General features: G+C 42.0%; 1 protein-coding gene, 1 non-coding gene and 1 pseudogene across 2 annotated transcripts; 1 reads left to right on the plus strand and 2 right to left on the minus strand.

Annotated features, from left to right (window-relative positions):
- Positions 1-784: 784 nt before the first annotated feature.
- Positions 785-6033, minus strand: LOC115168673 (RNA-binding protein 15 pseudogene; annotated as a pseudogene).
- A 9810-nt stretch (positions 6034-15843) lies between these two features.
- Positions 15844-30701, minus strand: alx3 (ALX homeobox 3). The gene is made up of 4 exons (XM_029724153.1): positions 30110-30701; positions 17495-17772; positions 16829-16936; positions 15844-16622 (listed from the first exon to the last, which is right to left on the minus strand). The coding sequence occupies exons 1-4, from the start codon at positions 30471-30473 to the stop codon at positions 16260-16262; spliced, it is 1113 nt and encodes a 370-aa protein (XP_029580013.1). The 5' UTR covers positions 30474-30701; the 3' UTR covers positions 15844-16259.
- Positions 30702-53044: 22343 nt separating this feature from the next.
- trnah-gug (transfer RNA histidin (anticodon GUG)) lies at positions 53045-53116 on the plus strand. Its single transcript has one exon. It is a non-coding gene; the product is annotated as a tRNA-His (tRNA).
- The last annotated feature ends 18973 nt before the right edge of the window (positions 53117-72089 follow it).

The following is a 72089-nucleotide window of genomic DNA, read 5'->3' on the forward strand; positions in this document are numbered from 1 at the left end:
CTCCCTCAGCAGTGCAACAGCTTGCAGTGGTACTGTAGAGCTGCTATGTGAGTTAAGAAACGGCACCCAAAGAGATGCATCATGCGTGGCAGCCGGTGACAGGACCTCTGCTTGTGTAGGGAACCGTGGACAAGGCACAGCCACAGACACACCCCAGGCTGTGGTCAACTCAAACAGACCAGCAATTGTAGAGGACAACAGTGAAAGAGATGGAGGCATTGCTGCAAATCCAGCCTGTGAAGACTCAAACTTTGTAGAGGAAAATGAAATGAAAGGGGCTGCTACTGTATTCCAGCTCCATTTTCCCACATACTGCACTAGCGTGTCAGCCTGCCACTGTTCCACACAGCTGAGCAGCAGGACACGGACACAGTGGGCACAGTGGCAGGCTCCTCCATGGATCCTGTGATTCCTGCCCCACTGTGTACTGGGTTCACCTGCTAGGGCAGTAGGACTAACACGCGGAGCCCGGCCCTGGAGGGGTAAAAAGGTACTGGGGTCAAAAGGTATGCTATTAAATAGCAACAACTTCTGAACAGCTCCTGTTAGCTAAACAGATTACCAACAGCTCCTGAAAGGTGTGTATAAGAGAACACACACAGGCGATCATCAGCGAACAAACACAGAGGTCTCTCCTAGTCTCTAACAATCAGCAAAGAGGTGTTTGGTTCCCTTCTCTTGTGCAATAATTCAAAGTGATAAACAATTCCTGTTTGGAAACACAACAGACGGGGGTAGTCAGAGCAGTTCCCTCTGTTCAATTCATTTCCAGGGCAGAAACAGGTTTCCCTCAAATGAAACAATTTATTGATATTTTGGAGGACAAATAAGTGCGTAAATGCACTTTCTCTCTGAGTGTTAAACAACTTGGCAGTAAGACGAGTGTGGGAAGAGGATTTTCCATTTCTTGTCTTCCCAATGAAATCAGGTACACAAGCACAAAGCGAGAGGGTCCTATTACTGCACTTAAAACAGAACACAAAATGACACACAACTTAAAAGCTGCCTTCTCAGTGAAAACGTGACAAATACTAAGTAGTTTCCTTCTCTTGAAACTCTTCAGAGTTTCCTGTAAAGGTTTTAAGCCATAAAAAGTCCACATTTGAGGCAGTGAACTTGGGAGACAAAACAGTTTTTTCCCCCAGACAATTTCGTCAACAGATAAAACTAAACCAACCTCATCTTAAAACTACAACTCAGTTACGTTTTTTTTTTTTAAGAGACAGTCATATAATGGTACCAAAAGTAGGCTATAAATATAGGTCTTAAAAATCTAACTGTTGGCTGACAGAGGGAAAACTGTGGTTAAAAAAAATATACTACAAAATAATAGCACTACAACTTATAAAACTTACAATCCCCCCCCAAAAACTAAATGATCAGTTTATATATTGAATACCTTTTTACTTTTTGATTATTAGGATTACTGTATATCAATTGTTAGCAATTACCATTAAAATATTGTCATATTCAGACAAACTTGGCGACAAACATTGGCATATTGATTGAATGAAACCGGACCAACAAATAAAAGTCTGTTTTTATCTCTAGTGTAATCTTATCACACATTATAGGTCAAAGGTTATAGGTCACAACGTACTACCAAGGGTCAAGTGGTGCTAAAGACAATGTACACAATAAAATCTACCCTTAGCATCTCTCTTAGTAGGCTATTTGTTTGTCGCGTCATTGCATTGATGGACCCATCTATATTAGCTGGGCAAAAATCACTTCTAAATTCCTCATTCAGCCTCTCAATATGCCCAAATATTACTGGAGAGTCGCTTAAACATTAAAACACATTTGAAAACCGATTGAACACACTGTATTTAAGCTACACCACAACCAAGTTAGGAATTTACACTCAGCAACTAAAAGCCATGTATAGCTGTTTAAACCTCCTTTACACATTTTGTCACAACCCACTTTGTAGTGTTCCATTAACCATTTCTTGAACACACAGGATTTTCAGGTGTAACGGAACCAATTACACAGAGTAAAACACCAGGTGTAACGGAACCAATTACACAGAGTAAAACACCAGGTGTAACGGAACCAATTACACAGAGTAAAACACCAGGTGTAACGGAACCAATTACACAGAGTAAAACACCAGGTGTAACGGAGCCAATTACACAGAGTAAAACACCAGGTGTAACGGAGCCAATTACACAGAGTAAAACACCAGGTGTAACGGAACCAATTACACATGGTAAAACACCAGGTGTAACGAAACCAATTACACAGAGTAAAACACCAGGTGTAACGGAGCCAATTACACAGAGTAAAACACCAGGTGTAACGGAGCCAATTACACAGAGTAAAACACCAGGTGTAACGGAACCAATTACACAGAGTAAAACACCAGGTGTAACGGAGCCAATTACACAGAGTAAAACACCAGGTGTAACGGAGCCAATTACACAGAGTAAAACACCAGATGTAACGGAGCCAATTACACATGGTAAAACACCAGGTGTAACCAAACACCAGATAGCCTACCGTGCATAGGTACATTCAGATTTCTAGGTTTAGAACGTGTTCATGTATTAGAGAAAGACAGTAAGTCCATTTGATCAATATGGAAGACAGTAAAGACATATCCCAACAATGTCCCCAATCATTTTTTTTATGAGAAACACAAACGGAATGATTTCTACCCTCACCATACCAGTCAAAACAGGGCCTGATGGTATCTTCCTCAAAATGTGACATTTAGAATAAAGAAATGGTTAGTTAACAAAGGGTTTTGAGGTGAATATTTTGCTAAAAATATATAATTAACTTTAAATGACACCAACTGATTGTAATAAGCATTAAGTAGTATAACGTATACATAATACAACCGAACACTAACAGCAGAGAAAATCTTAAGAGAGAAGTTTCAACTTTTACAAAACAGCGGTCGGTTCAAGTTTTCCTAAATGAAAACGAAAAAGGGGCCATTATACCTAATTTTAAATTACAGTAGATTTTTCATTTTATTCATAGAATGTCCCCCTTTTATAATACTCCAGCTGAATTGTTTCTGCATATGTTGGCTAGAAATGATCACACCCTTTATAAAACAGGGTTCCAAAATTTACACATTTGTTGACTTTCAGGGGGACATTTTATACTTATTTTGGTGGGAAAAATAGTGACATAGCCTATCCCCCCCCATAACCCCCCATAACCCTACTCTCTAGTAGCACCCCATGAGGCAGAACTCAACACACAGCATGCAATAGTAGTTTTTTTACAATATCATTGATGTTTTGCTTCCTCTATCTGATTGTAGTTATGATGGACCTCGCACCACGACCATCACCAGATAGTCCTCGTCGGTTTTGGCCAGAGCTTTAGCCGAGGCATCAATGAACTGCTGTGAGAACTCACAGGGAGGGAACGCGTGGAGAACACCCTGGTGGTCTTTATCCCGGCTACCTCCAACCGGCAAGCTGATGACTCCAGCTGCCTGCTTCTGTTTCAGGTAGGAAACCAGATTTCGGAGAGGACGCTGTGTTGAAGCCGCCGGGTCCGTTGACGACACCTCCTCACCGCCAGAACCGGGAACCGCCAGGAGGACGGCATAGCCGCTGGGGCCGGCCGCTTTGATGCGTCTGGAGACCTCGTCCAGCTTGGGCTGGTCGAGGCGGAGACGCTGAGTGATCTTGAGCTCCCCCACCTGTCTCCCTGTGGGGCCGTCGACAAGGAGTTCCTTGGCCACGCCCTGGTGACCCTCCAGGAGGTGCATGTTGGCGGGGAAGTTGCTGTTCTTCAGGAGGAGCATGCCGTGCCAGGCCAGGCTCAGCTTGGATGACTGACTACCTTTAGAGCCGCCCTGGTCTGAGGAGCGATCCCTCTTAGCTCCAGGTCCTTTGCTGCTGCTGTCGCCGGCTTTACGTTTCCGCTCCCCTGCTGAGGATGAGAGGCCACTGCTGGAGGCCCCTCTTTCGGCAAGACTCCCCTGGCTCTTTAGTCTCCTGTCCCCTCCACCAGGATGCTCCAGACTGAGGCGACGGTCTCGTCCAGGGGAGGGTCTGTCGTCGCCACGAGGGGTACGCTCTGAGTCACTGAAGCGGCCCCCGTTGGGGCTACCATCTGGGGATGGGCCCCCTCGGTGTCGGCGTGCCGTGCGGTCAGTGCTGTCAGGAGAGACGTCAAGATGGCGACCGTCATCCATAAGGTGTCGTTTCCGTCTTGGGTCGCAGCCGCGCCCCACCAGCTCTCGCTCCAGAGACCAGGGCTCCCTCCCTCCCGGCCGCCGGTCCCGCTCCAGCGGCTCAAAGGTCCCGGGACGTACCCGCTCACGCATAGCCGGGATGGGGGGCCACTCGGCCCCGGGGAAGCCCATCTCTCTCTCTCTGAAGTGGAGCAGCGGTGGAGTCCTTTCCCTGTCCCTCAGGGGCTCAGCTATGGCGCGGTGGATGAAAGCCTCTGCCACCATGTCGAAGGGGGGTAGAGGAAGAGGCTGAAGGAACTGCTGCTGGTAGTGGTGCTCTGTGTCTGCAAAGTCCACCCTGAGTCTCCTCTCGGGCCCACCCAGAGGGAAGCCACGCATGTGCGTGCACGCAGCCTGAGCAGCGTCAAGACTCTCGTACTGTATATAAGCCCAGGTGTCCCCCTTTCTGTAGTCAATGGTCCTTATTGTACCAAAGCGGTCAAACTCTCTGGCCAATGCTGCTAGGGGGACCCAGGGTCCGAGCCCACCCACCCATAGGCGTGTGGTGGGGGTGGCCTTACCATAGCCAATCTTTATGGGGTTACGGCCCACTATCTTCCCAGACATGGTGAGTTTGGCGCGGTGGGCCATGTCGAGATTCTCAAACTTGAGGAACCCGTATGTGCTGGTCTGTCCCCGTGTGGGCTTTATATCCACCTCTGTTATCAACCCAAACCTGTCGAAGGCCCGCCTCAGGTCTGTCTCTGTGACAGTGATGTCCAAGTTGCCCAGAAACAACGTCCTGTTTGCTCTTTGATCATCCTCTGGGGAGATAAAATCCTCCTCGCGGAAAGCAGAAGCTCTCTCTGCAATGAAAGCTGGACCTGGGCGCACCCTGGCTTCAAACAGGGCAAACTCCCTCTCCCGCTCTAGGTCTCTGGGCAAAGGAGGAGGTGGGGGAGGAGGGAGGCGCCCAAGGGCCAGCTGCTGTAGTCTGTAGTCTCTGTATCCAAGCACAGATGGGGAGAGGGGTCTCTGGGTGTGCAAGTGTCTGTGGCCTGGGGCTCCAACATATGGGTCTCTGTCAACTCGCTCAACTGGAGAACGGCTTCTCCTCCTGTTAATGTGCACTGCATCGATTTTCAGAGGTCGGTCATAAAGTACTAACCTGCCCCGTGCGTGTTTAGCTGCTCTGGCATCCTCGGGCTTTCTGAAGTTGACAAACGCAATTCTCTCGTCGTTGCTGCGGCTTATTTTGACACTCACGTCCCCGAATTTTTTGAATTCGTGGAAAAGTCCGTCTTCTATGTCTTCATCGCTCAACTGTGTGCCCAGTTCACTGATTTTGAGAGTTTTGTACTCACTCTCGTTGTTGTTAGGTGGAGGCGGAACACGCTCGCCGCGAGCATTAGTCCTTGCCGCGGCTAAATCGAGTGTCAAACCCAGGTTGTGATTCTTACCGATAGAGGTAGCAGCAGCAGCAACGGGATAGCTATGGTTACTCCCGCCGGTTCGACTCGATACATGTCCATCAAAATCCCGGCCTCTCTTGTCACCCAACAAACTCCTTCTCGTAGATCCACCGTCACTTTTAGTCGAGCTATTTCCATTATTACTCCCACTGGAAACCGAGATAGCCCTCATTTTCTTGCTGGGCGGGTGGCCTCCTCCCCTGTCTCGGATATCATCCAAAGCCCGAGAACGCTTTTTAATCGGTGATCTTTCTTTGCCTTTCATTGTAGCTCACCATACAACGATTATGGCTTTTCTTGTGTTATTTCTGTAATGTCTTGCAGTAAATCAGTGAAAAGGCGAACTCCGATTATCACTGACCCTGCCGCAAATCAACAACATCCGCCATTTTGTCTAGAGTTGTGTCAGAGCCCGCCCCTTCGAGCTGATTGGACTGAAAACGGTGTGGAGAACAACCACCATGTTTACAGTGGATGTCAGTCAAATCAGAAATAACAGAAACTCGGACAATATTTGTTTTGGTTAAAAGTTGTTTAGCATACAGCCATGGGTTTTATATTTAGTTATCTATGTTTTTAAATAACTAGTATTATTGACCATAATAAAGTGTACTACACATTATTTGTAAAACACTGAGCAAAGTAAGAATTCAACACCATTCTATTTTGCGCTAGGTTTTTAAAAGGCATGCATTGTGAGAGTTTTTTTTAATGAATTGTATAAAACTATTTCAGTGGGTTTAGAAAATTGACAATTTTTTTTAAATTGCCAATTTTCTCTGTCTAAAGCTGTACTTTTGCAATCTCTCCACATGATGGTGCCATCTGAGTAGCATACTAAAACTTACTTGTCACCATGCAGTAGTGTCTTGTAACCATGCAGTAGCGGCTTGATAAGCAAATACATTAACTACTGTATGTGTTATGTTTTTCAGAATATACTTAAAGTGCTTTTGGTCAAAATGTTTATAAGACAGCCAATATGAGTCTCAGTAGGCCTATATCAGCCTGTATGTGACAGGGTAGGAACCTTAGTTTTGGTCAGTGTTTCCCCTTGGGATGGGGTCGATTGTACTAAGTCGGCAGGCCTATGTGTTAACTGGTTATCAATGTTTGTTTTTTCAAGATTGACATACACTACAGGACCAAAATTATGTGGACACCCCTTCAAATTAGTGGATTCAGCTATTTCAGCAACACCCGTTGCTGACAGGTGTATAAAATCGAGCGGACAGCCATGCAATCTCCATAGACAAATATTGGCAGTAGAATTGCCCGTATTTTGCTCCCGAGTGGCGCAGTGGTCTAATGCACTGCATCTCAGTGCTAGAAGTGTCACTACAGAAACTGGTTCGAACCCGGGCTGTATCACAACCGGCCGTGATCAGGAGTCCCATAGGGCGGTACACAATTGGCCCAGCGTTGCCTGGGTTAGGGGAGGGTTTGGCCAGGGTAGGTCGTCATTGTAAATAATAATTTGTTCTTAACTGACGTGCCTAGTTAAATAAAGGTTAACTAAAAATAAGAGCTCAGTGACTTTCATCATAGGATGCCACCTTTCCAACGAGTCAGTTCGTCAAATTCCTGCCCTGCTAGAGCGGCCCCAGTCAACTGTAAGTGCTGTTATTGTGAAGTGGAAACGTCTAGGAGTAACAATGGCTCAGTGGTAGGCCACACAAGCTCACAGAACGGGGCCACTGAGTGCTGAAGCTCATAGCGCATAAAAATCGTCTTTCCTCGGGTGCAACATTCACTACCGAGTTCCAAACGGCCTCTTGAAGCAATGTCAGCACAATAATTGTTCATTGGGAGCTGCAGGAAATGGGTTTCCATGGCCGAGCAGCCACACACAAGCCTAAGATCACCATGTGCAATGCCAAGCGTCGGCTGGAGTGGTGTAAAGCTCGCAGCCATTGGACTCATATTCTCTGGAGTGATGAATCACGCATGACCATCTGGCAGTTCAATGGACGGATCTGGGTTTAGCGGATGGCAGGAGAACATTACCTGCCTGAATGCATTGTGCCAACTGTAAAGTTCGGTGGAGGAGGAATAATGGTCTAGAGCTGTTTTTAATGGTTTGAACTAGGCGCCTTAGTTCCAGTGAAGGGAAATCTTAACGCTACATCATACAATGACATTCTAGATGATTCTGTGCTTCCAACTTTGTGGCAACAGTTTGGGGAAAGCCCTTTCCTGTTTATGCATGACAATGCCCCCGTGCACAGAAATGGTTTGTTGAGATCGGTGTGGAAGAACTTGACTGGCCTGCACAGAACCCTGACCTCAACCCCATCACACACCTTTGGGATGAATTGGAAAGCCGACTGCGAGCCAGGCCCAATCGCCTTACTACATTAGTGCCCGACCTCACTAATGCTCTTGTGGCTGAATAGAAGCAAGTCCACACAGCAATGTTCCAACTTCTAGTGGAAAGCCTACCCAGAAGAGTGGAGGCTGTTAAAGCAGCGAAGGGGGGGGAACCAATGCCATATTAATGCCAATGATTTTGTAATGAGATGTTCGATGTTTTGATAGCAGTGTTTTTTGATACCTAGTAAGTCTTAACTAGGTATTAACTTCACCCCCCTCCCTTCAGATCAGCTGCTAAATCTGTTCTACAGTTTCTTCTCTCTCCTTTGAAATAAAACCCAAAGCAACCTGACACTTATAGCTGAGCTCTCTCTCACCTTAATTCTATTACCTCTCATGTTGACAGTTACAGTAGGGCCCTTTAGGCCTACACCACATGCTGCCAATTATGAGCTTATAGGTACAAAACTGTTAATGCCGATTAATCACATCAAGCGTCTCAGAGTAGGAGTGTTGATATAGGATCAGTTCCCCCTGCCCTTATATTTTATAATTGTATAAAAAAAATGTCTCAAATGATAATAATGCTAAACTGATCCTAGATCTGCACTCCTAATCTGACATGCTTAATGATTACTGGCCTAGATCACAGCAGTTAATTGGGGGAGGACGGGCTTGAATGGAATGGCTGGAACAGTATTGAATGGAATGGTATTGAACACATTAAACACATGGTTTCTGTATGTTTGATGCCATTCCATTCACTCCATTCCAGCCATTACTATGAGCTTTCCTACCCTCAGCAGCCTCCTGTGGCTTAGATGTCTGATCATGAGCCTGATGTGAGAGTTCAGAATAGCAGCACAGACACGGCATCACTAGTTTATGATTCAGGGCAGTCAAGGTACATCTGTGGCATAGATCAAAAGCTTGGTGTACTTCTTGAAACTACGGTCGGACGACAGCTTTGCAGATTTAATGACACGTTCAGAGGTATTTCTTTGGATAATGAGGTTAATATATGTATGTACAGGCGCCAGTGACAACCCTCACCCAATGACCCCGAATAAAGAGCCTGTGTGTGTGTGTGTGTGTGTGTGTGTGTGTGTGTGTGTGTGTGTGTGTGTGTGTGTGTGTGTGTGCATGCGTGCGTGTGTGTGTCGGACATGGATGAGGAACGTTTGTCGCACACCTAGGACCTAAGCCATTTTCCGCTCCGTGGTGTTTTTGATGGATGACTCTGTTGCACTAATGATAAACAGCAACGCAGAGTTGGGCCTTCATATTTTAGCCTGGTTTACTGAGTTAAGAGACACTAGCTCCTGTACTCCTGAGCTTACTTGGAATGTAACTTAAGTAGCTAATTCAATGAGCTCTACACACTATTTTCAGGTTAAAATAGTTCATTTACACTCTGACTGACCAGGCTTTAGAGAAATGTTGAGTCATCTTGCCTCCAGAATATTTTGCAATGAATAGGGACAGTTGATGAATTACTGTCATTTTAATACAAAACATTTATAGTACTCACTATATGACTGGTGTTTTTACAATCGCCTGAAGTAAAGCAATGTAATGACACATTTTACATGTCAATTTCACTGCATCACCCTATGTAATGTTAAGTCTGTCTGTTTTACAGTTTAACACCTCTATTTTGAGAGTCTGATACCTCACCTTTAAACATTACAGTAAAGGTTACTTTGAGAGACCACATGACTCATTCATTGTGAGTCAGAGGCCTATAAGCCGTTACACAATTTCGTCTGCTTGTTTTCTACAGGCCATTCATCTGTCTCCTTAGTTTCTGCTCTGTTCTGAAGGCTCCTCTTATCTCTTCCACTTAATCTGAGGTTTAATCAGTGCTGGGCTGTGCAGCTGGAGAGTGAGTGCCGGGGTGTATTCATTGGGACGCACAAGGGAAAACGTTTTAAAACAGTCTGAAACAGAAAATGAAAATGTGCATTTCTTATTGCACAAGTCCAGGTAGTTGTCCCTCCCTGTTTCCGTCTGCTTTTCTTCCGTTTGGTGCCTAATGAATATGGCCCTAACTGTCTCCTAGGGTCTGGCTGGAATTTGAAGGCTGTATGTGGGTGTGGAAAGTGTCTCTGATGGGTTTGCTTTTCACTCCCTCTACTCTGCTCAGCTCCTCTATTGAAACCACATGTCGGCTTACACAAAACAAGGCACTGATCAGAGGAGGCCGGGAGGGGATTGGCTGGCATCTAATCTGTTCCAGCATTGCTGTCATAGTACTGAAGTAACGAGAGGGAAGGGAGGATGGGAGGAAGAGAGAGAGCACAAAATATTTGCCCATAGCAATCTAACCTAAAGTAGCTTTGAAGGATCTGTCTTTCACTGTAAATCATTTTCTTTTCAACCCAGAGAAGATGCATTACCAAAGAAATCATCCGGTATGGCTAGCTGACACATAGTGGGCATCTTGTCATGTTCATCATCCTGTCATGTTTACCATCTTGTCATGTTTACCAGATGGGGTGGTGCCACGCAACTCTACATTTCAGAGCAGCACCAGCCAATGACGAGAAGACATTAGACAGAGAAAGAGCATGTAGTTATTTTCATCTTCCTCCAATCAATAGTAGCCAGCAGCCACACCATCCTGCTGCATCCTACTGCTGGCTTGTTTGCCTCTGAAGCTAAACTGCCCTGCAGGGTTGGGCATGGTCGATCCTTGGATGGGAGACCAGATGCTGCTGGACGTGTTTTTGGAGGGCCAGTAGGGGGCACTCTTCCCTCTGGTCTAAGGAGACCCCAATAACGGTGGTGTATAAAAAGGACAAGGCCATGCATTTACCACCAATCCCTTCTTATACATTGCTCTACTTTTTTTTTTGTATGGACATTATCATAGTATACATGACCCCAATATTAGCTCCAAGACACCGCTAATTAAAAAATATATATAAAATGGATTGTGAGGATTTATTGGTGCATTGAACCATGCCATAGTTTAAAAACTATTTGGATATGTTTAAAACAATGACGTCATATCTGAATTCCAACATCTTTGTGCACGTTCGGCCATTGTCTCCATGAGTTACAATAACTCATGAAGGCTTTCCCTGGGTCATTGAAACCCATGTGTAATGTGGAAAATCATGCCACACCACCACTGTGTCAAGGAAAGGACCTATCAGTATACAGTAATTAATCAACTCTCCATAAAATACTCCTTGTGATAAAAAAATTAAGAACGACCAGGGAATTATAACCCCAATTTCTTCAGTGAGACATAGCTCATCATTCATTTCAGTTTGGAGTTTACCCTCTCTGTTGCCAGATGTGAACTAGGTAGACCCTGCATTCTCAATACAGATCGGGGACTTTGGAGGGATGCCTGATAGCTGCCCTACACTTCATCATCAATGGCATAGTGCAGTCGCTCAGTTAGTTCTTCATTAATAGGCCTACCACTTTAAACTGATGCATGGGGTGCCATCCGAAGGCCTCTTGATGTGAGGCCAGCATTACTGCTACACACACACACACACACACACACAACACACACACACACACACACACACACACACACACACACACACACACACACACACACACACACACAGAGCCCCTCCCTCAACGGACAGACCGCTCTTATAGTCCTGGATGTTGTGTAGGAATATTTTTTATTCTGTACAGGCTTCCTTCTTTTCACTCTGTCAATTAGGTTAATATTGTGGAGTAACTACAATGTTGTTGATTCATCTTCAGTTTTCTCCTATTACAGCCATTAAACTCTGTAACTGTTTTAAAGTCACCATTGGCCTCATAGTGAAATCCCTGAGCGGTTTCCTTCCTCTCCGGCAACTGAGTTAGGAAAGACGCCTATATCTTTCTAGTGACTGGCTTGGTGTATTGGTACACCATCCAAAGTGTAATTAACAACTTCACCATGCTCAAAGGGATATTCAATGTCTGCTTTTTTTTATTTTGACCCATCTACAATAGGTGACCTTCCTTGCGAGGCAATGGAAAACCTCCCTGGTCTTTGTGGTTGAATCTGTGTTTGAAGTTCACTGCTCGACTGAGGGACCTTACAGATATTTGTATGTGTGGGGTACAGGGATGAGGTAGTCATTAAAAAAAACATGTTAAATTATTGCATACAGAGTAAACTTATTATGTGACTTGTTAACCAAATATTTTCCCCTGAACTTATTCCGGCTTGCCATAAAAAAAAGTGTTGAATACTTATTTATCCAAGACATTTCAGCTTTTCATTTTTTATAAATTTGTTAAATTTTCTACAAACATACCGTACATGACCAAAAGTACAGTACTGCAGATGTTTTGGTACCCTTCCACAGATCAGTGCCTCGACACAATCCTTTCTTTGAGCTCTACGGACAATTCCTTTTCGATTTAAAAAACCCCACATTTATTTAGAAATATCACATTTAGACCATTTACGCAGTACTACTTACTCAGTACTTTGTTGAAGCAACTTTGGCAGTAATTTACAGCTTTGAGTCTTCTTGGGCATGACACTACAAGCTTGGCACACCTGTATTTGGGGAATTTCTCCCATTCTTTTCTGCAGATCCTCTCAAGCTCTGTCAGGTTGGACGGGGAGTGTTGCTGCACAGCTATTTTCAGGTCCCTCCAGAGACGTTTGATTGGGTTCAAGTCCGGGCTCTGGCTGGGCCACTCAAGGACATTCAGAGACTTGTCCCGAAACCACTCCTAATTTGTCTTGGCTGTGTGCTTAGGGTCATTGTCCTGTTGGAAGGTGAACCTTTGCCCCAGTCTGAGGTCCTGAGCGCTCTGAAGCAGATTTTCATCAAGGATTTCTCTACTTTCCTCTGTTCATCGTTCCCTCGATCCTTACTAGTCTCCCAGTCCCTGCCTCTGAAAAACATTCCCACAGCATGATGATGCCAACACCATGCTTCACTGCAGGGAAGGTCCCAGGTTTCCTCCAGACCTGAGGCTTGGCATTCAGGCCAAAGAGCAAGAGGACAAGTACATTAGCGTGTCTAGTTTGAGAAACAGATGCCTCACAAGTCCTCAACTGGCATCTTCATTAAATAGTACCCGCAAAACACCAGTCTTAACATCAACAGCGAAGAGGCGACTCTGGGATGCTGGCCTTCTAGGCAGAGTTGCAAAGAAAAAAACATATCTGACTGGCCAATAAAAATAAAAGATTAAGATGGGCAAAAGAACACAGACACTGGGACAGAGGAACTCTGCCTAGAAGTAATCTCTTCACTGTTGACATTGAGACTGGGGTTTTGCGGGTACTATTTAATGAAGCTGCCAGTTAAAGACTTGTGAGGCGTCTGTTTCTCAAACTAGACACTCTAATGTAATTGTCCTCTTGCTCAGTTGTGCACCGGGGCCTCCCACTCCTCTTTCTATTCTGGTTAGAGCCAGTTTGTGCTGTTCTGTGAAGGGAGTGTTACACAGCATTGTACGAGATCTTCAGTTTCTTGACAACTTATCTTATGGAAAAGCCTTAATTTCTCAAAACAAGAATAGACTGACGAGTTTCAGAAGGAAGTTCTTTGTTTCTGGTAATTTTGAGCCTGTAATCGAACCCACAATGCTGATGCTCTAGATACTCAACTAGTCTAAAGAAGGCCAGTTGTATTGCTTCTTTAATCAGAACAATAGTTTTCAGCTGTGCTAACATAATTGCAAAAGGGTTTTGCAATGATCAATTGGCCTTTTAAAACGATAAACTTGGATTAGCTAACACAACGTGTCATTGGAATGCAGGAGTAATGGTTGCTGATAATGGGCCTCTGTACACCTATGTACTGTAGATATTGCATAAAAAAATCAGCCGTTTCCAGCTACAATAGTCATTTACAACATTAACAATGTCTACACTGTATTTCTGATCAATTTGATGTTATTTTAATGGACAAAAACGTGCTTTTCTTTCAAAAACAAGGACATTTGTTTATTTTGTGGAGTCTGACATTGCTCGTTCGGATATTTCTTCATTTTTATTTTTGGAATTTGTGTGTATTGTTTGTATTGTTAGGCATTACTGCACCTGCAATAACATGTGTAAATGACCAAAACTATTTTATTTAACAGTACAGTAGATTTCACTACAGTAAAGTAGAGTTTAATTCAGTACAATGTCTTTACTGTACTGTATTGTACAGTATTGTGCTCCACTCACTGTACTGCATTGTACTCCACTGTACTCCACTGTACGTTAACATCAAGGCCATGGTGGACTGACCAAATTTCAACTACCTTTCAACGTCGATGGACGTCCGGTGTTGGTCGGTGCTCAGTGGATTAGAGTGCTTGTTACAGTAAATGGACAGAGAGGGTGCTCATGGGTAGGTGTCAGTAAGAGGTGGGAGAAGTGACATTAACTGGAGAGTGAGAGTGAGAGACAGAGAGAGGGAGAGACAGAGAGAGAGAGAGGGAAAGGGAGTGGGAGAGAAAGAGAGAGAGAGAGCAAGAGAGAGAAAGCGAGAGAGAGAGAGAGAGAGGGGGGGGGTTGTCCAGATAGACTGTTTTAACACTCTTGCTTTGACCACCAGATAACAGAAAGAAAAAGAAAACAGTTATGATCTGAACATAACAGTATGCCAGTGGAAGGGAGGACAGTAGCAGGAGACACTATGAGCTGAACATAACAGTATGTCAGTGGAAAGGAGGACAGTAGCAGGAGACACTATGAGCTGAACATAACAGTATGTCAGTGGAAGGGAGGACAGTAGCAGGAGACCCTATGATCTGAACATAACAGTATGCCAGTAGAAGGGAGGACAGTATCAAGAGACACTATGAGCTGAACATAACAGTATGTCAGTGGAAGAGAGGACAGTATCAGGAGACACTATGAGCTGAACATAACAGTATGTCAGTGGAAGGGAGGACAGTATCAGGAGACACTATGATCTGAACATAACAGTATGCCAGTAGAAGGGAGGACAGTATCAAGAGACACTATGAGCTGAACATAACAGTATGTCAGTGGAAGAGAGGACAGTAACAGGAGACCCTATGAGCTGAACATAACAGTATGCCAGTAGAAGGGAGGACAGTAGCAGGAGACCCTATGAGCTGAACATAACAGTATGTCAGTGGAAGGGAAGACAGTAGCAGGAGACCCTATGAGCTGAACATAACAGTATGTCAGTGGAAGGGAGGACAGTAGCAGGAGACCCTATGAGCTGAACATAACAGTATGTCAGTGGAAGGGAGGACAGTAGCAGGAGACACTATGAGCTGAACATAACAGTATGTCAGTGGAAGGGAAGACAGTAGCAGGAGACACTATGAGCTGAACATAACAGTATGTCAGTGGAAGGGAGGACAGTAGCAGGAGACACTATGAGCTGAACATAACAGTATGTCAGTGGAAGGGAGGACAGTAGCAGGAGACCCTATGAGCTGAACATAACAGTATGTCAGTAGAAGGGAGGACAGTAGCAGGAGACCCTATGAGCTGAACATAACAGTATGTCAGTAGAAGGGAGGACAGTAGCAGGAGACCCTATGAGCTGAACATTACAGTATGTCAGTGGAAGGGAGGACAGTAACAGGTGATCCAACTGTGGTTTGTGACTACTACAATTTCCTATCGTAGCCAAATCAGTTGCAGTCATTACATTGCAGATTGTTTTGTATTTCAAATTACGAGTTTTAATCACTTACGTCAAAAACTAAATTTGATATCAGTAAAATCAATATAACTAATTGGTAGGTCTCATGAAGGAGATATGTGGGTGTAAGTGTAAGTGTTTAACCTAAGTGTAAGTGTTGATATGAGTTGGCAGGGGTCTTGTCATCAACATTATTGTGTTTTGATGTATTTCTGATACCTTTTAATACTTTTACTGGTAGATGTTTTCTAAGACCCCCTTCTGTTTATCCAGAAATCAAAGCCTTTGCTTATGACAAATATTCAAGATGGAAAATGGTTGAAAAATGGTATATAGGCATTCATTTCCACAAAATATTCAATCTTGGTTTTCATTTGACACCCAATTTTACCTGTTCGTATTAATTTCATATGTTGGTCCTTTTACATGGAAATGCCCAGGCACAAAATACCTAACAAACTCAAAGGTTGATCATGTCATGTTTTGAAATCTGTGGGTTTACGTTATTGGGAGAAGAATCGCAGTGTGTGTGTGAGTGTGTGTGTGTGCATATTGTAGTGAACCACAGGAGAGAGTTTTGACTTCTGCTGTTATCAACATGCAGCAACACAAACACATGTGGCCATAACTATCCATGGGGTAGCTAGTATACAAGATTGAGTTTGAATGTGTGTGTGTACATTGGCTCAGTCAGTACATAGTAGGGATCTGACCCAGACACTGTAGTGATCATGTAGGCCAGGATAGAAGACTCCCAGGGTCCTTAGCCTTCATCCGCAGGGCCAACAGGCTGGATGGCTTATACTCTGTCTCGGGCCCCGGCTCAAAGGAGTGGCCCCCGAGGGCCCCAGGGAAGCTGTGGAGGGAGTAGAGGCTATTGATGCCAGGGTGGTGTGGGGGGTGATGGTGAGGGTGGTGGGGGTGGCTGGAGGATGGGGGCATGCCCATGAAGCCCATGGAGGAGAGGTTGCTGTGGGGATGTGGGTAGGGGCTCATACAGGAGGAAGACATGTTGTCAGGACTCAAGACACAGCCCCCGCCGGACCCCCCACCCCCTCCTGCACCAGCTCCTGGCCACAGGTTGCTCTGCATCTAGAGAGGAAGAGAGTACGTCAGATTAGATTGAGGGGTGAGCGTGCGTAGGAGTGACGCCACATGTCGGAGGACAGTACCTGGTAGGTGGAGATATCATATGTAGTAGCAAAGTGAACTATGTGTGTCGATGTGTCGGTGTGTGTCGGTGTGTGTCGGTGTGTGTCAGTGCGTGTCGGTGCGTGTCAGTGCGTGTCAGTGTGTACCTGGTAGGTGGAGATATTGTATGTAGCAGCAAAGTGGTTTCGCACCTCCTGGATCTTCCCGTAGCGTTCCCTCTTCCTCCACTTGGCCCGCCGGTTCTGGAACCACACCTGAATGGAGAGAGAGAAAGGGATCAGAGGACATCTGCCACTTACCATAATTTACTTTCAAATGCCAAAGTTTGTTGTAAGGCAACAAGCAAAAATCTTAATTTAAAGGACTGAGCAGCAGTTCTACTTAGCATTTCTGCACATAAATATCTTAGCCTATAATCTGGATGTATTAAATGTTTGCAGGATGGTACTGCAAACTATTACAGTTGCAAACTGAGATAGTTACTTTAGCCAGGATAGGGGACTGAGATAGTTACTGTAGAAGCCAGGATAGGGGACTGAGATAGTTACTGTAGCAGCCAGGATAGTGGACTGAGATAGTTACTGTAGAAGCCAGGATAGGGGACTGAGATAGTTACTGTCGCAGCCAGGATAGGGGACTGAGATAGTTACTGTCGCAGCCAGGATAGGGGACTGAGATAGTTACTGTAGCAGCCAGGATAGGGGACTGAGATAGTTACTGTCGCAGCCAGGATAGGGGACTGAGATAGTTACTGTAGCGGCCAGGATATGGGGACTGTAGGATGTGTAAAATGTGATGAAGAGGGGCATTACCTGTACACGGGCCTCTGTCAGTTCGGTCCTAAGGGCCAGCTGTTCCCGGGCGTAAACGTCAGGGTAGTGAGTCTTCTGAAACACTTTCTCCAGCTCCTCCAACTGGAAGGTACTGAACGTGGTGCGGTTACGACGCTTCTTGTTCTTGCCTGATAGGTCGATGGAGTCTGCGATTGAGTCCCCTGTTTGGAGATCATTGGTTGGCTCCTTCAGCTTGATGCAGCAGTCTGAGTCAATCACTGGGTAGCCCATGGGCTTGGGACCCACCTTCTCTCTGGCTGAGGGAGGGTACAGAGAGAGAAAGGAGGAAGCTAGGGCTTACTATGAGATATATATTATCTTCATTTCGGCTGTAGAGTGTGTGTGTGTGTGTGTGTGTGTGTGTGTGTGTGTGTGTGTGTGTGTGTGTGTGTGTGTGTGTGTGTGTGTGTGTGTGTGCATGTGTGTGTGCGTGAAAAAAGTAAATTGCTGTGTTTAAGCGAGGCTCTGATGTCTACCAGTGGTAACATTGTCACATAGAGATATTCAGATTAAACAGCCAACCTAACATTAATGTCCACTGAGGCAGCAATGTAATATTCTCCATAATAATAAACAGGATTCATTAACATCCACTGTAAGAGGCATCAATGTAATATTCTCCATTAATAATAAACAGGATTCATTAACGTCCACTATAAGAGGCATCAATGTAATATTCTCCATTAATAATAAACAGGATTCATTAACGTCCACTGTAAGAGGCATCAATGTAATATTCTCCATTAATAATAAACAGGATTCATTAACGTCCACTGTAAGAGACATCAATGTAATATTCTCCATTAATAATAAACAGGATTAATTAACGTCCACTGTAAGAGGCATCAATGTAATATTCTCCATTAATAATAAACAGGATTCATTAACGTCCACTGTAAGAGGCATCAATGTAATATTCTCCATGAATAATAAACAGGATTCATTAACGTCCACTGTAAGAGGCATCAATGTAATATTCTCCATTAATAATAAACAGGATTCATTAACGTCCACTGTAAGAGGCATCAATGTAATATTCTCCATTAATAATAAACAGGATTCATTAACGTCCACTGTAAGAGGCATCAATGTAATATTCTCCATTAATAATAAACAGGATTCATTAACGTCCACTGTAAGAGGCATCAATGTAATATTCTCCATTAATAATAAACAGGATTCATTAACGTCCACTGTAAGAGGCATCAATGTAATATTCTCCATGAATAATAAACAGGATTCATTAACGTCCACTGTAAGAGGCATCAATGTAATATTCTCCATTAATAATAAACAGGATTCATTAACGTCCACTGTAAGAGGCATCAATGTAATATTCACCATGAATAATAAACAGGATTCATTAACGTCCACTGTAAGAGGCATCAATGTAATATTCTCCATTAATAATAAACAGGATTCATTAACGTCCACTGTAAGAGACATCAATGTAATATTCTCCATTAATAATAAACAGGATTAATTAACGTCCACTGTAAGAGGCATCAATGTAATATTCTCCATTAATAATAAACAGGATTCATTAACGTCCACTGTAAGAGGCATCAATGTAATATTCTCCATTAATAATAAACAGGATTCATTAACGTCCACTGTAAGAGGCATCAATGTAATATTCTCCATTAATAATAAACAGGATTCATTACCGTCCACTGTAAGAGGCATCAATGTAATATTCTCCATTAATAATAAACAGGATTCATTAACGTCCACTGTAAGAGGCATCAATGTAATATTCTCCATTAATAATAAACAGGATTCATTAACGTCCACTGTAAGAGGCATCAATGTAATATTCTCCATTAATAATAAACAGGATTCATTACCGTCCACTGTAAGAGGCATCAATGTAATATTCTCCATGAATAATAAACAGGATTCATTACCGTCCACTGTAAGAGGCATCAATGTAATATTCTCCATTAATAATAAACAGGATTAATTAACGTCCACTGTAAGAGGCATCAATGTAATATTCTCCATTAATAATAAACAGGATTCATTAACGTCCACTGTAAGAGGCATCAATGTAATATTCTCCATTAATAATAAACAGGATTCATTAACGTCCACTGTAAGAGGCATCAATGTAATATTCTCCATTAATAATAAACAGGATTCATTAACGTCCACTGTAAGAGGCATCAATGTAATATTCTCCATTAATAATAAACAGGATTCATTACCATCCACTGTAAGAGGCATCAATGTAATATTCTCCATTAATAATAAACAGGATTCATTAACGTCCACTGTAAGAGGCATCAATGTAATATTCTCCATGAATAATAAACAGGATTCATTAACGTCCACTGTAAGAGGCATCAATGTAATATTCTCCATTAATAATAAACAGGATTCATTAACGTCCACTGTAAGAGACATCAATGTAATATTCTCCATTAATAATAAACAGGATTAATTAACGTCCACTGTAAGAGGCATCAATGTAATATTCTCCATTAATAATAAACAGGATTCATTAACGTCCACTGTAAGAGGCATCAATGTAATATTCTCCATTAATAATAAACAGGATTCATTAACGTCCACTGTAAGAGGCATCAATGTAATATTCTCCATTAATAATAAACAGGATTCATTACCGTCCACTGTAAGAGGCATCAATGTAATATTCTCCATTAATAATAAACAGGATTCATTAACGTCCACTGTAAGAGGCATCAATGTAATATTCTCCATTAATAATAAACAGGATTCATTACCGTCCACTGTAAGAGGCATCAATGTAATATTCTCCATGAATAATAAACAGGATTCATTACCGTCCACTGTAAGAGGCATCAATGTAATATTCTCCATGAATAATAAACAGGATTCATTAACGTCCACTGTAAGAGGCATCAATGTAATATTCTCCATTAATAATAAACAGGATTCATTAACGTCCACTGTAAGAGGCATCAATGTAATATTCTCCATGAATAATAAACAGGATTCATTAACGTCCACTGTAAGAGGCATCAATGTAATATTCTCCATTAATAATAAACAGGATTCATTAACGTCCACTGTAAGAGGCATCAATGTAATATTCTCCATGAATAATAAACAGGATTCAGCCACGCAGACTTGTCTTTTCTCAGGAGATATGACTAAGATCTGAAGGAGGACGTTGGTTTGGAAAGGAGTGAACGTTCCTGTGTTGTCTCAGGGGTCCCACTGCTCTCTTACAGACCCCCTGATACGAGGTGAGAAAAACAGGCCAGATGAGCCACGACGACAAGACAAGCAAGTACATGACAAGCAAGTGAGCTGCTGACGGAATTCTTTTACTGTTATGCACAAATTTGTACGAGATAGAGTTGGAAATAAACATGGTTGCTTTTATAAAACTCTTGCTTTTTTCCCTCTTAATTTAGTATTTTAGCTTGAAGTCTCCTTATTATGTTTTAATCAGATCTGACTAGACACAACATTCCAGACCACTGTTTGTTTTGACCCGCATTAAATGAAGGTCAAGCCCCCTGAGCAGAACTCAAACTGATGTGTTGTGGGTTTGAGGAGGTTTCACACGGACCTAGTGTTTGGGATCATATTATGGACAGAATATATTACAGATTCTTCCAACTAATTTAACAAGTTCAAAGTTTCTTTTTGAAGACTGAAAATCTCGTTATGTGATAACTCTTATTGTAAGAACACATTTTTGACAATGTGAGTCCCAAATCATTTGAGTTTTTAATTCAATTTAGAAAGTTAGACATTTGACCAAATTTGATACAAAGTATCATTGTGTGTATAAAATAACAAGGCATGGTCAAATATATGCATTTCATGACTATGATAGATATGACACACAGACCATCTATTCATTTATGTGATACAAGTCACTTCCAAGTAACTGTACTGGACAGTACCATTATGGACTGGGTGTGTTTGGATCACTTGACAGTACCATTATGGACTTTGTGTGCGTTTGGATGACTGGACAGTACCATTATGGACTCTGTGAGTGTTTGGATGAATGGACAGTACCGTTATGGACTCTGTGAGTGTTTGATGAATGGACAGTACCGTTATGGACTCTGTGAGTGTTTGGATGACTGGACAGTACCGTTATGGACCCTGTGTGTGATTGAATGACAGTACCATTATGGATGTCATAATGTCATAACATGTTCTTCATGTTAATGATGGGGTCCCAGAAGATAATTATTCTCTCTGTCCCCTTTGTCCTATCTAGACTTTTTTCCCATGTCCTATCAGCAGGCTCACTCTGAGGACAGTTGAGAGCAGTCATTCAGCATAGTCCTATTTAACTTCCTGTCCCAAACAGAGAAGTATTTTCTTTTACCACAACGCTACATTCCCCCCTATTCCCAACATAGTGCACTACTTTTGACGAGGGCCTATAGGTCTCTGCTCAAAAGTAGTGCACTATTTATGGAATAAGGGGTCATTTTGGGACACACCCCTGATGTTGGTTTAGAATAGATCCAAACCCACACCATAGTTCATCTGTGGCATTGTGTGACAAAACTGCACATTTTGAAAATGGCCTTTTATTGTCCCCAGCACAAGGTGCACCTGTGTAATGATCATGTGGTTTAATCAGCTTGTTGATATGCCACACCTGTCAGGTGGATGGATTCTCTTGGCAAAGGAGAAATGCTCACTAACAGAGCTATAAACAAATTTGTGCATACAATTTTTAGAGAAATAAGCTTTTGCTGCATTATCAGATGTCAGACATATTTTTGGTAAAATGTCAAATTTCAGGAACATTGAATTGGGTTTAACAGTTTCTTAAATTTAAAATATATATTTTATTTTTATTTTGTATTGTTCATTTTTGGACTGTGTAGTTCAAGAAATGTCAACATGGATGAGATCTGGGGTTAGGAATACCTGGTCAATTCAGCATCCCTCTAACTCACTATACTGAGATCTGGGGTTAGGAATACCTGGTCAATTCAGCATCCCTCTAACTCACTATACTGAGATCTGGGGTTAGGAATATCTAGTCAATTCATCACCCCTCTAACTCACTATACTGAGATCTGGGATTAGGAATACCTATTCAATTCATCATCCATCTAACTCACTATACTTAAATACTTATTTATATAAAAGTTTTAGGCAATGTGCTATACCATCCCCCCTGCTTTACAATCCCTAAACCCTAACCCTCTTCCCTTCCAAGCACCAATAGACAAAACAGGAAGACTAGTCTTCCTTTGAAGGTGTGTGAGTCTGACTGTGTCCCAGAATGTTGGACAGCAATCAAGTGTCATGTGAAAACAACATATCTCTACTCAAATCTGACCCAGAAAACCAACACTCAGGTTAAATTCACAGACAGACTGACGCCAAACGGATAATCTTGTCCAAAAAAAGTATTCTAATCATACCAATATTTGGGGCTTTCTGTATCTCATTCTTATATGGTCCACAACCCATATTTCCAAAAAGTTGAATGAAAACGCTTTCATTAAGGGTTTTCATAAAAGGGCAATTCCATTGTAACAGAATTGCGATTTGACACAGATTTTTCACTTTAAAATGTATGCCATACAAAAAACATTGATTTTAAAGTTTAACAAACTGTGCACTATGCACAAGGACTACTTTGGACAATTTACACTGAAAAATCTGAACCAATCATAAATGTCTATGTTTCACAAGTTTGGACATCACAGTACAGCACAGTAGAGTACAGTAGAGTACAGCACAGTAGAGTACAGTAAATATGTTCAATACTGTAAACTGTACCGTACTCTACTCTAGTGTGCTCTACTGTACTGAGATCTACTCTACTGTACAGTACTCTACTCTACTGAACTCTACTCTACTGTACAGTACTCTACTCTACTGAACTCTACTCTACTGTACTGAACTCTACTGTACAGTATTGAACTCTACTGTACTGTACAGCACTCTTCTCTACTGTACTGTACTCAACTCTACTGTACAGTACTCTATGCTAATGTACTTAACTCTACTGTACAGTACTGAACTCTGCTGTACTGTACAGTACTGTACTCTTCTCTACTGTACTGTACTGTACTGTACTCAACTCTACTCTACTGTACTCTACTCTAATGTACTGAACTCTACTGTACTGTACAGTACTGTACTCTTCTCTACTGTACTGTACTGTACTCAACTCTACTCTACTCTAATGTACTGAACTCAACTGTACAGTACTGAACTCTACTGTACAGTACTGTACTCTTCTCTACTGTACTCTACTGTACTCAACTCTACTCTACTGTACAGTACTCTACTCTAATGTACTGAACTCTACTGTACAGTACTGAACTCTACTGTACAGTACTCTTCTCTACTCTACTATACTGTACAGTACTGTACTCTTCTCTACTGTACTGTACAGTACTCTACTCTACTGTACAGTACTGTACTCTACTCTACAGTACTGTACTGTACTCTACTCTACTGTACTCAACTCTACAGTACTCTACTTTTTGGTAATTCCGTTACCAATTTGGAAACAGAATTACAAGTTTGAATCACTTAATAACTCATAAACAAACTTGATATCAGTAAAATCACTATAACTAATTGGTAGGTCTACCTTTACTTTTTACTCCTGTGAACTTTCATTATCCTCCCTCCTCATGAGGGAGAGAAATTAGACTATATCTTAAATATAAGTGGGTGTTTGGTAACAGAATTACAAGGCACAAGGCAATATGTGTTGATATTAGTTGGCAGGTGTGTTTGGAGGTATTTCTAATACCTTTAAAACTTTTTTCTGGTAGATGTTTTCTAAGACCCCTTGTCCATCTGTTTGACCAGAAATCAAAGCCTTTCCTTATGACAAATGTTCTAGATGGAAAATGGTATCTATGCATTAATTTCCACAAAATATAAAATCTTAGTTTTCATTTGACATCCAATTTGATATGCTCCTATGAACTTCACATGTTGTTGCTGATTGATCCATTTGGATGGAAATGGCCGAAAGGGAAGGGGGGATATCTAGCCAGTTGTACAACAGAAAGGGGGGATACCTAGTCAGTTGTACAACAGAAAGGGGGATACTTAGTCAGGTGTACAACAGAAAGGGGGATACTTAGTCAGTTATACAACAGAAAGGGAAAGGGGGATATCTAGTCAGTTGTACAACTGAAATGAAACAGAGAGGTGCCGGGGGCTGCCTTAACCCTTGTGTTGTCTTAAGGGTAAAAAATGACCCGCCACTATGTTTAACAGCAGAGAAAACCACCTAAATTATATTTTTTCAACTTGAAAATTGATGATTTTTCCTAGAGTGCGCCCAACATTAGAAAAAGTGAAACATCGCCTTTGTTCATATTTCCATGTAAGATGTACACCACCAGAGTACAAAGATTGTCTTATGATCATTTTTGACCCGACAGTTATTAAATCATTTACACACCACAAAAACCACAAGGACACACATACACAATGAGAAATTGAGATTGTGTGCTACTGATTAGACTCTAATACTTAAACTTTATTGTGCATGTGCAGCATCTCCCCTCCACAACCCCACACATGACTCAAGGTCACAGACAAAATTAAAAAAAATTCAGACAAAATAAAAACAATTTCAGACAAAATAAAATATCTGGAAAGCGTTGTTAACTAATTGGGAATGCAGTAAAAGGCTATAAAGGTGCTGCAGATGACAGTCCCCCCAGTTCTCTCTTTGCTGAAGCCATGAGTGCATGTTTCAGTGCCCAACAGGTAGTAGATCAGATTTTTTCAGATGTCCGGAGGAACAAGAGAACAATGATTTAGAAGAGGAGGTATCTTGAGAAGAAGATCACCATGGTTGGTACGGCGAGAGGCCTTCTCATCAATGTTTGCCATCACCACCACTCTAGTTTCTTACCTCCCAAAGAGGAACAAGAATGTGGTCCTCCTGAGCACACTGCACAAAACGGCTAAGATCAGTGATCGTGAGGACAGGAAGCCAGCCATCATCCTGGATTACAACCACAACAATGGAGTCGTGGACAACCTGGACAAGGTGATTGGAACTTACAGCTACAGGAGGATGATTGCCCCGCTGGTCCCTGGTCATCTTCCCTGTCCTCATACAATGCCTTCGTGATATGGAAGAAGATCAACCCTACCTGGATGCCTGACAAGGGCAGGGTGTTCCTGGAGCAGTTGGGAAAGGCACTTGTAATTCCTCATTGTACAGTATATAACAATATATCACTATGTTGCCAAAAAAGTTAAAGACCGTTATTGTTTCCCTTCAATAAAATGCATTCAAAACTACTTTCTGCACATTTCTGCTACTTTCTTAGGCTATACAAGTGCTCTCTTGCTAAAAAAAAGTATGTTTACACCTAAGTAGTACATTTAGCAATACTAATAATAAACCTCAACTTTAGTAAAGAAAACAATTATGAGAGGTGTGTTGTAATAAAAACGAGTGGTGTCCACTGATTAAATGCAGTCTTTCTGCATTGTGAAGTGGGAAAAATCAGATATTCACAAAGTTTCTTCATGCAAAATAGATTTGGGGTTTCAAATTCAATTAAGCTGCTTTATTTTAGTGAAGGCGTGTCATTTTTTACCCTTAGGACAAGTGGAGTATACAGAATGTTAAGACTACAAAAGGGTTAATTGACAGCCACGCCGGCTGGGTAACAGTGGGTTAACTGCCTTGCTCAGGGACATAATGATATTTTACCATGTCATCTTGGGGATTCGATTCAGCAAACCTTCGGTTATTGGCCCAATGCTCTAATCACTAGGCTACCTGCCGTGTCTGTGTATGTGTGTGTGTGTGTGTGTGTGTGTGTGTGTGTGTGTGTGTGTGTGTGTGTGTGTGTGTGTGTGTGTGTGTGTGTGTGTGTAAGCATGTACGTGTAAGTGTGTGTGTGTGATAAGCGTGTACGTGTAAGTGTGTTTGCGTGTGTATAAAAAGTATTAATTCAAGACCACAGACAAAACCTATGGAAATAGAAAAGTATCCATTTTAAATCAGACCATGGTATTATCTAGAGGAAGATTAACTGAAGAGATGGAGTTTCTCTATCACACGGTTGTCTTTGGCAATAACATGAATCAGACTGCTGTGTGTTATTCCTACACACACAGATATATCACTGTCCTTATCAGAACTCACATCCCTTAATAAAGGCAACTTTAGAGGATAGATTACAAACGTCAATAAGTAATACCGAAGAACCACGTCATTTCCTAAGACTCGAGTTCACGGGATATTAGGTTTTAGTAAAGTGTTTCAAACTTGGAACGCTGTGATGGTGCATGCCTCAAGCCAAAGAATATTATCTGTATTTTTAAATTCATCTAGTTCTTTAAGTTTATTATTATTTAGAGAATGTTCTGAATGTGGTTAAATATGATAGATAATATTGCACACCCCAAAAAATTAGGATGTAAAAAAAAATTTTTTTAAAAGGACAGGGTCTTCCAGAGTCAATATTTGCAAATAGGGCCTGTTGCATAAAACATATATTGAGCATCTAATTAGGAAATGTGTAAAAAAATTTTTGCGTTTCAGAAAAAAAACTGAATTTTTAAATAAGAAACCTTCTCAATTTAAAATGAACTTAAGTTGTATTCTGTTTTTTGTTTGTTTCGTTTATTACTGTATTTTGTGGAGGATGCATATGATTGGTGTGTTTATAAGATGTGTATGGCACGGTGGAAGCTCCCGCCACCGACGCCGTAATTACGCCGTAATCCCGCCACCGACGCCGTAATCCCGCCACCGACGCCGTAATCACGCACCTAGACGGCTCAGGTTAAAATAATGACGTTTTTTGATGTCGTTGCACATTAATTTGAGTCGACCTAGCCAATTTCGGTGGGCTGGCTATTATTTTTTGTAGTCGTCTAGGCCTATAATGTTCCATGCCTTTAAATTCGTGTTTTAACATTTTATTCACATTTTATTTTCTAATAATTCGAAAGGGCAACATTGGGGATATTAGGTTCACCAAAACAACTAAGTTCTGAAAAGGAGCTCGCAAGGAACAAAAAAACAGGCCTAATTCAAGATTTTCGACCTATGAAGGCATAGCAGCATTCAGGGCCTCGTTTCCCAGAGCCTTCGTAGCGTTAAGATAGAACATAGTTAGAACCATTTTACGATGTATCTTTAGTAGCCGTGCTGTTTCCCAGAACCTTCGTTAGTAACGTTGCTGTTAAAAATCTTCACACATCTAAGAGTGATCCAGACCACTCATAGAACAGCCATGTTTTAGGTCCTTCCGCGTCACTTTATTCACAGACATCCCAGCTAGTAACGCGAGCGGAGTGGTCAGTATGTTAGGGTTAAGTTTAGGCAATATTCCGAAATCTTAAGGTTAGGCATTAACTCTGAGTTCAGGTAAATTCAGGTAAGGGCTAAGGTTTGGGATAGGCTTAAAAAAAAAAAAAACATCCCAAAAACAACTTTCTATCGCCTGATCCGAACGTGTAATCTTTGGAATCAAAGGCAGATGCTTGAATTAACAGCGCTCATTGTTGCCTCCCGATGTCCTCAGACATGGATGACCGTTGAATACTGACTTCGGGTGAGCTGTCCTGGCTGTGTTTAGGCTGGGTATCTGTCTGACTTTGACGGCTGTTAACTTCAGAGCGAAATGCACTACAAATACAAAGTTGCCAAAGTATTTGCAATTGTTACAAATAAGTGAAAAGATAAAACAATTCTTCAAACGAAAACCGTGATGACTGCATTAAAAGTTAAATAGGCTAGGCCTAAATGGACCGATATATTTCAATCATATTGAAATAACATTGAGCTTTATTTTGCCACTGGGCTACTGTCTGTATTTGTTTTGCCTCAATATGTTTCATGTGTGACAACATGTGCCCAATCTGTGATTTAGTGCATTATTATCGGGTAAACATAATACGCCACCTCAATAATTGCAGCCATAGATGGTAATATCTCTCGAGGAGCTAATCCGTCGTCAGTATTGTGGAATAACTCGAATGTTAAGGTAAGATTTGAATGGAGAAAGCTGATCCGACAGCAGCGTTGCTATTCTTTCGATCCTATCAATAGGCCTACTAACCACACGACACATGGTCTAACGATGCACTTAGCGAAGGTACTCTCTACTTGTTTGTTTGGGACACACTTAAAAAGGTTGGCTCGTAAATAATGACGCAACTGGTACGATCATCGTTATGCTTAAATTACATCGCAACTGGGAAACGAGGCCCAGATCTACAAAGTCATTCCGTTATTTTTTAGGGATTTCTTCAGCCGGGGCCTGCTGTGTGGACTAATAAACACCAGTCCTTTGATGGTCCTTTGGAACGTTATCCTAAATGATAGAAAACAAGCTAAATAATTAGGTGAACAATTAAAAACAGACATTTGGTGAAAAGGAATCACGATCATTAGATGGTACATAATGATTCAGGGGCTTAGTAAATATAGTAAATATTATAAATGTAGGATTTTCACATAAAAATGCAGGTTCCTGATTTTACTTCAATATTTGAATGTGTTCAAAAAACATGATATTCTAAAATGTAAATTCAATTTAATGTAGTGTTTCATTTACAATTTTTTTCATGATATTTACTCTCAATTTAAGAATTTGTGTAGCTCAATTTTGTGGGTAATACATTTTTGTTGTTGTTATTTTATTATACTCTTAAACAACATTATATGAATGTTTGAGGTAAGAAAATCATATTTATATAGCAGTATTAAGCAGTTTGTTGTGCTATGAGGTGTAATGATTCATGATAAACGGATATCAAAACCTTCGGGCAAATGTACGTTAAAAAATGAGATTACCCATTCCCACTTTAAACAAGGTCATGCGCATAACAGCGCGTAACACTTCATACTGGAGGCACATGAAGCATCTTACTATGCTTCCAGTTCCACCTCCACTTCTGTGTTCAGCAATGCGTGATAAAGTGTGTTAAAATGGCAAAAAATAAAATAAATCAACATTAAGACATGATCACTGAAAGTAACTGATCAAAAAGACGAAGTAGATCTAACGAATAATAACAGTTTGGGAATTGATACACTTCTGTTGGAAGTACGCCATTTTTTTTAGACGCTGGACTTAATTTATTAGTGTTTGTGAAACGCCAAAAGTGAAGTATATTATACATCAGAATACCTCATGTTAGAAATACAAAAAAAAGCTGATGTAAATAGTTACGTAATTATAAAAAAGATAGAACTAGCACAATATTCTTTACAGTGTGAAGACGTTTTTATCCAAAGGCCTTGAAAAATATGCATAGGCTATGTTCCGCGACAGAGAAACCCTGAACATATCCACAGGTCTACAAAATAGGTGAAAATGTAATTTTGAAATAATTTGAAGTAGCTGACAACAAATGTTGGTCTCAATTATCTTTTCACGGGCATGTGTCTTTTTCCGAATGGATATTGCATAATGTTTCAACGGTTTCCACACGCAATAGGACATTACTCAGTTAGGCCTATACCATATAGGTAAATACATCATTATTATAATTATTGTCAGTATAGTTATTGCATTTCCCCCTATTTTCGTAGAGAGGCTCTAACTTTTTCACAGTTAGCCTCACACTGATGGCCGTGATTTAGATTTTAAAAAAATCTCCACTTACCCTCGGAGTTGTTTTCATAAAACGAGCCCTTCACGCTTATTGATAAACCATTTTGATCCTGATTAATATTTTCCATATATTTGCTATGTTTGTTGGGCGAGGCGCGAGGGTTCGTGGGAGCTGCCCCGTGCGTAAAGTCCGCGGGTGCGCCGTCATTAAACTGTCCCATGGAGCTCGAGCTGTAGAAGTCACCCTGACCCCGGAGACTCAGACGGTGCGCGAGAGGAAGGTGTGCGTTTTTCTGAAATTCGTCGCAGGGAAGAAACGAACCCGAGGAACTATGCTGCTCCAAACCGGGTGAGTTCTCTGTTGGTGTCCGGTTTGGCTGCGAAGAGAAAGACAAACAACTATCCGTCTCCATCATGAGGTTGGTCCGGAACGCACTTTAACGACTACCGGTTACAGTGAAAGCAAGGCGCCTGTGCGAGCCCGAGAGAGTGGGTTTTTTCTTCTTCTCTTCATTTCAAATGGGTGGGATTTAGGAGATCAGGAACAAAGACCCGTGAAACAGGGAGGACGAGGCGGGACAGCGGGCTGATAGGCCTATGATCCGCCAATAATTCAATCACGTTGCTACAATTAACCATCGAACTCCTCTTTCATTTTGTTGCAAAAACAAACATATTACAAATCGGGGTTAGAGAGAGCATTTTACGCAAGGCAAATTACGCACAGATCCAGGCCTTTTGTTATGTTCAGTGCCAAATGGCCAAATACGCACAAGGAAAATAATGTTGCCAATGCTGCCCTAATTTTTTCCACTGGGTTTTACAGGTGTTGTTACATTACCTGGCTGTATTAATGTCAATGTAACAGTAAATGATTGTGATTGAGGTCAGGGAATGTGGGGGATATCTATGAATATCTCTTGTGTTAGTTTGGATCATAATCTGTTGGCTAATGCATGCACAACGCTTGATTTACAAGCAACCTCTAAATGGTAATCTAAATGGTATTAGAATATACATCATTTCAGGATAACGCTGCCCAAACAGATTGAGCGATTTGAGAAAAAAAAAACGGTGTGTCATTTGTAAGGCAAAAAAACAAACACTGAAACGACATGGCTACATTTTCAACGAAAGTGAACTAAAGCATTTTGGTTGAAGAGAAATCTCACCGAAAATCTACTAAATAGACGAGATAACAGTAATGCGACAGCTTCCCCCCCATCATTGAATAAACGCAGGCCATCATAGAGCCAACAGGATTGGCCCATCTACTTCTGGGGAAGTTGAATAATGCATATAGTACAAATAAAACGGATACTCTATGAATTATTTTGACCACTTCCATGTGCCATTAAAGTCTCTGGACCATCTGAGAGTGTTGACAGCGTCGGTCATGTGCAACCTCTGTTTCCTAAGGCCTACAAGAAACTTGTTTTCATAATGATAAAAACAATAATAGCAATAATAACAATAATGTAATTAACAAAATATTTTAAGACCAGTGTGAATATTCTTTCCCTAGTTTATATTGTCAAACATATCGATATGATGAGACCAACATTTAAATTTGTCAGTGTGACATTGTTGATCTTATTACATGTTTTAGTTGGGTAATGGTAATAATATTTGTGGGGATAAAAAAAAAATCAATATAGCTATTTCTTGCATTCTTGTGGCGTTTGCTTGTACTCATTTATATATATATATTTTTATAAAGGAAATAGCATGGAATCAAATCGGGCACCAAATAAAATGACATTTTACAAATGTTATGCAATAACTCAGTTGCAATTGGAGAATTGCAAATCAGAAAGGTCAAAACAAACAAGCAGTTGATTATTTCAAAAGGTCCCGAGGTAAATAGAAACGGAAGATATTCAGAATACCTGTTCAAAATATCGAATGAACTAAACCAGACACATTAGAAAGACCCTACACATGTTAGAAATGTCCGTGGAACATGATCAGACATATAAAATACAAATTCTGGCCTACTGAAACAGTATTAACCCCAAAATATGTAAATCACTAGCCATAATAGGCAAAATTGAAAATAGAGACTATTTAAAAAAGGTTCGTTAAATAGTTGTCAAATCACTAGGGCCTAGGCTATATAGGATACTTTATAATAAATACTTCAATCATTTTTTTGTTGCCTATTTTCGAGGCTAAATAGTGCAGGTGGGCATCGCCGTTACCTGAATCTTTAGTGAATAATTGGAGTGTAAAATCACCGAAGTTTTGATTTCATTGAACATATATTAGATTGTAAGGGAACAATGTTTAGGCCTGTATACAACTGAACGAGAAGAGATTAACCAATTTAGGACACTGTAAAACTTAAATGCTTCCCAGTCAGCTTTCAAATTCAATGAATTCAATCAATTTACTTTTCACTAAATATAAATATATTTCAATGTGAATGAAAGGAACCTTGAATAACGTCAGCTTCTAGTAAAATTGTGCTTGGAACTTTGAGGATTTGACAACAACCATAAATGTCACTGGAAATACTGAAAAAGTTACCTCTTTACTGTGACAAACATAATGTCACTATACAAATAGACCTATAAGCACGCTCTTAAAACGAAAACGTTTTTATGGCGGTCCAGGGTAAAGGATTGGCAAAATAAAGTTAACGCATGAGCAACTAAGACATACATGCACTCATTTTCTGATTAAAATGTTCACTCTAAAATATAAAACACACACAGTTTGACTACTTTGTAGAGACTTGTATCCTGTAAGATTAAAGGAATATGACTATTGATGTTGACATGGGATCTCTAATCTGCGCCGCCATCTCTAAACACGGTGCACTTATGGAGCTCAGAAATGGCAACTTTGGTTTTGAAGACGTCTCATAATCTTTCTGAATACCTATGGAGGCCGCATGGAGCCTGAACTGATGGACAAGTGTGTAAACACCCGGTCCATTTGGCTATACAGGGGACATAAGCATCGTTTTATTTAGTGTGGAGTCCCAAAAAGTCAAACTGTCGACAGAGAAGGGGAGCGTATCACTTCACTATAACAAACCAACATTGCATGACGTGTGCAGTTATAGGAAAAAATGTCTACCATTGAATAACTCGTTTTCTAGTTTCTAGTCTAGTTTATACTGTATTACTAACGTCTATGCCTAAATTCACTTTTCTGTGCAGAGTACAGCCTCCACCAACCTATTTGAGGATCCACAACCAGCCAAGTTAGTCATTTGATAACACAATTGTCAATGCAACACTCACAAACAAACATTTGCATTTTTAGCTTTTACCCTATGGACCCAAAAGGAGCAGTCATGATGCAAAGCCAGAGTGCAAGCTGGTTCTAGAAGTTGCTCACACAAATTACAAAGACATGACTATTTAACAAGTGGACAAGACTGGCTGTTTTAAAGGTCCAATGCAGCCGTTTTTATCTCAATAGCAACAATTAAGTACCATACTGTAAAAAATTATAACAAATAGCTTCTTAGCAAAGATACATTTCTCAAGCAAGAATTTTGCTAGGACTGTCTTGGAGTGGTCTGAGTGGGGAGGAGAAAATTGAAAACTAGCTGTTATTGGCAGAGAGGTTTGGAACTCTTTCTTATTGGTCTATTAACTAATTTATCACTAGTCATGTCACCAGGAAGGCCAAAACTCCATCTAACCAAAACAGGCTGATATTTCAGGTGGTCTTTTCAAACATCTATTACACTAAAATGTCATTATCATCATTTTCACAGTATTATTCCAACATCAGTGTGAAAATATCTAGAAAACAGGAAAATCATGTTTTTGACAGCACTAGGCCTTTAAGATCGTTATAGAGAAATTAGAAAAAAAGTTTTAAGATAGACACAGGAGGACAGGGTTAAAATGTTGTTGCTTAAATCTCATGACAACCATGTCCACTCAGCCTGAGGCGACAGAGAGCTCTGGAACTCAAAAACCCAGCTGAGTAAATGCATTCCAGATATGCAGTAAGAGGAGGGAAATCTCTGTGCTGCTATGATCTCTGGAGTATTTCCTCAGGTAACAACAGGGTTTTCACCAATCTTGCCTTCAGAGAGAGGAGGGGAGAGGAAAACGTTGGAAGAGAGAGGACGTTGTTGAGGATTATGGGAAATATGTTGTTTGTTGTTGGATGTGTTTCTACCCCAGAGTCTTTGTGTTCCTCTGTGCACTGTGTTGTTGGCCAAGGCCAGGGGTTTCTTAAGCCAGGTCTCTATTTGTATATGCTGCAGGGAATCCTACCTGACCAAGAGGTATACTCTTAGAAAAAAGTGTTTTAAAAGGGTTCTTTGGCTGTTCTCATAGGAGAACCCTTTTTGGTTCCAGGTAGAATCATCTGTAGAAAAGGGTTTTACCTGCAACCAAAAAGGGTTCTTCAAACGATTCTCCTATGGGGACAGCCAAATAGCACCTTTTTTCTAAGGGTGTACTATACATGCAAATGCCCCTTTACCCACCATGACCCACCTTGACCCCCCTTGACCTTCCTTGACCTACCTTGACCTTGATTCACCTTGACCCACCTTGACCCACCTTGACCCCCCTTGACCCTCCTTGACTCACCTTGACCCAACTTGACCCACCTTGACCCTTCTTTACCCACATTGACCCACCTTGACCTAGCTTGACCCACCTTGACCTTGATTCACCTTGACCCACCTTGACCCACCTTGACCCTTCTTTACCCACATTGACCCACCTTGACCCCCCTTGACCCTCCTTGACCCACCTTGACCTTGATTCACCTTGACCCACCTTGACCCCCCTTGACCCTCCTTTACCCACCTTGACCCACCTTGACCCCCCTTGACCCTCCTTGACTCACCTTGACCTTGATTCACATTGACCCACCTTGACCCACCTAACTGCTCTACCCCATTCAACGTTTAGCTCTCAAGACTATGTTGGGTTTCTAACCGTGACGTGCGGTCAGGGTAGGCAGGGTAGGCAGTGCCTACACTGTGAAAATTAACCCAGTGGGCATACAACGTGATAAAGACGTATTTTTCTGGTTGTAATCTGCTCGGGACATCTTATAACCAGATCACAACCAGCTGATGACGTCTTTTTAATGATGTCTTTTTGAGGTCATGAAGAATATGTCTTACTTTGGTTGATATCTGTTTTTTGGGTCAAAATCTATTGACCAGTTACTGTATCTAAATGCTTCTCAATTATTAAACACCAACCTATATAAACATGCGCATAGTGTTTTTGGGCTTCATGTGAGCTCTTCCTGAGTCCGACATAATTATATTACTCTGGGCTCCGGCTTATGGTACTCGGGCCCAAATGTTCTTAACAAATCGCATAATAAGTTAAATTGACTCACTCTGTGTTCAATAATAGTGCTTAACATGATTTTTGAATTAATACCCCATCTCTGTACCTCACACATACAATTCTCTGTAAGGTCCCTCAATCAAGTAGTGAATTTCAATCAAAGATTCAACTACAAAAATCAGGGAGCTTATTCAATGCCTCGTAAAGAAGGGCACCGATTGGTAAATGTGTAAAAAAAAAAACGCAGGGTGAATTAATTAATTACACTTTGGATGGTGTAACCAGTCACTACAAAGATACAGGCGTCCTTCCTAACTCAGTTGCCGGAGAGGAAGGAAACTGCTCAGGGATTTCACCATGAGGCTCATGGTGATTTTAAAACAGTTACAGAGTTTAGTAGTTGTGATATGAGAACAATAACAATGGATCAACAACATTGTAGTTACTCCACAATACTAACCGAAATGACAGAGTGAAAATAAGGAAACCTGTACGTAATAAAAATATTCCAAAACATGCATCCTGCTGAAGAGTACTTTTGTCCACTCACAGGAGTAATAAAGGCCTAGTTCACAAATTCTATGATTAAAATATTTGTAAACTTTTTATTATTATTTGTATTACTATTTTGATTTATCAGGGGCTGCAACACCCTCAGCACCCCTACATCCCTGGGGCTATGCTCGGGCTGAGTCCAATTCATCTTATCCCCCCCGATTAACTTTTTCAGGAGTAGGGTCATTTGAGCTTTATATTCAGCAGGTGATGGAATGCCAGTTGAAAAAAACTAATTAAAATGACATATTTCACATCCAAGTCATCGAATTTGCTAGGTCATTAGAAAGCAAATATTTGTGACGGTCTCTGCAGTCCTATAGCTATCAGAGATGGTCCCTAATTTAGAGTATCCCGATGCCGTAAACGCTTTTTATTTACTACAGGCTGTGGCAATGTTTTTTTGTAGTTGCAGTCCACCCAATTGAAAGGTGCACATTCACTTCCATGACATTTGTTCTAGGCTACCAACACATAGCCTAAGATAAACATGCACAATAATACAGGATACCCTTACAAAAATTCCCTGCTGTTAAAATACAGTAAAACTGCAGTACAATTAAAAAATGGTTGTTTAATTAATGATATCTGGTAGCTTCATTTAGCGATTTTAGCATGTAAATGTTGATGGGGCAAACTCATGAAAAAAAAACACGTATTAACTCAATTATGTAATAATTGTTTTACTTGTTTGCAAACTGATATGTGACATGTACAGTTGAAGTCGGAAGTTTACATACATTTAGGTTGGAGTCATTAAAACTCGTTTTTCAACCACCACAAATTTCTTGTTAACCAACTATAGATTTGGCAAGTCGGTTAGGACATCTACTTTCTGCATGACACAAGTCATTTTTGCAACAATTGTTTACAGACAGATTATTTCACTTATAATTCACTGTATCACAATTCCAGTGGGTCAGAAGTTTACATACACTAAATTGACTGTGCCTTAAACAGCTTGGAAAATTCCAGAAAATGATGTCACGGCTTTAGAAACTTCTGATAAGATAATTGACATAATTTGAGTCAATTGGAGGTGTACCTGTGGATGTATTTCAAGGCCTACCTTCAAACTCAGTGCCTCTTTGCTTGACATCATGGGAAAATCAAAAGAAATCAGCCAAAACTTCAGAATTTTTTATACAGACCTCCACAAGTCTGGTTCATCCTTGGGAGCAATTTCCAAACGCCTGAAGGTACCACGTTCATCTGTGTAAACAGTAGTACTCACCTATAAACACCATGGGACCACGGAGCCGTCATACCGCTCAGGAAGGAGACGCGTTCTGTCTCATGGAGATGAAGGTACTTTGGTGCAAAAAGTGCAAATCAATCCCAGAACAACAGCAAAGGACCTTGTGAAGATGCTGGAGGAAACAGGTAAAAAAATATCTATTTCCACAGTAAAACGAGTCCTATATCGACATAACCTGAAAGGCCGCTCAGCAAGGAAGAAACCACTGCTCCAAAACCACCATTAAAAAAGCTAGACTACGGTTTGCAAATGCACATGGGGACAAAGATCATACTTTTTGGAGAAATGTCCTCTGGTCTGATGAATCAAAAATAGAACTGTTTGGCCATAATGACCATCATTATGTTTGGAAGAAAAAGGGGGAGGCTTGCTAGCCGAAGAACACCATCCCAACCGTGCAGCCCGGGGGTGGCAACATCATGTTGTGGGGGTTCTTTGCTGCTGGAGGGACTGGTGTACTTCACAAAATAGGTGACATCATGAAGCAGGAAAATTATGTGGATATATTGAAGCAACATCTCAGGACATCAGTCACGAAGCTAAAGCTTGGTCGCAAATGGGTCTTCCAAATGGACAATGACCCTAAGCATACTTCCAAAGTTGTGGCAAAATGGCTTAAGGACAACAAAGTCAAGGTTTTGAAGTGGCCATCACAAAGCCCTGACCTCAATCCCATAGAATATTTGTGGGCAGAACTGAAAAGGCGTGTGCGAGCAAGGAGGCCTACAAACCTGAGTTACACCAGGTCTGTCAGGAGGAATGGGCTAAAATTCACCCAACTTATTGTGGGAAGCTTGTGGAAGGCTACCCGAAACATTTGACCCAAGTTCAACAATTTAAAGGCATTGCTACCAAATAATAATTGAGTGTATGTAAACTTCTTCCACACTGGGAATGTGATGAAAGAAATAAAAGCTGAAATAAATCATTTTCTCTACTATTATTCTGACATTTCACATTCTTAAAACAAAGTGGTGATCCTAACTGACCTAAGACAAATCATTTTTACTCGGATGAAATGTCAGAAATTGTGAAAAACTGACTTTAAATGTATTTGGCTAAGGTGTATGTAAACTTCCGACTTCAACTGTATTAATGCCAAAATAAAATGCAAAATAGGCAACAAAAAAAAACAGGTGAGGGCTCCTAGCCCCACCTGCCCTGAATGACAGTTCGCCACTGGGTAGCTTGCTGTGTGTGTTGGCTTCTAATTACTAATTTGTTGACGTTAATTGCACTGTTTATTGTGCTGCACATTTTCTTCTGTTCCACTGAATGCAATTTTGATGTTCTATTTTGACTCTACATTTGTTTCCAGAATTTAACACAGAACACATAGGCCTATGTCTTTTATTTCAATATCCCACAATCCACCAGGATTAACAAAACCCTATTGTTATCCCATTTATTTCCATCAATAATTAGTCAAAAATGATTGCACCTGAATTTATCCCTGAAAATATGATAATTATATTTTCCCTTAAAGCTTTTAAGCAATTAACATAATTTATTAACATAATGTGTGCTGCAATTTTTCATTTTAATATCAGTAGCTAAATAATGAGGTAGGCATATAATTTCCAGTTTAATCTTGGTTTGGAATCTATGCCTCGCATAGCAATAGATCTCTGTGCGCAGGCAGCCTGCTTGCTCGAGCGCATCTGTCAACATTCCATACTGCCTATTGGGACAAAACGCCTGGTAGGCTATACAACAACACAGCTGGAAAACAACCACGGATTCTTGAAATAAACTGAGCAAAAAAAGAAACTGCAAAACTTTATTTTCAGCAAACTTAACGTGTAAATATTTGTATGAACATAACAAGATTCAATAACTGAGACATAAACTGAACATATTCCACAGACATGTGACTAACAGAAATGGAATAATGTGTCCCTGAACAAAGGGGGGGGTCAAAATCAAAAGTAACAGTCAGTATCTGGTGTGGCCACCAGCTGCATTAAGTACTGCAGTGCATCTCCTCCTCATGGACTGCATCAGATTTGCCAGTTCTCGCTGTGAGATGTTACCCCACTCTTCCAAAAAGGCACCTGCAAGTTCCTGGACATTTCTTGGGGGAATGGCCCTAGCCCTCACCCTCCCATCCAACAGGTCCCAGATGTGCTCAATGGGATTGAGATCCGTGCTCTTCGCTGGCCATGGCAGAACACTAACATTCCTGTCTTGCAGGAAATCACACACAGAACGAGCAGTATGGCTGGTGGCATTGTCATGCTGGAGCGTCATGTCAAGATGAGCCTGCAGGAAGGGTACCACATGAGGGAGGAGGATGTCTTCCCTGTAACGCACAGTGTTGAGATTGCCTGCAATGACAACAAGCTCAGTCCGATGATGCTGTGACACACTGCCCCAGACCATGACGGACCCTGCACTTCCAAATCGATCCCGCTCCAGAGTACAACCCTCGGTGTAACGCTCATTCCTTCGACGATAAATGCGAATCCGACCATCACCCCTGGTGAGACAAAAAAACAGTCCTGGCTGGTCCAGCGACGGTGGGTTTGTGCCATAAGGCGACGTTGTTGCTGGTGATGTCTGGTGAGGATCTGCCATACAACAGGCCTACAAGCCCTCAGTCCAGCCTCTCTCAGCCTATTGCAGACAATCTGAGCACTGATGGAGGGATTGTGCATTCCTGGTGAAACTCGGGCAGTTGCTTTTGCCATCCTGTACCTGTCCCGCAGGTGTGATGTTCGAATGTACCGATCCTGTGCAGGTGTTGTTACACGTGGTCTGCCACTGCGAGGATGATCAGCTGTCATCCTGTCTTCCTGTAACGCTGTCTTAGGCGTCTCACAGTACGGACATTGCAATTTATTGCCCTGGCCACATCTGCAGTCCTCATGCCTCCTTGCAGCATGCCCAAGGCACGTTCACGCAGATGAGCAGGGACCCTGGGAATCTTTCTTTTGGTGTTTTCAGAGTCAGTAGAAAGGCCTCTTTAGTGTCCCTAGTTTTCATAACTGTGACCTTAATTGCCGACCGTCTGTAAGCTGTTAGTGTCTTAGCGACTGTTCCACAGGTGCATGCTCATTAATTGTTTATGGTTCATTGAACAAGCATGGGAAACAGTGTTTAAACCCTTTACAATGAAGATCTGTGAAGTTATTTGGATTTTATGAATTATCTTTGAAAGACAGGGTCCTGAAAAAGGGATGTTACTTTTTTCACTGAGTTTAAAAACAAAAAAAACAAAACAAAAAATATTTGACAGCTAAGTGGTAGTCCCTGTTCTCCTGCATTCTGGTTTTATTTTTGTAAGTAAAGCGATGGTTTGTTGGCGAGAAGAACGTCAAGAAAAGTTTTCCTAGCTAGTTAGCTGGCTAATTTTATCTAGCTAACATTAGCGCTCTGGCTAATGCCCTGTACACATCGCAACATATTTCATTACACTGTACGTCATCTTCACGCACCGAACGCCATCTTCACAGAGTTGCCCCGCTACTGAATGGACAAGTGTAGTGTTTGCAACACAAGATGGAGAGCCTCTCTCTCGTCAGAGATCGCACTCTGAACAAAAATATAAACGCAACATGTAATGTCTGGTCCCATGTGTCATGAGCTGAAATAAAAGATACCAGAAATGTTCCATATGCACAAAAAACTTGTTTCCCTCCAATGTTGTGCACACATTTGTTTACATCCCTGTTAGTGAGCATTTATCCTTTGCCGAGATAATCCATCCCCTGACAGGTGTGGCATATCAAGAAGCTGATTAAACATCATGATCAGTACACAGTGCACCTTGTGCTGGAGACAAATAAAAGGCCACTCACTGCAGACCACGTGTATGGCATTGTTGTGGGCGAGCAATTTGCTGATGTCAATGTTGTGAACAGAGTGCCCCATGGCGGTGGTTGAGTTATGTTTATGGGCAGGAATAAGCTATGGACAACGAACACAATTGCATTTCATCGATGGCATCCGTCACCATCAACTCATGTTTCAGCATGATAATGCACGGCCCCATGTCCTGGAAGCTGAAAAAGTCCCAGTTCTTCCATGGCCTGCATACTCACCAGACATGTCAACCCATTGAGCATGTTTGGGATGCTCTGGTTCGACGTGTACGACAGCGTGTTCCAGTTTCAGCCAATATCCAGCAACTTCACACAGCTATTGAAGAGGAGTGGGACAAGATTCACAGGCCACAATCAATAGCCTGATCAACTCTATGCAAAGGAGATGCATGAGGGAAATGTGGTCATGCCAGATACTCAATGGTTTTCTGATCTACGCCCCTACCGTAAAAAAAAAAAAAAGATATCTGTGACCAACAGATGTATATCTGTGTTCCCAGTCATGTGAAATCCATAGATTAGGCCTAATGATTTATTTCAGTTGACTGATTTGCTTATATGAACTGTACTCTGTAAAATATTTGAAATTGTTGCATGTTTGTTTATATTTTTGTTTAGTATATTTGGTAGATTGCAAGATATGACTTTTTTTTTCTTTCTATGGAGTTTTTCCTAGTCACCATGCTTCTACATCGGCATTGCATCCTGTTGGGGTTTAGGCTGGGTTTCTGTACTTTGTGACATCTGCTGATGTAAAAAAGGCTTATAAATACATTTGATTTGATTTGATTTGATTCAAGACAGGATACATCTATTGTTTCAGGTGATAATAAAACATGTTTTCTTCAGTTACATTTTTCTAAACTTGTTTCTCTAACTTTATAACAAATGACATTACCATCACAATAAAGTTAAACGGAAGGCAACATTCCATATAATTGGCTTAAAACTGCTTCAGATTGGTGCGTCCCCAGTTGAGCTAATGTAGGCTAATGCAATTAGCATGAGGTTGTAAGTAACAAGAAAATTTCCCAGGACATGGACATATCTGATATTGGCAGAAAGATAAATTCTTGTTAATCCAACTGCACTGTCCAATTTACAGTAGCTGTTACAGTGAAAGAATAACATGCTATTGTTTGAGGAGAGTGCACAGTTTTGAACATGAAAAGTTATTAATAAACAAATTAGGCACATTTGGGCAGTCTTGATACATTTTGAACAGAAATACAATGGTTCCTAGGATCAGTCTAAAGCTTTGCACATACACTGCTGTCATCTAGTGGCCAAAATATTAATTGCACCTGGGCTGGCATAATACATTATGGCCTTTCTCTTGCATTTCAAAGACGATGGTACAAAAAAAAAAGAAAGCGTTGTTTTTTTCTTTGTGTTATCTTTTACCAGATCAATGTGTTATATTCTCCTACATTCCTTTAACATTTCCACAAACTTCAAAGTGTTTCCTTTTATCAAGAATATGCATATCCTTGCTTCAGGGCCTGTGCTACAGGCAGTTAGATTTGGATATGTCATTTTAGGCAACAAAAAAAAAGGGGCCAATCCTTAAGAGGTTTTTAACAGCCAATGTGTATTATTTAAAATTACTATTAAAATAGTACTCACTTGTATAAATGGGTAATTGTTTACAAGTTGCTAGCTATCCCATAAAGCCTTCACCTGTAACGTGTGCGCTGAGAGTCGGGAAGCAAGTTCAGGGAGTGTGTTTTAATAAATAAACGTAACATAATACATAACAAGAAACCACGAACAACGCAAAGACATGACACAGAATCAGAAACAATAAGGCCTGGGGAAGGAACCAAAGGGAGTGACATATATAGGGAAGGTAATCAGGGAAGTGATGGAGTCCAGGTGAGTCTGATGACGCGCAGGTGCACGTAACGATGGTGACAGGTGTGCGCCATAATGAGCAGCCTGGAGACCTAGAGGCCGGAGGGGGAGCACACGTGACATCACCGAAAACCACATATTTTAATCTTCTTCTGTGGTTTGCTGTCTATCTCTCTCCATCTGTCTGCCTGGCTGCCAGATTGATGAGGGAAAAAATAATCAATGTACTTGCTAGGCTAAGTCTAACTTCATAAAGACAGGTTTTCTGTAGTAGCTAGGTAAATGAACTTAATGGTTATTCATGATTTGTCTCTGTCTTTATAGTTCCTGAAACATGTCAATGACCTGATGCATGGCCTCTACAGCAGTGCTTGGCCACCCACTCAGTTACCGGTGACCTATTCTGCCACATCCGAGGGGAAGGAGAGAGCAGAACTACCCCTTCCTTAAATCCATTGACAGTTTTGTGTGTTAGTAATTATTTTTTTGTGTCTTTGATTCTCTGATTTTCAATGTTTTATTGATTCCTGCTGACCAACTCAGTAAGAGCTAGGTTGGTAAGAGATAGGTTTAGACTAGCTATGCTGATGATCATCCACATTTTTTCCCCTCTGCATCAGGTCTCACTGAGACTAGATTCCCCAAAGAGACATGCTATTCAGCTGCCCATAATTGCTTGATCTTAGTGTAAATAGATTCAGGCTGGTGGTGATGGTGTAATGGTGTAGGGAATGTTTTCACCTTAGGTCCTTTGATACCAATGGAGCAACGTTTCCATGCCCTGAAGAATTCAGGCTGTTCTGGAGGCAAAGGAGGGTCTGACCCGGTACTAGATGGGTGTACCTAATAAACTGGGAACTAAGTGCATAGCTCAATCAGTAGGGGTGACTACTAGGCGCTGTCTACAAGTAGTCCTACTCACTGGCATTTGGGTCATTGTCTACAAGTAGTCCTACTCACTGACATTTGGGTCACTGTCTACAAGTAGACCTGCTCACTGGCATTTGGGTCGTTGTTTACAAGTAGACCTGCTCACTGGCATTTGGGTCGTTGTCTACAAGTAGACCTGCTCACTGGCATTTGGGTCGTTGTCTACAAGTAGACCTGCTCACTGGCATTTGGGTCGTTGTCTACAAGTAGACCTGCACACTGGCATTTGGGTCGTTGTCTACAAGTAGACCTGCTCACTGGCATTTGGGTCGTTGTCTACAAGTAGACCTGCTCACTGGCATTTGGGTCGTTGTCTACAAGTAGACCTGCTCACTGACATTTGGGTCGTTGTCTACAAGTAAACCTGCTCACTGGCATTTGGGTCACTGTCTACAAGTAGGCCAACTCACTGGCATTTGGGTCACTGTCTACAAGTAGGCCAACTCACTGGCATTTGGGTCACTGTCTACAAGTAGGCCAACTCACTGGCATTTGGGTCACTGTCTACAAGTAGGCCAACTCACTGGCATTTGGGTCACTGTCTACAAGTAGGCCAACTCACTGGCATTTGGGTCACTGTCCTACAAGTAGGCCAACTCACTGGCATTTGGGTCACTGTCTACAACTAGGCCAACTCACTGGCATTTGGTTCGCTGTCTACAAGTAGGCCAACTCACTGGCATTTGGGTTGCTGTCTGTGGTGCTGAAAGTCACCTGTTTGTGCAGGGCAGTTGTGTAGTGCACAAGCTATGTGAATGTTTGTGTAATGGTTACACCACCTACCTGCTGCTGTATGGTGGTTGTTTGATGGTTATCTTTGTGGTCGTGTCATAGCAATAAACACCGTAGCAGAAATCTGCTTTATGAGCCTTTATGAAGCTCAATAGAAAGTGCCAAAACGGCCTCAGACCTCACCACATGTCACTGGGTTCTAAAGCCTAAAGCCCTGGTCGGTTCTCTGATCTGAACCTACCCTTGGCATGACACCACACAGGAAATCAGTTCAGCCTGTTGGGAGTCCCAGGGCTCCCTTCTCCTGCCCCTTCCCCCTTCTCTGCCCGATACTGGATAAGGGCTCCCCTGCACTCTCCTCCCCCTGCCTTGTCCTGGCCCTCTCCACTTCCTTGCTGCCCTCCATGGTTGTGGTCTTAGTCCTGGCTTAAGGCACAGACAGACAAACAGACAGCCAAGTAGGGTGACCCCAACCTTCTGAGCCCTTCCCCTCTCACCCTAGTAGCCCCAGGCCATAGGCTGTTTCCTGTCTCTCTCTTTGCATTCACTTTCTTGTTATTGTTGTGGTTCTCTCTCTCTCTCTCCTCTCTCTCTCTCTCTCTCTCTCTCTCCTCTCCCTCTCTCCCCTCCTCTCTCTCTCTCCCCTCCTCTCTCTCTCCCCCCCTCGATCTCTCCTCCCCTCTCTTTCTCTCTGTCTGTCTTACTCTCTCTACACACACACACTCACACATTTCAAGGCACTTTAGTTTTTTTCAGACAATTGCTCAAATAATGTGACACAGTCAAAGCACAAAGAGAGGAGGTCAAAGGTTCACATATCCTCTGGTTATGAATGAGTAGTACAGCAGGTTATGGCAGTATGGTAGTATAGCAGGCGGGACTTTAACAGGCCTATTGTATCATGTTGAATTGCAAAGAAAGAAAAGCCAAAGAGCTGACCTCTTCCTTCCATGGACATGGTGGGTGATCCTCCTGATCCTCCAACAGCATGAAGATGGAGAGTTGACAAGCTGCTCGTCAGTCGATCCTCATACGAGACTCCCACTATTAACCCAAACTCTGTCAGGGCCTGAGTATACACATTGTCGACATGTGTCTGTCTTTGTCTGGCTGTCAGCCCCTGAAGCCCTTCCTCTCAATATAGACCAGGGTGACGGTCGGTCCAACCTGGGGTTTGCATTAGGATAGGAGAAGGAAACATGAGAAAGAGGAGGGAAGGGGTAATTAAATTACACACCATGAATGCACAGAGATGATCCCATATGACCGGCCTGGGCCTTTCCTTCAGAGGTCCCCTCACAGAGCCCAGTCTGTGGCCAGCGGCTCGTGAGAGGAGAGGCTCGGAGGCCAGCTGAGGGACGTGACTGACAGCTACCGACCCCTGGGTCAGCACTCAGACAGGAAGAGAGGTGCAGGCTGGGAAATAGGAGTTGTAGTTGGGTTTGTGTGGAGAATAGGGAGTGAAGGGAGAGGGGGGACATGGGGTGTTCTGTCCTCTCTCTGACCTCTTATTCAAATGAGGCCAAATACACTGAGGCACTGAGGTCCAGTGAATCAGTGAATGTGATTCATTCACAGATGACTACATCTGAGAGAAGGGCTACAGTGTGTTTTTGTCTAAGCAGATTCTGCCAGTAACACATCCGTCTGCCAGTAACACATCCATCTGCCAGTAAAACATCAATGCTGCGTTGTGTCCAAAATGGCACCGTCTCCGGCCAAACATAATGCTACTTAGGAAATAGGATGACATTTCAGATTTGCCCCTGGTAAAACCCACCAAAGTCCATTCTTAGCTATGGAGGAAGCTGCGTAAGGTAACTGATACTCTGACTACACTTGCTTGTTCCATGTAAACAACGTAAAACCTTTTTTTTTCAGCATCATAGAACAGTAGCATAGTGCTGTGTGTGTGTGGAGGACCAAGGGTTAAGCTCCGTTAGTCAGTCTGATTGTGATAAATACCTCTCTCATAATGAAGGACAGGCCAAAAGAGAGAAACCCTTTCTTTCACTTACAACCCACAATCTGCAGGAATCCAGAAACAGGCCACCTTAGCAGAACCATCTGGGGTAGCTGCAGTTAGCTAGGGCCCGAACACAGGAGAGTACTGAGCTAAGCTAAAAATAATAATCCCTAAATGTGTTTATAGTGGATGGGACCTCTGGCGATGCATCCCCATGGCTCGAGGGACATGATTGAATTAGAGGTGGTCGAACCAAACAATGACTGTGAAGCTGCAGTAGAGCCAGAGCAGTGTGTGTGTGTGTGTGTGTGTGTGTGGTGTGTTGTGTGTGTGTGTGGTGTGGTGTGTGTGTGTGTGTGTGGTGTGTGGTGTGTGTGTGAGAGGAGAGAGAGAGAGAGCGCAAGAGAGTGAGGATGCAAGGACATGGGATTTTGATTAGGCTTAAGATGTCCTACCAGTGCCTTGTATCCGGGGGAAGAGGTGAAGCGTGACAACAGGCCGGAGGACAGGAACCTCCTCTCGGGTCCTCCTATTCTAACCTCCAGCCTGTTGTCACGCTTCACCTCTTCCCCCGGATACAAGGCACTGGTAGGACATCTTAAGCCGTTACACATGGGGAAAGAGCACTGAGAGCAGCACCTGTGGAAGGAGAGGATTAAATCACCTTTCAGGACTTGTTAAGAGAATAGCCTAAAACAGAAGGAGAGGAAGCATCATTCACATGTAGAACTGCATTAAATTCGCATGAATAATTGTTACAACCAAATACAGGCCTAAAATACAGAGGGAAGTGTCTTCTAAAATAAATAAAATTAGAAGACATTCTGAACAAAACTTCTAACCAACAAAAATTGTTTCTAATAAATTACTATCTAAATAGGAACTGATTACATGACCTACCAAAAATCACAACTTTACTCATGCTACATAAGCATTTCGCTACACTCGCAATAACATCTGCTAAACCATGTGTATGTGACCAATACAATTTGATTTGATTTGATGTGAATTATTGAGTTTGAAATTCAAGATGGATGTCTTCCCTGACCTCTGCATGAGTTTTTCCTTGGTATGGTAAGTTGCCTTACAATGTTAGGTGCTGTACAAATATTAAGTGAATTTATTGCAGCTGTCTCCATCTGTGAATTAATATAAGAAAATATCATATAATAAAAATAGCCTTTAACAACAAAAAATAATTAGTAATCGTCACCAACAAATACAGGCTTAAAATACAGACGGAAGTGTCTTCTAAAATAAATAAACTTAGAACTAAAATTATAACCAACCAAAAATGAATAAAAACGATTAACTAATATTAAAATAAATATATAGCCATATTGATTGAAAATATGTGTTGGCTATCAAAAACATCACTGTGATCAAATAAACTCTGAAGAAAAAAATAAAATCGAAATAATGAACTGGCATATCCGTTTCTGGCTCCAATGTCACAAGCTTTTCAGACTAGACATTTCACAACACAATCGAACATTATTTCGGGAGCCATATTAAGGCTGATTCATTCAGCCATGAATGAGAGGAAACGAGAGTCTCTTTATATTGACGCGGCAGAACGGATGAGCTGTAGTCTTAGTGTCTTCAGAGCGCTACACGAGATTCAATGCCAGTTTTCTGCCATCATTACCACACCAATGATTTATCACAGAGTGGCTGAAAATAATTTATGATGAAACGATCAAAACCTTTGAAAATATAGCGAGCAACGAAGTTTCAACTGAGGACACTATTGAGAGAGATTGTTGTTGAGGTGCTTTTTTTTTTGTTGCAGTGGCCTATTGTAAATGTAAGCCCACATGGATTTCAATACACTCAATGTGCTTACAGTAAATTCAGAAATAATTAATTAGAAGATTATTCAGTATAGACTAAAGAGAATGATATTAGAAGCGCATATATGTTTCCAAATCATTTTCAAATTTGATCTAAATATCGAAACAGCATAATTTCATTATAAAATGGACGTTGCTGTTAGAGAGAACATAAAATAGTCATAGAAACCAAAATAGCATAAAATAGACTATTATAATACTTGTTTGAATAGGCTGCAAGTCAGAGTTAAACTATGTTTTAACAGGACTTATTACTGTGTAATTATCCAGCATGTGACAATATTGCAATACCCATTTTGCAATGTACTTAGTTAGGCCTACTATATTAGGCCTACAATAGTCTAATCATTTTGTAATTATTTTATAAGAAAAACTAGTTTGTAAAATTGGTTAAATCATCTGAGACTGGGCAAATGTCTCATCTAAACATTAAAATGTTATGCCTTTACTAGTGTTGTGGAATTTGTCTTCAATATTTAGGGGTGATATTTTCATAACAGGCCATCGAAATGCAGCGATGGTAAACAGCCAAACGTGCTTACAGCTTCCCCCGCGGTCTCCGCGGCACGGACTCCGGTCCCGCACATCACTTGAGAACACTCCTGACGCGAACGAGTTCCCGGGTACCATGTTATGTTGCTTATATATTTGAGAATAAAGCCTTGAAACAGGGCTTAACACTGTCAGCAAAATTCGGCATAAATCGTAAAGAAGTCTACAGAGTTAACGCTGAAAATTACTCACTTGTTTTCTTCTTCTCAACTCCAGGTTGAGCGTCCAGGACTCGTGTTGGGCTGACAACAACAGGAACACTGTGCTGCACAACAAGTGACGTTTTTAAGAAGCGTTTTTTTCCTCTGGATAATTTGTAATGTCCAGATTCGTTTTGCCCCCTAAAGCTATGATACAATTTAAAGAAAAATTTGAGGGAAATTATCAATTTTACACAGGAATCTCCTTGCAATTATTTAGCCACAAATAGCAATCAAAAGTCAGGCTGGTGGAAGACAGTCAACGAAGTCGGGGTGGGATACAGAGCGGTGGCAGGCCTAATCAATGTGACAATTACCATTCGATTTGAATCTGGCGAATGATAGGCCTGAACACGAGCTGTGGGTTGCTTTTAATTACACCCTGCTTTCACTCAAGGGATTTTCCTTACAAGCAAGATTAAGTATAAAAGGAAAATGATGATAAAAGAATAATGACTTATTTAAAGTTGCGCCCTGTAGATGTCAGTCTCAGATGTCAGTCTCAAATGACACCTTATTCCCTATGTAATGCACTACTCCCTATGTCGTACACTACATTTGACTAGACTCTAAGCCCCTGGTCAAAAGGAGTGGCCTATGGAAAGGGAACGGAGAATACCTAGTCAGCTGTCCAACTGAATGTATTCAACTGAAATGTGTCTTCCCATTTAACCCAACCCCTCTGAATCAGAGAGGTGCGGGGGGCTGCGTTAATCGTGTCAGCTCGGGGATTCGATCTTGCAACCTTTCAGTTATTAGTCAACGCTCTAACCCACTATGGGGGTGGGCTCTTGTGCTTCCCTCTCGTCTGCAGAGCTGAAACTTATACAGGAAGAGAGTACAGTTCAGTATATGAGTCTAACAAGGCCTAAAAGAAAGAGATTACTTCTTCTTTCCCCTTTATACAGACTGATAGAGATGCCGTCGGATGCTCGGATCATGTAGGAGGCTTGGTTGATACATTATTATAACAGTGTTATAACAATTCCTCATTCTGAACCTGACACTGTTATATCGACGCCTTATTCGGTATCTTCACATTCTGTCTTCCTGACATGGTTGGGAGGTGGCTCAGCCTACAGAGCCAAGAATATAACGAAAGCAAGTTCTCTCTTTGACAGAACGATTCCATATTGTTTAAAAACCACTCAGTGATATGTGTTTTGGGGCAGAGGCAGAGAGCCAGATGGGGAGAAGGAGAGAGGGAATAGGATGTTTATGTATTTGGATAAAGTGCAGCTCAATAAGCCTCTGGTCTGGGCCTGGGTTTGGGTTGACTGTAGCTCTGTGTAGCTACGTACTTGCCAAACGCGGGTGCAGCCATCGCAGGCCTTTGTTCCTAGCCAATCAGAGGCACGCTGTGTAAGCCCAGCGCTGCAGGGTGGATAGCTGAGGTCATCTCTTTGATGCGCTACCAGCCTCCAGCACAGAGCCATTGTACACGTGAGTATCAAAACATTAAGAAAACCTTCTCTTTCCATGACATAGACTGACCAGGTGAATCCAGGTGAAAAGCTATGATACCTTTATTGATACCACTTGTTAAATCCACTTCAATCAGTGTAGATGAAGAGGAGACAGGTTAAAGAAGGATTTTTAAGCCTGGAGTCAATTGAGACATGCATTGTGTATGTGGTGCCATTCAGAGGTGATGGGCAAAACAAACAATTTAAGTGCCTTGAAGGGGTTATGGTAGTAGGTGACCGGTTGGTGTCAAGAACTGCAGCGCTGCTGGGTTTTTCACGCACAACAGTTATTTCCCCTGTGTATCAAGAATGGCCCACCACCCAAAGGACCTCCAGCCAATTTGACACACTGTGGGAAGCATGGAGGTCAACATGGGACAGCTTCCCTGTGGAACTTTCTACAACTTGAAGAGTCCATGCATAGAATATTTTAAGTTGTTCTCAGGGCAAAAGGTTGGGTGCAATTCAATATTAGGTGTTAGGCCAATGCAGTTTGAACGTTCTGAGAATGACACTTTCTCATCCATAGCCGTTGATAAGTGATAATTAGTTTTCAAAAACCTATGTAGATGTCCAATGAAATCGATATGCAATTTGTTAACACTACAACACAGTAAAGACTTGGATACATTATCCCAGATGCTAATCAATAAAAACGCCTGTTAAATTCGCTGCTCTGTTCTGCTTGTTTACAGTGGGTCATTTCATCGGGAACATCAATACATTACATATTGTTACATCACCAACATGACATATTGTTACATCACCAACATGACATATTTTTACATCACTAACATCACATATTGTTACATCACCAACATTTCATGAACAAAGTTCTATATGGGCGCTAACATGGCGACCGTTCTAGAACCTGGCCTAACTCTCTATATCAGAGTTTCTTCAGGTTATTCAGCTTGAAACTCAAGTGAGAAATGTACTGTCCTTGATCGACCCAAATTAAGAAGAAATAGTGTGTGATTAGAAATGTTTACTCATATCTCACGCCCCACCTCTCACATGCTCAAGGCCCACTTTGGGTTACAACCCATAGTTTAAGAAACCCTGTTGCTGGTCAAATCGAAGGTGTCTGTATCGATTCCAATATTAGGATTTTTTTACGTTATTTTTTCTATTTTATTTTTCTGGAAAGAGATATGGGTTAAATAAATAAGATTCTGTTTCGATTCAAAATATATGTGGTTTTTCCCACTCACAAAATATAATGTACCTACACTGTGAGTGCTGTGGCTTAGCTGGTTGAAGTGCCTGTCTCGAAAACAGGAGCTCCTGAGTTTGAATATCATTGGTGGAGAAGGTTAGAGGGGCAGGATCTCTGGCTTTCTCATCCAATGGGTTTTGAGAAGGAGGCGAGGAGAAACCTTTTAAGTGAGCTAACTAACAAGCAAACTTTGACATTTAGCCAGTGTGTTCCCCTGTGGCTTGTCCACGTCACTGTATTATTGAGTAGCCCAATATCTCCCCCTAATGCTCAAGTTCAGGTAGCTCGCTGTGATAGTATAGAGGTTAGTACTCTGTCGTGTGGCTGCAGCAGATTCGAGTCCTGATCATGGCATTGCATTGCACAATGTCATGGCCAAAGGGCTGTATTCTGAACTAGTTAAAACTTACTGTGCAAGCTAAATAACTAGACAACTCTGCCAAATTCCCCCAGATCATGGTAGCTGGGCCCCCCCCGACCTCCCCCTCATGGGTGCACAATTTGGTTTTTGCCCTTGCACTACACAGCTGATTCAAATAATCAAAGCTTGATAATTAGTTGGTTATTTGAATCAGATGTTTAGTGCTAGGGCAAAAATCTAAATGTGTGCCTCCTGAGGGGCGCAGTGATACAAGGCACTGCGTCGCAGTGTTCTGGTGTCACTACAGCCTGGGGTTCGATCCCAGTCATGACCGGGAGCCCCATAGGGTGTCGCACAATTGGCCCAGGGGAGTGTTTGGCTGGTTGGGCCTTACTTGGCTCATTGCACTCTAGAGACTCCTTGTGGCGGGTCGGGTGCCTGCAGGCTGTTGTCAGTTGAATGGTGTTTCTTCTGACACATTGGTGCAGTTGGCCTCTGGGTTGAGTGGTTGTTTAGAAGCGTGGCTTGGTGGGTCATGTTTCGGAGGATGCATGACTTGACCTTTGCCTCTCCTGAGCCTGTTGGGGAGTTGCAGCGATGAGACAAGATCGTAATCATGAAATTGGGGAGAAAAGGGGGTAAGAAAAGATAGTATGTTCACCCGGGGAGGAGAAGGAGTTTTGAGGAGGGGAGGAGAGAGGAAAGCGGACGTGAGGAGTATACAATTGAGATTCTCCCAATGTCACGACAAAAGGGCTCTTTTCGAACGAGTTCAAATGCACTAACTGTGTAATCTAAACTGTAAATATAACTACAAACTGTGACCTTAGCTGAACTGGCTAACAACTCAAGCATTTAGCCAGCTTGTACATGTCACAGTGCCAGTTTGAGTAGCCCAGTATCTCATCTCTGCACTCAATCTCTGTTAGCTCGCCGTGATCGTATAGTGGTTAGTACTCTGCGTTGTGGCCGCAGCAACCCCGGTTCGAATCCGGGTCACAGCATTGCGATACATAATGTCCTGGCAAATGGGCTGTATTTTTAAGTTAAAACGTTCTGTTTAATCTAACTGGTAAGGCTAACATGCTGACTAGACTAGGCATTCGCATGCGCCATCGCGCGCATGTTGATTTTGCCCATCCACATCAGACGCGATCAGGACATCCAATTTAGCTAGCTAAATTGCCATGAATGTTTAATCTCTTTTTCGACCTGTCCCCAAATGAATATAGTTGGTTCGGAGATTGTTTTGATATTTCAACCTCCGTGTCCTGATTGCGTCTGGTGTGGATGGACAAAATCAACACGCGTGTGCGTGGTCTAGTAACTGTATGTTAACTAACTAAGGAGACAACCCTGCTATTGGACACAGTCCTTCAGCTCATAGTAGGTTAATACATTTGATTAATTTGCTAGTCCAGAGGTTCTTAAACTTTCAGGATATTTTATTTTGCTGGACAAAGATATGGGTTAAATAAATAAGATTCTGTTTCAATAAAAAATATGTCTTGCTTTTCAGACTCCCTTTAAGAGTGTGCTGCTAATCTCAGCTCATTACCTGTATAAAAGACACCTGGGAGCCAGAAATTGAATGTTGAATGAATTATATTGAATGAGTCATAGTTTGTACATCTCAATTGTCATTAGAAACCACATTTGTTTAAGCAAGTCTGCTATATCAGCTATGTTTTTTAAAAAGGCAGTAAATAAGGCTGAATGAACTGTTTCGCTGCCAAACGAGGCTCCGCTGATGCCAGGTGTAGTAGTGGTAAGGTGTTGGGACTGCTGTTGGGACTCTGCTGTTGGTACAGCTTTATGTAGACCCTAACAGTTTCTGGGCACCCTTTGCCACCATTATAGTGCAATTAATGTATTGTTTAGTGTTGTTTTGTGTAGTATCCCCACCAAGATTTACATGCTAAAATCGCCACGGGTTACACCCCCCATCCTCCGAACAGTCTCAATTTGTCAAATGGACTCTACAATGAGCCAAAAGCATTCCACAGGGGCGCTGGCCCATGTTGACTCCCTATGCTTCCCACAGTTCTTGATACACAAGGGAAACTGTTGAGCGTGAAAATAATGTTTTTATTGATTAGCAGTAGGGATAATGTATCCAAGTCTTTACTGTGTTGAAGTGTCATCAATTTGCATATCTTATTTCACTGGACATCTACATAGGTTTTGAAAACTATCAGAAATAAACAGCATAATGCGGAAGCATTAATTATCAATTAGCAATGGCTATGGAGGAGAATGTGCCATTCTCAGAACATTCAACTGCATTGGACAAAAACCTAATATTGAATTGCACCCCCCTTTTCGCCCTCAGAACAACCTCAATTCTTCAGGGCATGGACTCTACAAGTTGTAGAGTGTTCCACAGTGATGCTGGTACCTATGGATTTATTTTAAGGCCTACCTTCAAACTCAGTGCCTCTTTGCTTGACATCAAGGGAAAATCAAAAGAAATCAGCCAAGACCTCAGAAAAAAATTGTAGACCTTCACAAGTCTGGTTCATCCTTAGGAGCAATTTCCAAATGCCTGAAGGTACCACGTTCATCTATACAAACAATAGTACACAAGTATAAACACCATGGGACCACGCAGCCGTCATACCGCTCAGGAAGGAGACGCCTTCTGTCTCCTAGAGGTGAACGTACTTTGGTGCAAAAAGTGCAAATCAATCCCAGAACAATAGCAAAGGACCTTGTGGAGATGCAGGAGGAAACAGGTACAAAAGTATCTATATCCACAATAAAACGAGTCCTATATCAACATAACCTGAAAGGCCGCTCAACAAGGAAGAAGCCACTGCTCCAAAACCACCATAAAAAAGCCAGACTACGGTTTGCAACTGCACATGGGGACAAAGATCATACTTTTTGGAGAAATGTCCTCTGGTCTGATGAAACAAAAATAGAACTGTTTGGCCATAATGACCATCATTATGTTTGGAGGAAGGGGGACGCTTGCAAGCCGAAGAACAACATCCCAAATGTGAAGCACGGGGGTGGCAGCATCATGTTGTGGGGGTGCTTTGCTGCAGGAGGGACTGGTGCACTTCACAAAATAGATGGCATCATGAGGAAGGAAAATGTGGATTTATTGAAGCAACATCTCAAGACATCAGTCAGGAAGTTAAAGCTTGGTCGCAAATGGGTCTTCCAAATGAAACAATGACCCCAAGCATACTTCCAAAGTCGTGGCAAAATGGCTTAATAATCTTCTTAAGGCTAGGGGGCAGTATCCTGAATTTCCGGATGACTGACGTGCCCAAAGTAAACTGCCTGTTACTCAGGCCCAGAAGCTAGGATATGCATAGAATTGGTAGAATTGGATCGGAAACACTGAAGTTTCTAACACTGTTAAAATAATGTCTGTGAGTATAACAGAACAGATATGGCAAGCGAAAACCCATCCACATTTTTTTTTTAGGTCACAGGCCTTTTCAATGCTAGCATGTGGGATACACAAAAAACTAGTTCCCAGATTGCAGTTCCTATGGCTTCCACTAGATCGCAACAGTCTTTATACAGGGTTTCAGGCTTGTTTCTTGAAAAACGAAGTAGTTGTAGTTTATCCAAGGTGTTCTCATCAGGAAAGGTAGACTTTTGGCGTCCATGAACGAGGGCGCGCTCTCCGTTATTTACCTTTTCTATTGAACACCGTTCTTTCCGTCTAAAATATTATCGTTAATTTACATATTAGGGTACCTGAGGATTGATTAGAAACATTGTTTGACTTGTTTGGACGAAGTTTACCGGTAGCGTTTTGGATTCCTTTGTATGCATGTTGAAGGAGTGAATTACTGAAATCAATGGCACCAACTAAACAGTATTTTTGGATATAAAGAAGTACTTTATTGAACAAAATTAACATTCATTGTGTAGCTGGGACCCTTAGGATTGCAAACAGAGGAAGATCTTCAAAGGTAAGTGATTTATTTTATCGCTATTTGTGATTTATGTGAAGTCGGTGCAAAAAAGTATTTTGATGTGGGGCGCTGTCCTCAGATAATCGCATGGTATGCTTTCGCCGTCAAGCCTTTTTGAAATCTAACAATGAGGTTGAATTAACAAGAAGTTAAGCTTTTAAATGATGTAAGACACTTGTATGTTCATGAATGTTTAATATTACAATTTTGTAATTTGAATTTGGCGCTCTCCAACTTCCCTGGATGTTGTCGATTTTGATCCCGCTAGCGGGATCCGATTCCTAAGAGGTTTTAAGGACAACAAAGTCAAGGTATTGGAGTGGCCATCACAAAGCCCTGACCTCAATCCCATAGAAAATTTGAAAAAGTGTGTGCGAGCAACCATTCCTCCTCTGTCAGGAGGAATGGGCCAAAATTCACCCAACTTATTGTGGGAAGCTTGTGGAAGGCATCCCGGATCGTTTGACCCAAGTTAAACATTTTAAAGGCAATGCTACCAAATATTAATTGAGTGTATGTAAACTTCTGCCCAACTGGGAATGTGATGAAAGAAATAAAAGCTGAAATAAATCATTCTCTCTACTATTATTCTGACATTTCAAATTCTTAAAATAGGATCACCACTTTAACTGACCTAAGACAAATAATTTTTACTAGAATTAAATGTCAGGAATTGTGAAAAACGGAGTTTAAATGTATTTGGCTAAGGTGTATGTAAACGTCCGACTTCAACTGTACATTTCTCAGACTTTGGAATCACAGAAGCAAGGTTCCACTCATAAAGTGTATCCTTTACAAAGCTGTCCAGTGGTATTTTATTAAAATTTTTTACTCAGACACGCGCGACCCATTCAAACCTCCCGCGACCCAAATTTAGGTTGCTCACCCTCCAGTTGAGAACCACGGTTTTAAAGCATTTCATTGTACCGGGTCACAGCATTGTGATACACAAGTAGAGAATCTCAATTGCATACTCCTCGGGTCCTCTCTCCTCCTTCTCAAAACCCATTGCAGGAGAAGTTCAGAAGGGAGGGTGTCATGGAAATTCAGTACTGAGAGAGACTTAGTAATTTCTTCAAACAATCATCTTTATTTTATATCGATTCATTATTGCAATAATGAAACCGTTGACCCCACACTCCAAAGTGTGTTGCAGAGTGCTTAACTGATAGTGAAAAAACAGATGTTATATAGAACCTAAAAATGCTTAGTCAGCCTGGTTCCAACCTTCCCATAAGCCACCTTGGTTCATGTCCTGGTTATCTGCACGGGTTGTTTTTTTACCTCCAACCTGGCTTAGTTTCCCAGATGCCAGGAAGATGAGACAATGAGACAATAAACCCTTCCAGGTTATCTCTATCTCGGGTCACACACACACACACCACATCTTGTCTATTGAATGCCAGCTTTTAGGTTTTTATCACCAAGTCATTCATTATCAGCTCAAGCTATCTCTAGCAAAACCCATTTCTTGATCATACGTCCAGACTAACTGCAGGAAGCTAGAGTGGTAACCATCTATTTACAGAAACACAGAATTAAACAGAACAGAAATATCTTACTGTTTGTTAAATCAATAATTGCTAACTATTAATATTAAACAAATCAGGTAAATATGTCATTTTTCTATCGCAAAGGAGCTCTGGCTTTCTCATCCAATGGGTTTTGAGAAAGAGGTGAGGAGAGAGGACGTGAGGAGTATGCAATTGCGATTCTCCCAAATGCCACGGAAAAAGGGCTCCTTTTGAGCGAACTAGCTAACAAGAGAACTTTTACATTTAGCCAGTGTGTCTCCCCTATGGCTTGTCCATGTCACTGTATGATTGACGCAATATCTCCCCCCAATGCTGAAGCTCTGGTAGCTCGCCGTGATCGTATGTATAGTGGCTAGTACTTTGTGTTGTGGCTGCAGCAACCCAGGTTTCAAATCTGGGTCACGGCATTGTAATACACAATGTCCCAGCAAAAGGGCTCCTTCTGAATAAGTTAAAATGCACTGCGCAATCTAAATTGTAAATCTAACGACAAACTGTGGCTTTAGCTGAACTGGCTAACTACCCAACTCAGCATTTAGTCAGCTTACACACATCACTGTCCCAGCATGAGTAGCCTCTACAAGCATGCTCTGTTAGCTCGCCGTGATCGTATAGTGGTTAGTACTCTGCGTTGTTGCTGCAGGAGATACGGGTCATGGCATTGTGTTACTCAACGTCATGGTAAAAGTGCTCCTTTTGAATTAGTTAAAATGGTGTGGTGGTGACGAATAGATCCGTCTCTCCTCAAGCTACAGGTTGCTACTTTTCCTAGTTTTTTTGTTCTATTGTTTTTCTCAGATTTTCTTACTCAACCCCTCTTTTACCCTGCTGCTACTCTCTGTTTATCATATATGCATAGTCACTTTAACTATACATTCAAGTACATACTACCTCAATTATCCTGACTAACCAGTGCCCCCGCACATTGGCTACCTCGGACTATTTGCATTGTGTCCCGTCATCCCCCCCGCCAACCCCTCTTTTACGCTGCAGCTACTCTCTGTTGATCATCTATGCATAGTCACTTTAACTATACATTCATGTACATATTACCTCAATTAGCCCGACTAACCGGTGCCCCCCAAATCAAATCAAAATCAAATCAAATCAAATGTATTTATATAGCCCTTCGTATATCAGCTGAAATCTCAAAGTGCTGTACAGAAACCCAGCCTAAAACCCCAAACAGCAAGCAATGCATGTGAAAGAAGCACGCTGGCTAGGAAAAACTCCCTAGGAAAAACTCCCTAGAAAGGCCAAAAACCTAGGAAGAAACCTAGAGAGGAACCAGGCTATGAGGGGTGGCCAGTCCTCTTCTGGCTGTGCCGGGTGGATATTATAACAGAACATGGTCAAGATGTTAAAATGTTCGTAAATGACCAGCATGGTCAAATAATGATAATCATTGTAGTTTCGAGGGTGCAACAAGCACGTCCGGTGAACAGGTCAGGGTTCCGTAGCCGCAGGCAGAACAGTTGAAACTGGAGCAGCAGCATGGCCAGGTGGACTGGGGACAGCAAGGAGTCATCATGCCAGGTAGTCCCGAGGCATGGTCCTAGGGCTCAGGTCCTCCGAGAGAAAGAAAGAAAGAGAGAAAGAGAGAATTAGAGAGAGCATATTTAAATTCACACAGGACACCGGATAAGACAAGAGAATACTCCAGATGTAACAGACTGACCCTAGCCCCCCACATAAACTACTGCAGCATAAATACTGGAGGCTGAGACAGGAGGGATCAGAAGACACTGTGGCCCCATCCGATGATACCCCCGGACAGGGCCCCCACACATTGACTCTGTACCGGTACCACCTGTATGTAGCCTCCACATTGACTCTGTACCGGTACCACCTGTATAGAGCCTCCACATTGACTCTGTACCGGTACCACCTGTATAGAGCCTCCACATTGACTCTGTACCGGTACCACCTGTATAGAGCCTCGCTATTGTTATTTTCATTGTCATTCTACTGTTTTTTTTTATTTCTTTACTTATCTATTGTTTACCTAATACCTATTTTTTACTTAAAAATTGCACTGTTGGTTGGGGCTTGTAAGTATGCATTTCACTGTAAGGTGTTGTATTCGGTGCACGTGACAAATAAACTTTGATTTGATTTGTATATGTTCCAATGAGGGAATAGAGCTTCTCAGGTCCACTCTGCTGTGGAGAGGTAGCTTAGCTGCTAACGCCAGACAGGACAATGTGAAAACTAACTTGTTAAAGTTTTTTCTTTCATATTCCTTGAGGCCTCTTCTTGTTGTAGTGTTTTTCTATTTAAAAAAAAAACACACTTCAGTTGTATATAGTACAAAAGTATGTTCAAGTTTAAGATTCTCCACTGAGCTTGCTCTTTGTTCCAGGACTAGGCTTAATCGTTGTCCGGGAAACCACGCCGTTATGTTGACTTGAAGTCAAGTGCACATTTGAAGTGCACTGTGTCATTTAATTTATGACATGGTTGGTGCTTTATGTTATGGCAAGGTTGTAGGCTACATGTTACATGGATTCATTTAATTTCCCATAATGTGCCACAGTGATTGAACCATGTTTTAAATGTGAATCATTGGTGAAAGACTACATATTGTAGCCCACGTTACACTATAGATTAAAAAAAACTATGTGGACACCTTAGTGCATCCCGAGCTGAATAGGTTTAATATCCTCTGGACAAGCAGATGAAACGATTAAAGTTGTTTAGTTATCCAGTTATTTCAGCCTCACCCGTTGCTGACAGGTGTATACAATTGATCACACAGCCATGCAATCTCCATGGACAAACATTGGCAGTAGAATGGCTTTACTGAAAAGCTCAGTGACTTTCAACGTGGCACCGTCATAGGATGCCACCTTTCCAACAAGTCAGTTTGTCAAATTTCTGCACTGCTATTCAAGTGGTCAAGAGCTGTTATTGTGAAGTGGAAAAGTCTAGGAGCAACAACAGCTCAGCCGCGAAGTGGCATGCCACACAAGCTCACAGTATGGGACTGCTGAGTGCTGAAAAAATCCTCTTATCTTCAGTTGCAACATTCACTACTGAGTTCCAATGTGTCTCTGGAAGCAACGTCAGCACAATAACTGTTGATCGGGAGCTTCATGAAATTGGGTTTCCATGGCCGAAAGCTACACTCAAGCCTAAGATCACCATGCCCAATGTCAAGCGTCGGATGGAGTGGTGTAAAGCCTGCTGCCATTGGACTCTGGAACAGTCGAAATGCGTTCTCTGGAGTAATGAATCACCCTTCACCATCTGGCAGTCCTACGGACAAATTTGGGTTTGGCGGATGCCATCAGAACGTCACCTGACCAAATGCTTAGTGCCAGCTGTAAAGTTTGGTGGAGGAGGAATGATGGTCTGGGGATGTTTTTCATGGTTCGGGCTAGGCCCCTTAGTTCCAGTGAAGGGAAATCTTAAAGCAACAGTATACAATGACATTCTAGACAATTCTGTGCTTCCAAATTTGTGGCAACAGTTTGGGGAAGGCCCTTTCTTTTTTCACAATAACAATGCCCCCTGTGCACAAAGCAAGGTCCATACAGAAATAGTTTGTTGAGATCGGTGTGGAAGAACTTGACAGGCCTGCGCAGAGCCCTGACCTCAACCCCATCGAACACCTTTGGGATGAATTGGAACACCAACTGTGAGCCTGGCCTAATCGCCAAACCTCACTAATGCTCCTGGCTGAATGGAAGGAAGTCCCTACAACAATGTTCCAACATCTTGTGTAAAGCCTTCCCAGAAGAGTGGAGGCTGTTATAGCAGGAAAGAGGACACCAACTCCATATTAATGGCCATGATTTTGGAATGAGATGTTCGACTAGCAGGTGTCCACATACTTTTAGTCATGTTGTGTATATGCTTTTAAACACTTCTCACAGTCACTGTTCTTTTAAAAAGTATTGTTACCCTAGTATTGAAATATAGATGTTGAATTACTGTTGATGACTCCTGTACAAAGTTACTCAGTCAAATACTGTATTTTCCAGTGCTGATGGAAAGCGTCTCCCAATAGCTTGTAATTACAACACTTGACCAGAAGGTAGCAGTAGAGTCATACTAGAGTGAATATGTTCTGGTTTTCCCCAGTAGCTTGTAATTGCAACACTTGGCCAGAAGGAGGCAGTAGATTGCTGATAGAGTGAATATCTTCTGGTGTTTCCCCAGAAGCTGTGGTGTTGTTTCTTTTTTTCATTTGATACAAAACAGTATTTAACTTTTCTCTGGAAACAATGTTCATATACACTTGTAACCTTACTGCTTAGAATAGCCAATTATATTTCCACCAACAATTTAATTTGTTTTGCTTCTTTTTGAAGGCCTCACTGTCAATTTGAGTGTTAAACAAATGCATTCTGGAGTAATTTTGTTCAATACATGATTTTTGTTGGGGGGTGAATAATGAAATATAAAAATGTAGAATATTCTCATACAGGTTTAATTTTACTTGAACGTTCACTTTAAGAGTTTGTCCTGAAAAATACATTGTTTCAACAACATTATATTGCAATTAACGACATGTTTGATGTTTTATGTACAATATGTATATTTGTATAAACTACACCTAATATAAAAAAGAGGCATTTGAATTTCACTGAATTCAATTCTATTTCCTTTCATTTAATTCAAATTCTGTATCGTGTTTACTACTTCAATTCAAGAATTGAATTGGAATTTATTCGTCATTCTCGGCTCAATTTGGAATTTAGACCAACCCTGGTGAGAAAGGGGTTCCACCTCCCAAACCATATAAATCCGCAAACCTGCTTTCAAATATCTTGTATTTTCTCTCAAATACCGTATGTATATGTATCAAATCAAAACAAAGTTTATTTGTCACGTGCGCCGAATACAACAGACCTTACAGTGAAATGCTTACTTACAGGCTCTAACCAATAGTGCATAAAAGGTATTACGTGAACAATAGGTAGGTAAAGAAATAAAACAACAGTAAAAAGACATGCTATATACAGTAGCGAGGCTATAAAAGTAGCGAGGCTACATACAGACACTGGTTAGTCAGGCTGACTGAGGTAGTATGTAAATGTAGGTATGGTTAAAGTGACTATGCATATATGATGAACAGAGAGTACCACATTGTTCGATTTCAAAAAGGCTTTACAACGAAAGCAAAACATTAGATTATGTCAGCAGAGTACCCAGCCAGAAATAATCAGACACCCATTTTTCAAGCTAGCATATAATGTCACATAAACCCAAACAACAGCTAAATGCAGCACTAACCTTTGATGATCTTCATCAGATGACAATCCTAGGACATTATGTTATACAATACATGCATGTTTTGTTCAATCAAGTTCATATTTATATCAAAAACCAGCTTTTTACATTAGCATGTGACGTTCAGAACTAGCATACCCCCGCAAACTTCCGGTGAATTTACTAAATTACTCACGATAAACGTTCACAAAAACATAACAATTATTTTAAGAATTATAGATACAGAACTCCTTTATGCACTCGCTATGTCCGATTTTAAAATAGCTTTTCGGTGAAAATACATTTTGCAATATTCTGAGTAGATAGCCCGGCATCACAGGGCTAGCTATTTAGACACCCACCAAGTTTAGCCCTCACCAAAGTCAGATTTACTATAAGAAAAATGTTATTACCTTTGCTGTTCTTCGTCAGAATGCACTCCCAGGACTTCTACTTCAATAACAAATGTTGGTTTGGTTCAAAATAATCCATAGTTATGTTCAAATATCCTCTGTTTTGTTTGTGCGTTCAAGACACTATCCGAAAGGGTAAAGAAGGGTGACGCGCCCGACGCGTTTCGTGACAAAACATTTCTAAATATTCCATTACCGTACTTCGAAGCATGTCAACCGCTGTTTAAAATCAATTTTTATGCCATTTCTCTTGTAAAAAAGCGATAATATTCCGACCGGGAAACCATGTTTTAGTTCAAAGACAGAGAAAATAAAAACATGGGGTCGCCTCGTGCTGCGCCTCAGTCTCATTGTCCTCTGATAGACCACATTTACATTTACATTTAAGTCATTTAGCAGACGCTCTTATCCAGAGCGACTTACAAATTGGTGCATTCACCTATAATATCCAGTAGAACAACCACTTTACAATAGTGCATCTAAATCTTTTAAAGGGGGGGGGGGGTTAGAAGGATTACTTTATCCTATCCCAGGTATTCCTTAAGAGGTGGGGTTTCAGGTGTCCTCCGGAAGGTGGTGATTGACTCCGCTGTCCTGGCATCGTGAGGGAGCTTGTTCCACCATTGGGGTGCCAGAGCGGCGAACAGTTTTGACTGGGCTGAGCGGGAACTGTGCTTCCTCAGAGGTAGGGAGGCGAGCAGGCCAGAGGTGGATGAACGCAGTGCCCTTGTTTGGGTGTAGGGCCTGATCAGAGCCTGAAGGTACGGAGGTGCCGTTCCCCTCACAGCTCCGTAGGCAAGCACCATGGTCTTGTAGCGGATGCGAGCTTCAACTGGAAGCCAGTGGAGAGAGCGGAGGAGCGGGGTGACGTGAGAGAACTTGGGAAGGTTGAACACCAGACGGGCTGCGGCGTTCTGGATGAGTTGTAGGGGTTTGATGGCACAGGCAGGGAGCCCAGCCAACAGCGAGTTGCAGTAATCCAGACGGGAGATGACAAGTGCCTGGATTAGGACCTGCGCCGCTTCCTGTGTGAGGCAGGGTCGTACTCTGCGAATGTTGTAGAGCATGAACCTACAGGATCGGGTCACCACCTTGATGTTAGTGGAGAACGACAGGGTGTTGTCCAGGATCACGCCAAGGTTCTTAGCACTCTGGGAGGAGGACACAAGGGAGTTGTCAACCGTGATGGCGAGATCATGGAACTGGCAGTCCTTCCCCGGGAGGAAGAGCAGCTCCGTCTTGCCGAGGTTCAGCTTGAGGTGGTGATCCGTCATCCACACTGATATGTCTGCCAGACATGCAGAGATGCGATTCGCCACCTGGTTGTCAGAAGGGGGAAAGGAGAAGATTAATTGTGTGCCGTCTGCATAGCAATGATAGGAGAGACCGTGTGAGGATATGACAGAGCCAAGTGACTTGGTGTATAGCGAGAATAGGAGAGGGCCTAGAACAGAGCCCTGGGGGACACCAGTGGTGAGAGCACGTGGTGCGGAGACAGATTCTCGCCACGCCACCTGGTAGGAGCGACCTGTCAGGTAGGACGCAATCCAAGCGTGGGCCGCGCCGGAGATGCCCAGCTCGGAGAGGGTGGAGAGGAGGATCTGATGGTTCACAGTATCAAAGGCAGCAGATAGGTCTAGAAGGATGAGAGCAGAGGAGAGAGAGTTAGCTTTAGCAGTGCGGAGAGCCTCCGTGACACAGAGAAGAGCAGTCTCAGTTGAATGCCCAGTCTTGAAACCTCACTGATTAGGATCAAGAAGGTCGTTCTGAGAGAGATAGCAGGAGAGCTGGCCAAGGACGGCACGTTCAAGAGTTTTGGAGAGAAAAGAAAGAAGGGATACTGGTCTGTAGTTGTTGACATCGGAGGGATTGAGTGTAGGTTTTTTCAGAAGGGGTGCAACTCTCGCTCTCTTGAAGACGGAAGGGACGTAGCCAGCGGTCAAGGATGAGTTGATGAGCGAGGTGAGGTAGGGGAGAAGGTCTCCGGAAATGGTCTGGAGAAGAGAGGAGGGGATAGGGTCAAGTGGGCAGGTTGTTGGGCGGCCGGCCGTCACAAGACGCGAGATTTCATCTGGAGAGAGAGGGGAGAAAGAGGTCAAAGCACAGTGTAGGGCAGTGTGAGCAGGACCAGCGGTGTCGCTTGACTTAGCAAACGAGGATCGGATGTCGTTAAACTTCTTTTCAAAATGGTTGACGAAGTCATCCGCAGTGAGGGAGGAGGGGGGGGGGAGGGGGAGGAGGATTCAGGAGGGAGGAGAAGGTATCAAAAAGCTTCCTAGGGTTAGAGGCAGATGCTTGGAATTTAGAGTGGTAGAAAGTGGCTTTAGCAGCAGATACAGAAGAGGAAAATGTAGAGAGGAGGGAGTGAAAGGATGCGAGGTCCGCAGGGAGGCGAGTTTTCCTCCATTTCCGCTCGGCTGCCCGGAGCCCTGTTCTGTGAGCTCGCAGTGAGTCGTCGAGCCACGGAGCAGGAGGGGAGGACCGAGCCAGCCTGGAGGATAGGGGACAGAGAAAATCAAAGGATGCAGAGAGGGAGGAGAGGAGGGTTGAGGAGGCAAAATCAGGAGATAGGTTGGAGAAGGTTTGAGCAGAGGGAAGAGATGATAGGATGGAAGAGGAGAGAGTAGCAGGAGAGAGAGAGCGAAGGTTGGGACGGCGCAATACCATCCGAGTAGGGGCAGAGTGAGAAGTTTTTGATGAGAGCGAGAGGGAAAAGGATACAAGGTAGTGGTCGGAGACTTGGAGAGGAGTTGCAATGAGATTAGTGGAAGAACAGTATCTAGTAAAGATGAGGTCAAGCGTATTGCCTGCCTTGTGAGTAGGGGGGGAAGGTGAGAGGGTGAGGTCAAAAGAGGAGAGGAGTGGAAAGAAGGAGGCAGAGAGGAATGAGTCGAAGGTAGACGTGGGGAGGTTAAAGTCACCCAGAACTGTGAGAGGTGAGCCATCCTCAGGGAAGGAACTTATCAAGACGTCAAGCTCATTGATGAACTCTCCAAGGGAACCTGGAGGGCGATAAATGATGAGGATGTTAAGCTTGAAAGGGCTGGTAACTGTGACAGCATGGAATTCAAATGAGGAGATAGACAGATGGGTCAGGGGAGAAAGAGAGAATGTCCACTTGGGAGAGATGAGGATTCCAGTGCCACCACCCCGCTGGCTCGATGCTCTAGGGGTATGCGAGAACACGTGGGCAGACGAGGAGAGAGCAGTAGGAGTAGCAGTGTTATCTGTGGTGATCCATGTTTCCGTCAGCGCCAGGAAGTCTAGGGACTGGAGGGTAGCATAGGCTGAGATGAACTCAGCCTTGTTGGCCGCAGACCGGCAGTTCCAGAGGCTGCCGGAGACCTGGAACTCCACGTGGGTCGTGCGCGCTGGGACCACCAGGTTAGAGTGGCAGCGGCCACGCGGTGTGAAGCGTTTGTATGGCCTGTGCAGAGGGGAGAGAACAGGGATAGACAGACACATAGTTGACAAGCTACAGAAGAGGCTACGCTAATGCAAAGGAGATTGGAATGACAAGTGGACTACACGTCTCGAATGTTCAGAAAGTTAAGCTTACGTTGCAAAAAATCTTATTGACTAAAATGACGAAAATGATACAGTACTGCTGGCTGGTGGAGTAGGCTAGCTAGCAGTGGCTGCGTTGTTGACTTTGTTTGACCGTGTAGCTGGCTAGGTGTAGCTGGCTAGGTGACCTCGATAGTTTCAGTACTACACCTTGTCATGATACAAAAGCAACTTTGTAGCTAGCTAACATAACACTAATCAAGACGTTCCTTTGTAATGTATTTAGTTTCTACAGTGTTACTAGTTGGCTGGGTTTGGAAAAAATGGCGTCGCGGGGGACGGCAATAGCTGGCTAGCTAACCTCGGTAATTACTAAACTACACAATTATCAAGCTATGACAAAGACAACTATGTAGCTAGCTAGCCAACACTGCACTAGTCAAATCGTTCCGTTGTAAAGTATTGGTATCTACAGCGCTGCTAGTCGGTAACGGTTGGCTAGCTGTTTGCTAGCTAGCTAGCAGTGGGTTAATGATGACTAGGTGTGTTGACTACGTCTGGCGTCGCGGCTGGCTAGTTACTAATAATTACTCTAAACTACACAATTATCTTAGATGCAAAGACAGCAAAGACAACTATGTAGCTGGCTCACTAACACTACACTAATCAAGTCGTTCCGTTGTAAAGTATTAGTGTCTAGAGCGCTGCTAGTCGGTAACGGTTGGCTAGCTGTTGGCTAGCTAGCTAGCAGTGGGTTAATGAAGACTAGGTGTGTTGACTAAGTCTGGCGTCGCGGCTGGCTAGTTACTAATAATTACTCTAAACTACACAATTATCTTAGATGCAAAGACAACTATGTAGCTGGCTCACTAACACTACACTAGTCAAGTCGTTCCGTTGTAATGTAATAGATTCTACAGTGCTGCTAGTCGGTGGAAGTTGGCTGGTTGGCTAGCTAGCAGTGTTGACTAGCTAGCTAGCAGTGATGACTACGTTAGGAGGACGAAGATAGCTAACTTCGATAATTACTCTAAGCTACACGATTATCTTTGATACAAAGACGGCTATGTAGCTAGCTAAGAAAAGAATTGCTTGGATCAAACAAATCAAACCGTTGTAATGTAGTGAAGTGTAATATTACCTGTGGAGTGAAGCGTAGTGCGACTGCTCGCTCCAAACCGGAAGTAGACTTACCAAAGGCGCTAATGTTTTTCAGCCAGGGGCTGCAAAGACATCATTCAGCTTTTTCCCGGGTTCTGAGAGCCTATGGGAGCCGTAGGAAGTGTCATGTTACAGCAAAGATCCTAAGTTTTCAATAAAGAGAGTCAAGAAGCCCAAGGAATGGTCAGAGAGGGCACTTCCTGTTTGGAATCTTCTCAGGTTTTTGCCTGCCATATGAGTTCTGTTATACTCACAGACACCATTCAAACAGTTTTAGAAACTTTAGGGTGTTCTCTATCCAAAGCCAATAATTATATGCATATTCTAGTTTCTGGGCAGTAGTAACAACCAGATTAAATCGGGTACGTTTTTTATCCGGCCGTGTAAATACTGCCCCCTAGCCCTAACAGGATAAAGGAGAGTCTTGTCTTTAAAATGGTGTAAAATAGTCATATGTTTGAAAAATTGCATTTTTGAGGTATTTGTAATTCGCGCCACTCTATACCATTGGATATTGGTGAGGCGTTCCGCTAGCGGAACATCTGTCCCTAACATTAACATTGTAAACAGAGTGCCCCATGGTGGTGGTGGGGTTATTGTATGGGCAGGCATAAGCTACGGACAACTAACTCAATTGCATTTTATCAAGGGCAATTTGAATGCACAGAGATAACGTGATGAGATCCTGAGGCCCATTGTCATGCCATTCATCCGCCGCCATCACCTGATGTTTCAGCATGATTATGTACTTCCCCATGTTGCAAGGGTCTGTACAAAATTCCTGGAAGCTGAAAATGTCCCAGTTTATCCATGGCCTGTATAGTCACCAGACATGTCACCAATTGAGAATGTTAGGGATGCTCTGGATCGACAGGCCACAATAAACAGGTGATCGACTCTATGTGAAGGAAACGTGTCACACTGCATAGATCAAATGGTGGTCACACCAGATACTGACTGGTTTTCTGATCCACGACCGTACCTTTTTTTATGTATCTGGGACCAACAGATGCATATCTGCACTCCCAGTCATGTGAAATCCATAGATTAGAGCCTAAGGAATTCATTTAAATTGTCTTTCCTATTGGTGATGAAGAAACACATCAGAGGCATAATGCTAAAATATTTTATTAATTAACAAAAAATCACAACAATGTCTATCAACATTTTTGGCCTAATGGCTACAGGCTCCCAGTGCAAGTCGGGCCATTGCAGAGAGAGAGAGAGTGAGTGAGTGAGTGAGTGAGTGAGTGAGTGAGTGAGTGAGTGAGTGAGTGAGAGAGATAGAGAGAGATTGCAGCACCAAGGTATCGTAGTTTAATTCAACCAACGCTAAGTTATTGAATACATTGAGCCTCCACCACACACTTTTCAGGGATTGTTTACTGAAGTGTTATACAGAAACTTTAGTAGTATCACAGTACCATAATTGGCACACGAGATGCACACACAAGGACACACATTTTAGACAGAACACAGGGTGCAGCCACTGAAACCAGCTCCAACCTTGCTGAACCTGATAAAAGGCTACAAACATCTCATGTTGAACATTTTGTCAAACTATGGTATCACAATACTATTAAAGCTTCAGTATACAGTAAACACTACAGTAACACTACAGTAAACACTACAGTAAATGTGCCCTTGAATGTGTGTTTGCCTCCACCACAAACAAATGTTCAAAATATATACTTTTTTACCAGTACTATCGAATGTAACAAGGTACTGTTGTCCTGCAACAAGAAAAACATGTTTGTCCACTTATCTTATTTGAAAGGTAAGTAACTCCCCCTTCCTCTTCATCTCTGTGACCTTTACTTGAATATCACCCAGCATCTATTCTGTGCATAATGTTACCAGGGATGCGTTCAGTTTGACAGCAACATTTAATTCAAAGGAAACAGTACTGAACGACCAGTTGAAGAACAGTGCGATCACAGTGACCCAGAGAGCGATTGTGTATGTGTATGGTGTGTGCGATTTGTGTTTCAAAATCACATCTATATAGTTCACAGCCTCAGTTTTTTCACATTCCTGATGTCATTGAAAAGTCTACCAAGGACTCTATGAAGCAGAGTTGCCTCTTTAGGGACTTCTCTGGTCAGTTTCCACGCAGACATCATATTTCCTTCTTATAAGTCTGCTACACCCATTAGATATTCGGTGTGTGCAGACTTATACTGCATGTAGCCTAGTGGTTAGAGCGTTGGACTTGTAACCGAATGATTGCAAGATTGAATCCCTGAGCTGACAAGGTAAGAATCTGTCGTTTTGCCCCTGAACAAGGCAGTTAATCCAGTGTTCCTAGGCTGTCATTGTAAAATAAGAATTTGTTCTTAACTGACTTGCCTAGTTAAATAAAGGTAAAATAAATAAATACGCGGGTCTCCATAATTCTGAATGTGGTTGACCTTCACATGCCTGCAGTCCTGTGAGAGACTTGCATACACTCTCCATTCATCACTGACTACCATACTCTGACGCTTCACATGCCTGCAGTCCTGTGAGAGACTTGCATACACTCTCCATTCATCACTGACTACCATACTCTGACGCTTCACATGCCGAAAGACTGGGACGTCTGGAGTTGCCCGGGATCTCCAACATTCCAAACACCCATGTCTTTATCCTCCATTCATTGTTAAAGCGTCTCTGGCGTGTTTGAAATTAATTAGTGTCAGCATATCAGTAGTAAACAAGGAATCAACATTTAATGACCTTAATGACCTCCTGCCTTCAGAAATTACTAATACTCCATGAGTTTTTCCACATTGTGTTGTGTTACAGCCTGAAGACAAAATGCATTATAAAAGGAATTTGTTCACCCACCTACAGACAGTACCCCATAATGACAAATGGAAAACATGTTTGTACACATTAACAGCACGTTTATTGAAAATGAAATTCAGAAATATCTATTTTGCATAAGTATTCACACCCCTGCGTCAATACTTTGCAGAAGCACCTTTGGCGGCAATTACAGCTGTGAGTCTTTCTGGGTAAGTCTCTAAGAGCTTTGCACACCTGTATTGTACAATAATTTCCCATTATTCTTTTTAACATTCTTCAAGCTCTGTCAAGTTGATTGTTGATCATTGCTAGACAGCCATTTTCAACACTTGCCATAGATTTTCATGATAATTTAAGTCTCAACTGTAACTAGGCCACTCAGGAACATGCAATGTCGTCTTGGTAAGCAACTCAAGTGTAGATTTGGCCTTTTGTTTTAGGTTTATTGTCCTCTTTAAAGGTGAATCCATCTCCCAGTGTCTGTTGGAAAGCAGACTGAACTAGGTTTTCCTTTAGGATTTTGCCTGTGCTTATTCCGTAAATTTTTATCCAAAAAACTCCCTAGTCCTTGCCGATGACAAGCATACACATAACATGATGCAGCCACCAAAATATGTAAAGGGGTACTCAGTGATGAGTTGTGTTGGATTTGACCCAAACATAACGCTTAGTATTCAGGACAAAAAGTTAGTTACTTTGCCACATTTTTTGCAGTATCACTATAGTGCCATGTTGCAAAAATTATGCATGTTTTGGAATATTGGTATTCTGTACAGGCTTCCTTCTTTTCACTCTGTCATTTATTTTGGTATTGTGGAGTAACTACAATGTTGTTGATCCATCCTCAGTTTTCTCATATCACAACCATTAAACTCTGTAACTGTTTTAAAGTCACCATTGACCTCATGGTGAAATCCCTGAGCAGTTTCCTTCCTCTCCGGAAACTAAGGTAGGAAGTACGCCTGTATCTTTGTAGTGACTGGGTGTATTGATACACCACCCAAAGCCTCATTAAAAACTTCACCATGCTTAAAGGGATATTCAGTGTCTGCTTTTTTTATTTTTATACATCTACCAATCAGTGCCCTTCTTTGAGAGACATTGGAAAACTTCCCTGGTCTTTATGGTTGAATCTTTGCTTGAAATTCACTACTCGACAGATAATTGTTATTGTGGGATACAGAGATGGAGTAGTAATTCAAAAATCATGTTAACTGTTATAATTTAACACAGAATGAGTCCATGAAACTTATTATGCGATTTGTTTAGCACATTTTTACTCCTGAACTTATTTAGGCTTACCATAGTAAAGGGGTTGAAGACATTTCATTTTGACATCATGGGGTATTGTGTGTAGATCAGTAACACCAAATCTCAATTTAATCTATTTTAAATTCAGGCTATAACATAACAAAA

Source organism: Salmo trutta, chromosome 30, assembly GCF_901001165.1.
Source record: "Salmo trutta chromosome 30, fSalTru1.1, whole genome shotgun sequence".
In the NCBI taxonomy this organism is placed as follows: Eukaryota; Metazoa; Chordata; class Actinopteri; order Salmoniformes; family Salmonidae; genus Salmo; species Salmo trutta.

Coding starts and splice junctions, on each gene's coding strand:
- alx3 (XM_029724153.1), bottom strand. CDS start 30,473: ATGATGGAGACGGATAGTTGTTTGTCTTTCTCTTCGCAGCCAAACCGG. Junction 17,773..30,109: donor TTATGAAAACAACTCCGAGG/GTAAGTGGAGAT, acceptor ACCCTCCCTCAG/CCAGAGAGAAGGTGGGTCCC. Junction 16,623..16,828: donor ACAATATCTCCACCTACCAG/GTACACACTGAC, acceptor CTTCCTCTCTAG/ATGCAGAGCAACCTGTGGCC.